Source organism: Mus musculus, chromosome 1, assembly GCF_000001635.26.
Source record: "Mus musculus strain C57BL/6J chromosome 1, GRCm38.p6 C57BL/6J".
Classification (NCBI taxonomy): Eukaryota; Metazoa; Chordata; class Mammalia; order Rodentia; family Muridae; genus Mus; species Mus musculus.
The window spans coordinates 169,643,463-169,715,551 of record NC_000067.6 but is presented as its reverse complement, the minus strand read 5'-3'; the positions used below and the strand labels follow the sequence as shown (position 1 = coordinate 169,715,551).

The window sequence follows — 72,089 nt, the reverse complement described above, 5'->3', positions numbered from 1 at the left end:
TTACATTAAAATTCATAACAATAACAAAATTAGAGTTATGAGGTAGCAACAAAAATAATTGGGGGTCACCACAACATGAGGAACTGTCTTAAAGGGTCACAGCATTAGGAAGGTTGAGAACCACTGTGCTGTAATATAAAAATAAATCTCAACAATTTTCCTTGACTAAGTTTTGTAATTAAGTAATATACCAAAGAGTGGACAGAAATGAAGAACAAGAGTGAAGAAATAAATGGGGAAACTGAGTCGCACATTGCCAAACAGCTAGCAAAGGAAAACTGTATTGAAAAGCAAGTCTACTTAGATTAAATAGCAATAAAATTATTATTACGAAAATTTTCACAATGGCATTAAAAAAGCACTTTGCAGATGCATCATTTTAAAAGCTACAGTAAAAAACATGAAGGAAGCTAAAATGAATGAGATAAACATCCAACTTCAGCTGTTACAAAGGAGAGAACCAGATAGACCATAATAAGCAAGTAGACATTAAGCTGTAGCAGACACCAATGCAAGAGAATAACAGAGCCATAAAGACAAGCAGCAAAGCCAATAAATCGGGTTCTTTTAAAGGCAAATGAAAGGAAACCCAATTCGTGGATGATTGAAGACCAGAAGAGAGCATGACCCAGTGATTTCAGGAACAATAGGTATGCGTTTATGACAACTACAAACAGATGATACTGAAATGTGACAAGAAACATTTTAAATCACTATGTAACATTCCAGAACATGTGTCGTTCCTAACATAAAGCACAAGAGGTTAGCTCATGAGAAATTAAAACGCTAAGGAATCACAAACTGGGTACTCTTGGGTGGTTTCCTATGGTGAATTCTAGCAAGTGTTAAAGAAACAAATGATTCCTATCACACATAATTTCTTCTCAAATATATATAAATTGAGAACGTTTTTAAGCATAGTTTACAGTTATCATAATTTTGACACCAAAATTGCTATAAGAATATACAACAGTGAAAAATTAAAGGCAAATATCATACATGCAAACAAAAGGAAAAAATGCCAAAATAATTGCTAACCAAAAAAACTTCACAAGAGAAAAATTAACATATATCCCAGATACATTTATTCTAAACTAAGAATTGATTTAGCACCATAAAATCAGCACACTTCAATACTAAATTAAGAGGAAGTATGTATCTATCAGAAACATAGTTGGAAAAAAAAAACTCTTCATCATCATGAAATCTTTGAACAAGCTAAAATTTTAAAGTAGTTTCTGTTTTACAAATAACAAAGGACATGGTGATGCATGCCTGTAATTCTAGCACTTGGGAGGAAGCAGAGGTGGGAGTAGTGTGAGTTTGAGGCTAGCCTGGGCTACAGAGTGAGTTCTAGGTGAGGCAAGGCCATCTATTGAGATCTTGCCTCAAACAACTAAAGCAAAGAAGAAAGGGACGGTTACAAAAATCAATGCCACTGTGTCTATCTCGTGGTGTTTGATTGTAGTTTATATTTTAATTCCCTAGAATATTGAGATTGGACACCTTTGAGTATTCCTTCATGTGTGTGCATGCTTCTCAGTAAGTAAATGATTGTATTTTTAAAGTAATACTTTATAGACCAGTAAAATGAATAAACTAATGCAATGTGTATCAGCATGACACCAAAAGTGTCATTTGAACAGTGGAAAAGCAAGTCACAGAGATAAAACAGGTATCAGGCTCTTTGTGTAAGGGTTGGCAATAGAAAAGGCTAAAAGGTATTTTATTTAGAGACACGTCGTGGTCATCTGAAAACAAAATGAAACCTCATGCAATAGTAAGAGAGTGGAGTGTGCTGTTTGAGGCTGGTGTATGGGGCACAGTGAAGATATGCATTCTGGGTATTCATTATATCAATCTTCCATTATGTATATAGTTTGCATATCTTTCTCTAAGTAATTTTCTACCAATCTCAAGAAAAGTGAGACAGAAGATAGGTGAAAGAAGAATGAGTCTTAGCTCATATTAGTGGACCAACCCTAAAAGCTGACACTAACCTTACTAAGGAAAAGCAACTTTTCAGTTGAATGGATAAGAGTGCATCACACCGCAGGAAGCGCTGTGGAGTGTGGAATGCCTGCTGTGCTCTCCTATGAGTGAAAAGAAAGCCTACAGAGCCCCAAAGAAAGGTGAGGCAGAAAATGGGATATGGAAGTAAGAGAGAACTGAGGAAAGAGGAAAAAGAACAGTGGAGCCTGGAGGACTGAAAGCAGGAGAAAAAAGAGAGTGGCCTTAAGACAGAAGATCTGTGGAGTGCTGAGCACACAGACTCTCAACGTGCCACTGAGCAGGGAACTGGGATGAAAAAGACTCAGAAACCAAGTAGGCAGATGTTGGCAACTGGAAAGTGTGGTGTGGGATGGAGAGAGAGCTCAGCATTGGGAGAACACACTGCTCTTGCAGAGTCAGGCACTCACAACTGCCTATAACTCTAGTTCCATGGAAATACAGTATTTCCGGCTTCTGAGGATACTTGCACCCACATGCACACATCCTATACAGGAACACACACACACACACACACACACACACACACACACACACACACACACACACTCCTCCAAAAATGTGCTGGGCCTTCAAGATTTTTTATCAGTGATAAAGGTGCTTGCATGCAAGCCTAGAGGCTTGGCAAGTTCAATGCCTGGAACCCACACAGTAGAACTGGCTCCCCGAAGTTGTCTTCTAACCTCCACATGTGCACTGTGGCATGAGCACACACACACACACACACACACACACACACACACACACACACACACACACACACACACACATGCATACACAAGCACACACATGCACAAATGCAGAGTACAAATCATGTTTTATAAAGGCATTTTAAAAGTGTGCCCATATGTGTTATACATATATGGATTTTTAAAAATATAACTTTTATTATTTATATAATAACTATAATTAGAAATGTAGAAATATAGTCTAAATTATTTTCATTTTTTTATTTGGTTGTTTGATTCTTGGTGCTATTTTTATTCTTGATGCTTTTTATCAAATCAGTTGCAAATATTTTCTTCTAGTTTGTGACTTGACATACCATTTTCTTATTTATGTGTTTGTTTGTTTGTTTGTTTGTTTATTTAAAGATCTGCGTTGATGTCTAGTCATTCCTTTCTAACTTGGAAATTTGAATTTTCTAGTTTTCTTTTCTTTTTCTCAGTCTCATTCATTTCCAAAATGGCAGATTGTCAGCCTTCCTGCATTCTTCCTCATCCCCTTTCCCTTTCATTTTGTCCTCAGATCATCATCACGCACTGTTTTCACTCAAGTCGTTACACGTCTTTACTTCTTTTCTTTGGAAGAATTGCTTAGACCATTCACTTTAGAAAGGGTAGGGTACCTTCTTCCAATTGAATCTAAGGAGCTAAATTCTAAAATATTCTTTAAAAGGGAACCTGGCTACAATTGACAAATTTTATAATTATTCATCTAAAATGTTTTCTAGATTTCAACAGAATTTTTAAAAAGATATTTTAAGTGAATTAGTGAATGAGTTTGTGTGCGTACGTGTGTGTGTGTGTGTGTGTGTGTGTGTGTGTGTGTGTGTGTGAGTATGTGAAGGGATGGTGCATGTATGTCACTCTCCATCTATGGAAGTCAGATGAATGCTTTCTGAAGGTGTATTGCATTTCTATTGCCATGATAAAACACCACCACCAAAATAACTTATAGAAGGGAATCGTTTTTTTGGATTTAGGGTTCCAGAGGAGCAATCTGCTCCAGTAGGGAGGTATGGTAGCAAGATCATTTTTGAAGGCAAGAGAAGGAAACAGAGAGATCCAACTGAAAATGGCAGGGATGAGGCTTTTAATCGCAAAGCCCTCCTTTGGTGATAGACTTCCTCCAGTAAGCCACACCTCTCAGAAACCTCTAAACAGTGCTACCAACTCAGGACCAAGTGCTCGGAAGCCTGGGACTATGAACAACATTTCTCATTCAAATCACCATAGGATTCTCTCCATGAGTTCCAAGACTTGAACTCAGGTTATCTGTATCTCTAATGTACAAATTAGACATTAAAAACTTTAGACTAGCCAGGAACTGGAAAGAACCCAGATGTCCTTCAACGGAGGAATGAATACAGAAAATGTGGTACATTTACACAATGGAGTACAACTGAGCTATTAAAAATGATGAATTCATGAAATTCTTTGGCAAATGGATAGAACTAAAAAATATCATCCTGAGTGAGGTAACCCAATCTCGAAAGAACACACATGGTATGCACTCACTGATAAGTGGATATTAGTCCAAAAGCTCCAAATAACCAGGATAAAATTCACAGACCACATGAAGCTCATTAAGAAGGAAGACCAAAGTGTAGGTGCTTCAGTCCTTTTTAGAAGGAGAACAAAATACAGGAACAAATATGGAGATAAAGTGTTGAGCAGAGACTGAAGGAAAGGCCATCCAGAGACTGTCCCACCTGGGGATTCATCCCATATACAGTTACCAATTGCAGACACTATTGTGGATGCTAAGAAGTACATGCTGAAAGGAGCCTGACACGGCCGTCTCCTGAGAGGCACTGTCAGAGCCTTACAAAAGCAGAGGTGGATGTTCGTAGCCAACCACTGGACTGAGTGTGGGATCCCCAGTAGAGGAGTTAGAGAAAGGACTGAAGGAGTTGAAGGGGTTTGCAACCCCATAGGAAGAACAATATCCACCAACCATTCCCCCAGAACTCCCAGAGACTAAGCCATCAACAAAGGAGTATACATGGAGGGACTCATGGCTCCAGCTCCATATGTACCAGAGGATGGCCTTGTCAGGCATCAATGGAAGGAGAGGTCCTTGGTCCTCTGAAGGCTCGATATATGACCTAGTGTAGGGAAATTGAGGGCAGGGAGGTGGGAGTGGGTGGGTGGGTGGAGGAACACCCTCATAGAAGCAAGGGGAGGGAGGATGAGATAGGGTGTTTATGGGAGGAAGGGAAACAGGAAAGGGGATAACATTTGAAATGTAAATAAAGAAAATATCCAATAAAAAAGGTAAAAAATAAAAACAAACTTTAGACTAATAAATGAAAATGAAAATTAGGAATACTTAGGAATAAATTTAATGAACAACCTACTAATTTCTTGTACAGCTGATTCCTCATTTCATAATGATTCAAATTATGATTTTTTAAAAAAATTTTCATGGTTGTGTGAAATTATATCCACACAATCATTCTGCATTGTACTAAAAAAAAATAAGAGTAACAATGATTCTTTCTGGGTGTGGTAGAGAGACAGATTTCAAGTGATCTGATTCTTTGAATATATAGGTAGGAGAGGCTGGAAAGCAATTCAATGACAACCTACCAGTCCTTATATTTACAGACTTCTGAGGTTGGAGAATGGGGTCTCTGAGCTTGGAAGGGTAGATAGAGATTTCTGTGTATTAAACCAAAGAGTTTCTGATTCTGGCAGAGAATAAAGTATATAGGATAGGGTATAAAGTGCTAAGTTAGGGAGTTAATCCTATTCTCTTACCTAGCTGGCCCTGCAACATGCTAGGAATTTAGCAGAAGGGAAGAATTAGATAGATGGTATGGCTGATCATTGTACAACAGGAGGCTAACAACTGGGAACTAGCACCTTTCTGTGCTGTATGCAGTCAGTTCCATGAGATATCCAACACTGTATTTAAAGACAGGTCTGTGAGATGACTGTGTCCTATGTAGTAGTGTAGATGCTTGGGAGTCCAGGCTCTCTGGTAGGCAAACAGACAGAGAGAGGGGGACATGGTGAGGTAATAAAGGTAAAGAGCTTCCATATGACTGACTTCTGCAGCTCCTTCCTGCTGTGAGACAAAACCCTGGTACCATCAAACAATGGCTTTGTAGTCCTTTGTCTCCCACCAGCAGCCCCCTGTTGATGGCTTTCTGAAACCCCACTCTGCTATGCAGAGGGTCTTTCTCTCTGTGCTTCTGCTACATATCTGTGTTTCCTCACTTTCAATAAACACCTTTCTTCAACCCTAACCCTGTCTGAGGCCCTTGAGAGTTCTCAAGGCATGCTCCAGATCTTTTTTCTCCCTCCCTCCCTCCCTCCCTCCCTCCCTCCCTCCCTTCCTCCCTCCCTCCCTCCTTCCCTCCACTCTCTCTCTTTTCTTTCTTTCTTTCTTTCTTTCTTTCTTTCTTTCTTTCTTTCTTTCTTTCTTTCTTTCTTTCTTTCTTTCTTTCTTTCTTTCTTTCTTTCTTTCTCTTTCTCTCTCTCTCTTTCTCTCTCTCTTTCTTTCTTTCTTTCTTTCTTTCTTTCTTTCTTTCTTTCTTTCTTTCTTTCTTTCTTTCTTTCTTTCTTCTTTCATGCCTTTTAATTCTTAAACTGGCAGAGAAAAATGAACCAAATAAAGACCCCTAGACTGCATAACTGAGCATGCTTGAGATAGGCTAAAGTAAGCTATGTTTTTCTGTAGATGATTTAGTGAAAACACTTTTGCTTAATGACATTTGAAATCTACAATAAGTTTATTGTGGCATAGTCCCATCAGAACTTGATGAGTATCTGTGCTGAAGTTCATATGATATCCTGGGAGATTGATGTAAATCAATTTAACCAGTTTCTCATCCCAAAATTTGTCTTTAAATTTAAACCATTCCAACCACATTATCAGGATTTTAAAGAATTGGTATATTGATTTAATTCTTTACATGACAGAATGCCATATAAAATGTTCAGGAGTCCTATAATTTATTTCCAAAATAAATTTTAAAAGGATCAATTTAGAGGGCTTAGCTTGCATTCTTTTAAAAATCATTCTTAAACTTAAATCTTAAATAAAGGGAGGCTGATACTGTTTCCACAGTGTCTTAGTTAGGGTTTTACTGCTGTGAACAGACACCATGATCAACACAAGTCTTATAAGGACAAAATTTAATCGGGGATGGCTTACAGGTTCGGAGGTTCAATCCATTATCATCAAGGTATGCATGGCAGCATCCAGGCAGACATGATGCGGGAGGAACAGAAGGAGCTGAGAGTTCTACATCTTTATCTGAAGGCTGCTAGCAAAACACTGACTTCCAGGCAGCTAGAGTGAGGGTCTTAAGCCCATTCCCACAGTGACACACCTACTCCAACAAGGTCAACACCTTCTTATAGTGCCACTACCTGGGCCAAGCATATACAAATCATCACACATAGTGATACACACAAATTGATCAAATTAAAATCAAAGTGGCTACATGCATGTCTATGATGAAGAGCTTATACAATGACTTTCAAAACATCTAATGAGAAGAGAGAACCATCTTCAACAGACCTTGCTGAAGAGGCTGAGTATATTCATCCAATAAAAATGCACCTTGACCCTCTCCCTCAAACCAGGCTAGAGGAGAGGGAGGGAGGGAGGGAGGGAGGGAGGGAGAGAGAGAGAGAGAAGAGAAGAGAAGAGAAGAGAAGAGAAGAGAAGAGAAGAGAAGAGAAGAGAAGAGAAGAGAAGAGAAGAGAAGAGAGATCCATGATTCTAATTTATTTCATTCTGTTTCTTCTTTGAGCACAACCACTAACAAATTGCAATGAACCCCCCTGCCCCCAATGACCACCAACCACCAACCCTGCCTCTAGCATTTATATATCCATTTAAAAAGTTCCCAGAGTTTCAAACATTACACAACTGTAGAAACTCTAAGTGGCAAAACCACACTTCTGCTAGAGCATGAGGCAAATCATAACCAACTGCTGCAAAGCAGCCCCTATCCTCACACCTGGGATTAGAACAAAAACCATATTCTTATAATATTTCTGTATTTTTAAAAAAGAATACAAAATTCCAGAGTTCTCAAAAATGGCACTACACATGAATTAAAAATGCAAACTAACGTTCTAAGAGGACAACATAGGACAATATTCTCATGATTCTGCTTTAGATCAAGATTCTTGAAGCACATACACATGAACACTAGCCATAAATGAGAAGAATGGAAGTGATTTTGTATTAGTTAAAAATTCTTCTTAGTATATGGTAGTTTTAAGAAATTAGAAAGGCACACTATACCCCAGGAGAAAATTTGAAATAAACCTGAACACAAAACATAAATAAAATTACTTCACTTTGACTATAAAAAGGCAAGACATTAATAATGTCTACAACATGAACAAGCATGGAGCCAAGAGAAATACACAAGTAGCTAATAAATACATATTTTAAAAGCACCTATCAGGGCTGGGGAGACGACTCAGGGAGTAAGGACTTCTTAACCTATTAATTTGCATAATTGTTTCATAATTGTTTCTACTGTATGTTGTTTATTATTATAAGAGAAAGAACCTTTTTATTGGACAAAAAAGGGAAATTATTGAGATTTGGTTTGTTGCTATGTATCGTAATGCTGAATTCTGTACCTGAAGGTCTAGGCCTAGGAGTGAATTCTCAGGTTTACCAGCTTTTGTTATTCAAACCTTGTTCCTTGAGGGATTTAAAACTATTGTTCAAATAAAGATGCCTACAGCCTATAGCTGGCAGAAGAGAGGTAGGAGGGTGTTTCACTTCCTGGGCTTGGAGTCTGAGGAGATATCATGAGGAAGAAGGAGAGAAGAAGGTGGGGAGAGAAGAGACCATGGAGTACGTAAGTCAGGAAAACATGGCCAAGAGAGATGGCCAATTGGAGTTAAGAGCAGCCCAGAAGGAACATAGCAAATTATAAATCAGGGTTATTGATAGGGAAGTAGCCATAATGACATATCTGCCCAACTCTAGTGCTTTAAAGGCCTATTGTAAATATCACAGTTTATGTCTTTTATCTGGGAACAGAATGGCCAAAGGCAAGGTAGAAACCCTGATTGAGATTAGTTATTATTATAACAGACACTTGCTGTCCAGTGTACAACTTGAACTCAGTTCCTGATACCCACATAATGGAAGGAGAAAGCAGACTCCAGAAAGTTGTTACAGGATCACCACTACATAGGCACCATGGTATATGTGCACAAGCTTGTGCACACATGTATGTATGTGTGTGTAGGTGAGCTCTGTATGCATGTGTGTGCGCACACACTAAAAACATGCATTCATCATTATCAGCAATCTGCTAAATCACAATAAAAACCACAACACATATATTCAAATGACTAAAGTGTAAAAGTCAGACTGATCCTTGGTGAGAATTTGGGGCAACTCATTCCTGCATATCCTACTGATGATAAAATCGTAGAAGTAGTTTTGAGAGCCACTCAGAAGTCTCTTATGGAGTTACTATGGACTAAAGTGACTTTGTAATATGTCAGCTTGACCAAAGTGAACTTCACATCTCCAAATGCCTCTCACAGTGGGTCACCAGTTAGAACAGAGCACAAGAGAAGATACCTGTGAGAGAGAAGAGGTAAAAACGACACACCAGCCATTGCTTAGAGCCCACACATTCTTTATCCACTGCTTTCACCCCTGTGGCTCAAGGTGGCTTCGGGACCTGCAGTTGCTCCACCCTCTTCTATCGCCTCCCACTCTCCCATCAGATAGAAACCATAAGAACCAACATCAGCTTCAGTCCTTGCCCTTCCTCCAGCCTGGGTGGTAGCTTGATCTTCTCCCTTATTTCACATCTGCCTTCCTTCCCCAAATGTCTTCTGCATGGATATCAAGCTCCTGCATCAGACATGATGATTAGAGACTTACAGAGAATGCTTATTCAATTTTCCTAATTGTTTGTTGTATAATTCTTCTCTTGCATTTGTTTCTAAAAAAAAATTAAAATTTTTTCATGCATGCCTACAATGTATTTTCATTGTTCCACCCCCATACCTTACCCTCTTGCCTGTCTAGATTATTCTTTTAGTACCCTCTGTCATAAATCAATAATTGTGCTACTCCTCAGTTCTCTGTGCCAACCTAGCAAATGAGCCAACCACAAGGAAGGTATGGAAGGAAACAAGACTTAAAGCCAGCTCATTAGTGTTGGGCATGACTGCCCCTAGCCGCAACTGGGGTTGGGATGGTAGTGGGACTGCTTCAATCTGCTTCAGGACACTCAGGATATCAAGCACAGAAGGAAGGCCACAGTCTGCCTGCCTGGTGGTCTTCAGCACACACCGAGCGAGCTTCTGCTCTTGTCTTCCTTCACTTGGCATCCATTTCCTAGCAATGACAGCAAGAAATCCCTACTTCCCTCCACAAACCCTCTTCATTATAATTAAAAATAACAACAGAATCTGCTAGATGATATGCTAATCTCTGAGAAGGATTGGCACAACTTTACTCCTGAACAGTAAAATATTTTTTTCTTTTTCCCGGGTATATTTTTAAGTTGTCTAGTAAAATTGCTTTGGATTTCACAAATAACATTTAAGAAATTGTCAGATACATTTAGTTAACAATGCCAATTGTCTCAGTAGCAAACTAGCAATGATTAATACCTTTCATCCCTCCACACCCAGCCTCATAATTAAAAATAACAATTTAACAGAATCTGCTAAACGATATGCTAATTTCATCTCAAGGGAACCTAACTTGTCTTACTTGGTAGTGACTAACTGTCAGGAGCTCAGAACAAGCCCAAAGGTATTTGGATCAGATGTCTGAACCAGAGAAATACTTTGCATTCAGTGTTGTTTGGAGAAACACTGGAATCGAGAACCAGGTGTGACTATGGAGTACTCATGGTCAATGAGAGCAGCACTCAGTGTCCTGTCGGTAAGAGATGGTGGTTAGCATAGTGGTGAACTCATCTTGACTTTTGGGATTGATGCCTAAGTGTTCTTAGTCATAGTATTGACCAACATGTGAGCGAGGTCAAGGAAAAGGCATCAGAGATCTGCTTTGACAAGGGGCCTGGTAGTAAACCAACTTTAGAGTAGGAATCGTGACACACCCAGACCCCAGCTCTTCTCTACTTGTGGAATTCACATAGAGAGATTACTTACTCTCTTGAATTTCTTCAAGTTGAGTGGGGAAAAAAAACACATCTGCTTTTCCCTGCCTTACACAGGAAGTTGAGTGGCACTTGTGCCTGGCTCCCTTTGATTGACTCACTAAACAAACACACTTTAAACATGTAATTTACCCCAGTCATAGTTCTGACCCATTTCTTTGGAATATGCAATCAAGTAAGACATTGGGGTCACAGTCTAGACAGTTAAAGAAACACTGTGGCCTCTGTGAGTTTCTAAACCTCTCTTCTCAGTTTCAAGAAGGATTGCTAATACCACCTCTTAGTTGTTCCTAGAAGCTATTGTGATGGTAGGCAGAAAATACTAGGTAAAACACCTAGCATATAATATAAACAATTTTTTTTTTCGAGGCAGGGTTTCTCTGTGTAGTCCTGGCTGTCCTGGAACTCACTCTGTAGACCAGGCTGGCCTCGAACTCAGAAATCCTCCTGCCTCTGCCTCCCAAGTGCTGGGATTAAAGGCGTGCGCCACCACGCCCGGCTGCAACAATTTTATTTTTATTAACAGTGTTATTTTAGAGAGATCTTTGAAGGGGGTGTAGCCAGAATATAAATTCTTCATATGTAAGTGACCCTTGTGACTGTGTCTTTAAGGAATGGATGGGGAGGGCAAGAGAAGAGGGGAGGAATAAGACTGGGGGTGAGGAGAGGGGGTGGGGCTGTATGCCCTGCATCACCAGCCTTGAAATATAAAGTAAATAGCAGTGACAGTGTGACACTAGAAACACATTGAAATTCACTTGCTGGGCTGACTGCAGTGGGTGGGGTGAGGGGTGAGGCGGGGGCGGGGGGGGGAGGGAGAAGTGTGTCATCTGGAGTCTCTCTTCTCTCAGATCCCCACACTGTGAGCTTTAGCATGTCACCTGTCTCCTCCTTTTGGCACTCTATCCGCACATGGAACTTCTCAACAAAAACCCGAGTCTCAGAGAGCAGAGACTGAGAGTCCCTTATGTCTGTATCTCTAAGTAGCAAAGAGCCTACTACACAGACAGGACTCAGTTTACGTACATATACTTATGGGGTAACTGCAAACAGCTGAGCGTATGACAAAGCTTTAAAATGCAGGAAAGCATGGAGCTCTGGGCTTTGTTACTCCAAGATGCAGAGTCAACCTGGGATCATTGCATTTATCCTTATAGACTGTATTCCCTAAAAGAAGTCTCTCTCTCTCTCTCTCTCCCTCCCTCCCTCCATCCCTCCCCCCTCCTCTCTCCACATGACTTGTTCCAGTGATCACTCGTGATCCAGACAATGGAGCTGTTTGCCTTTCAGAGCTTAGGAATGTGTTTTTCTACCACTGCCGATTGATTGTCATTGCTCCGGTTATACAGACACGGTACCTGGGAGAAGTCAGAATGTAGCGGGAGAGAAACAGTGTTCCTAAATTCACAGCAGAAACACGGAGTCTGATCAGTGCCCTTTGGAGGAAAACAAGAGCATGTTTGACATGGCAGCTCTTAAGGAAAACCTCTGTAACCCCTTGGTGCTCTCAGTGTAGCCCTTCCTTCCTCTGCTTGGAGAACACAGGAGTTCCTTGGAGTCCTGGAGGGCAGTCTGTGAGGATGGCGAGGGGTGAGGTACTGACCAAGACAGTTCTTCTGGTAGGGAAAGCAGGAGAGGCACTCTGAACACAGCACTCTGGGCCATTGAAAGAAACACACCTAAGAAAACCTAAGCCTCCTTCATAGTAAAATGGGCCGGCTGGTTTGAAGTTTAAAGGAAGGAGGACCAGAAGCAAGGGAAAGACTGAGAAAGAACATGTGGCATTTGTTGCTGCTGCTTCTACCCTACCTTGGCTTTTCTCCAGTTATGGGACTGGGGTCACTGGTGACTTTCTTTGAGTCCCAGTTCCTCAAGTGAAAAAAAAATGGAGTAAAAATTAATGTTATGGAGTCTGAAGAGATGACCAGCAGTCAAGAGCACTAGCTGATCTTGCAGAGGACGGAGTTCGATTCTATAGCTCCAGGGCGTCTGACACCTCTTGCATCTGCAATCGCCTGCACTCATGCAGATACACCCACACATAGACAACACATAGCTAGACATCATTAAAATCCATAAGGCTGAATCTTTAAAAATTCATGGTGTAAAAGCACCTGACATAGTATCCACCAAGAATACAGACGATTAATTTTTGAGTAAAATGGGGGCTTTCTGATAGAAACTAAGGGTAAGTAGTTGAAAAAGGTCAAAGGTAAGAGGCAGAGAAGAAATTCAAAGAAAGAAAGAAAATTGTAGTCCCGAGACCAAATGGTGCAAGTGTTAACTCTAAGCAGGATTATGGGATATCAGCACCAGAGGAGCTAAAAAATAACTGCTTCTGCTAATGTGGCTATATATGTAGAATTAACCTGAAAGCCTCAGATGTCGAGAACTTCACATTTGGGGGAAAGCAAGAGTGACAGCTCCCTTGCTAGCTGCAATCTGAGACCAAAATAACTTTTTTTTCTTTCTTTTTTTTATTAGGTATTTTCCTCATTTACATTTTCAATGCTATCCCAAAGGTCCCCCATACCCACCCCCCCAATCCCCTACCCACCCACTCCCCCTTTTTGGCCCTGGCGTTCCCCTGTACTGGGGCATATAAAGTTTGCAAGTCCAATGGGCCTCTCTTTGCAGTGATGGCCGACTAGGCCATCTTTTGATACATATGCAGCTAAAGACAAGAGGTCCCGGGTACTGGTTAGTTCATATTGTTGTTCCACCTATAGGGTTGCAGTTCCCTATAGCTCCTTGGGTAATTTCTCTAGCTCCTCCATCAGGGGCCGTGTGACCCATCCAATAGCTGACTGTGATCATCCACTTCTGTGTTTGCTAGGCCCCGGCATAGTCTCACAAGAGAGAGCTATAACTGGGTCCTTTCAGCGAAATCTTGCTAGTGTATGCAATGGTGTCAGCATTTGGAAGCTGATTATGGGATGGATCCCTGCATATGGCAGTCACTAGATGGTCCATCCTTTCGTCACAGCTCCAAATTTTGTCTCTGTAACTCCTTCTATGGGTGTTTTGTTCCCATTTCTAAGAAAGGGTAAAGTGTCCACACTTTGGTCTTCGTTCTTCTTGAATTTCATGCGTTTGGCAAGTTGTATCTTATATCTTGGGTATCCTAAGTTTCTGGGCTATTATCCACTTATCAGTGAGTACATATTGTGCGAGTTCCTTTGTGATTGGGTTACCTCACTCAGGATGATGCCCTCCAGGTCCATCCATAATAACCTTTAAAACAAGAAACCAAACCTGTCAGAGCCTAAGAGCAGAGCTAAGATCAGCTCCTTCGTGTGGCTCTCCACACTTTTCCTTTCCTTAACCATTCAGATAAAGTATGAATCTGCTAGTAAAAGATACTCTCTAGTGAGAGCTACTGCTTATTTATTTATGTGTTTGGGGTGTGTGTGTTTTGGGGGTTCAAACTCAGGTCCTCACATTTGACTTATCTCCCCAGCTGCAGAAAGAAACATGTTTATTATTTAAAAAATTTTAATTGCACTTATTTGATGGTAGTGTGGTGTGCCAAGGTATATTTGTGAAGGTCAGAGGACAATTTTTTAGAGCTGAGTCTGTCCTTCCACCATGTGGATTGCAGGAATAAGACTCAGGTTGTCAGGTTTAGTGTCAAATGCTTTTCTTCACTGAGCCATCTCTGTGGTCTTCTAAATGAGAAATACTTTTAATGAAAAGAAGTATAACAATCGTATAGTTATACCCACATCCTCCATGGATCTTAACTACATAGCTATCGCCAGGCATCATTTAGGAGCTGTCTTTCTGTATAACCTGGGAAGATACTGAAAATATTGAATGTGTTAACAGCATTCTGTAGAATCTGACATAAGAAAATGAGCTTCAAAGCTGAGAAAGGAGTGGGTAATCCCAGCACTTGTGAAGTAGAAACAGGGGACTGCCAGTTTGAGGACAACTTGGACTACACGGCAAGAACCTGCCTAAAAATATATAAAGAAAATGAAGAGAGACAGAGACAGAGACAGAGAGACATTGAAACATGGAAACAGACAGAGAAAGAGTGAGAGATAGAGATAAAGAGACATGGAGAGAGAGAGAAAGAGAGGGAGAGAGGGAGGGAGGAAGGGAGGGAGGGGGAGAGAGAGAGAGAGAGAGAGAGAGAGAGAGAGAGAGAGAGAGAGAGAGAGAGAGAGAGAGAGTCAGCCCTCTGGCCACAGGGCCCATTCTCCCTTCCTCTGTGCCCTCCATATTTGGTCTCTGTTAATTCTGCTGGTATTAACAGTGTGGCTTTGCAAAATCTTTAAATTTCTAAAGTTCAGACTTATTATGTGTGAAGTAAGCATTTTGAATCTTCCTTTTCACATCACCAAGTTACAAGGTGTCCAAGTGAAATATAGTAAGGGAAACCTGCATGAGCAGTAGTTATAATGAGGCCATAGGGTATCTACAGCAGACATCTGGTAGACCAGTCAACGGCTCAGAGTTTTGTGTGTTGAGTTTAGGTTCTTAGGACATAATGAATGAAACAGAGCTCCATACTCATTGTAGCTCAAAGTTATAAACTAGCACTAAGATGGAAATGAAGACCTGTTACATTTGTGCTCTGTCTGTCTGTCTGTCTGTCTGTCTGTCTCTGGTTGTCTCCATTTCTGTCTCTGTCTCTCTCTTTTGATAATAATTAATGCATTTTTTCTGACTATGCCTTAATATCTCATACCAGAAGTATGATACCCTAGTCAGCTTTACCCGCCAACTTGACACAGCCTAGCGTCACCTGAGAAGGGAGTCTAAACTGAGGAAATGTCCAGATCACATTGGCACACAGGCCAATGTCTGTGAGAGCTTGTCTATTATTGATCGGTACAGGCCGTGTTTAGCACATTGCACACAGCACCATTTCCTGTAGTTGATTCTTGGCTATCAAAGAAAGCTAGCTAAGCTTTAGCTTATGGGTGAGCCAACAAGCAACATTGCTCTATGGTTTCTGCTTCAAGAACTGCTTGAGTTCCTGCCCTGATTTCTCTCAAAAAATGGACTACGGCCTGGAAGTAGAAGCCAAAGGATCCCTTTCCTCCCCTTGCTTGCTTTTGGTCACAGAGTTTTATCACAGCAACCTAAAGGAAACCAAAACAGAGAGTAAAAGGAGCAAACTGACCTACTTAGGGAGCCCAGAAAACAGCTTTATTTCACAGGCTCCAAACCTTTCATATATTTAATGGATTTTATTTACTCTTGATCACTTCTCTGTGCTACAGAATACCCTTTTGGCAGCAGAGTAAAATGACTCACCTCAGGAGTTATTTGTGTTGTCTAAGGTCCTGGAGAGGAAGAATGTGGCCTACAACTCAAATTATGTGGGTCTAAGCCACAGTAGACTGAGTCATGCAGAGGGAGATGATGGGTGGTTGGGACTAGAACACCATTCTCGCAGCTTAAGGTCATCTCTTAATACCTGCATTTATAGGACAAAGCGCCACAGATTTAGTTTGCATCAATTCATGCCTTTTGGATCACTGAGGTCTCCTTTTAGTTGGCTGTGTGGTTTGAGGAGTTAGGATGTAAACAAATGGGTCCATTTTGATTGCAACTCCCTTCATCCTCATATGCAGACACTTTATTGAAGGCTAATTAATAAAATAAAAGGCCCTCTCATATAAGCTAAAAAAAAAAGAGAAGGTTATTTTAATTCCTTCTCTTACAGTTAGACATTCTAAAAGATGATACAGGGAAGCCACAAATCCCCATTGCCATTAAACCTGTTTGGAGGAAGCAAGAACTGCTTCAAATGAGTGAGATTAGCTTTCTCTCCATGTTTACCCCCAACTGGGAGGTAGACCTGATATCAGAATGAAAAGTCACGCAGTAGGTACCTGCCAGAAGGAATAATACAGACAATTCATTTACTTCTCTCCCTTTCTAGTTCCTACTTAGGAAATTGGCTGGAGGTACATGGAAGCCAAGAACGTGACAGATGCCTGACCTATTTATTTAGAAGAGGAGCTGGTGTCGGAGCCCAGGGAATGCAGTGCAGACATCTTAAAGGAGACAAAGGATGGGCTGGGCCCAGAGGAGTCTGTGCTTATTTACAGCCCTACTATCTCTCATCTGGTTTTAGCTTAGCCTTTGCTGCTCCCCTCTGAATAGATATTTATCACCATGGATGTCAATGTGTGTGAGAGCCATTGCTTCTTAAGGGTAGAGCTAGAAGCCATACTAACTTTAGTTCCCTTCGTTTGTCTGTCTTCCTGAGAAAGTAAGAGGATGTGGTATCTGCACATTGTTGTGGGTGGATTTTCCATAAATTAAAACCTCTCTTTTGCTAACATTCTTCTAAGAGAATTTCCTGACTCTTCTGCAGGAACGACATCCATTGGGGTTAGATATGGTTGGGGGTGGGGATGGGGTTAAGACGGTGTCTCTGGAGAAGGTGACATTTGCTTGCTAAATTCTCTGAAAATGTCTATGTGTTACTAGGGTGAAGGCAGAGGAAGATAATCGAAGGCCTTGAACAGGAGAGGGACAGGTGTGGTGAGAACTTTGAGAGGTAGCACGTGACTTGCCAGCTTAGAGAACTATAAGCACCGGCTGAAGACTTAGGATGCTCCTCACTGGAATGATGGAGGTCAACATTATGGTTAGAATAACTCATTCAAAGGACAAGTGATCTCTGAGGAGATGAGACTAGGTAGACTGATATCATTGTATACCAATTTAAATTATTCAAGATGGCAGGCCACCAATGCTTCAGAATCTTTGAAGTAAATTTGTACTTTGCTGTTAATATTTCCTGGGGTGATTTGCCTGTGCAGGTGAGTAGTCCCTGGCATACTCCAAGTCTTTATGCTCCCCACCCCCACCCCAGCTGCTGGTCTTTGCAGAGAGAAGAGAAATTAGAATCCATCCTGTCTGGGCACATGAAAATGACAAGATTTTCTGAACCTGGATTTTTAAAATGTTTTATCATCTTCTCCCCATCCATTGTCAGTCAATTGCTGGAAAAACTGGAGCAGTGTAGGGTTTTAGTTGCTAAATTAAGAAGTCCAAGTTAATGTTCTATTAAAAGAGATAAGGATACAGTAATGTCTGCTCACCCCTATGCACTGAAAACCCTGCTTCTTCTCTAATATCCTTTTAAGTGTCTTTTATGTTTTCCCGGGACTCTGCTCAGGCATAATTTAAGGGAGACATCCATCTCCCACATGTCACAGTTCCTTTGGTTGCATGAGGCATCATTTTTCTGAGCATGGTTGTCGTCATGCCAACCCACTCGATACCCCATGGTGAAGACAATGTGGAAATGTGGTTTTCAACAGTAGAGACCTGGTTGCTTGGCTAGAAAACCTGTCTGTCAAACGTGGAGCAAGGACTCAAAAGCTTGCCTTTTAGTAAAATTATCACTCAAATATTTTACTGTTTTAACAAACAGAATAGGATTTGGCCAAAAAGTGGATAATTTGAAAACACTAAGTACTGGCCTATTAAGACTCATTCAAACACAGACTGCACAAGAGACTATGCAAAAAGAAGTCATGAGGGAAGCTACTGTATTGGGAAAATTGGAAGATACTGATTGTAGGGATTTGAATGAGAAATGTACCCCTCCACCCACCAGCCTCAGTCATTTAAACACTTGGTCCTCAGTTGGTGGTGCTCTGTGTGAAGTTGTAGAAGGTCCTTTGTTGGAGGAAGTTTGAGATGGACTTAGAGAGATTACAGCATTGCCTTGCTGGTAGTTTGCTCTCTCTGCGTTGAGCTTGTCATTCAAGATGTGAGCTCTCAACTTCTTGTTCTTGTAGCCATGCCTCTGCTTGGCCATCATGAACTGTCATCTCTCTGAATCCGTAAGCCAAAATAAACTCTCTCTCCTTTAGGTTGCTTCTACTCATTGTATTCTATCACAGTACTAGTAAAGTAACTTACACACCAAAATTCAGAAAATGTAAATTTAGAGGAAAAAGAAAAACCTCAAATACCTTCTAACTTGGAGACCTTGCCTTAACTGACTCTGTTTAGCCAATCTTGACACACAGTAAGATTGGGTTTCACTTGGGCATAGGTTCATCTGTCCTGTTTTTCGTTAAAGCCAATAACCAACCCCCAGGTCTCACAGGATTTCATGTAGTTCCTCTGATCCAAGTGGTGCTTCCATGGTGACAATGACAGTGCCATTTGAAATGCCTGTGGTCCTTCTTAATAATACTTTTTGCTGGAAACTCTCCGAAGCTCACCCGACATGATTAAAATCAGGAGAAGAATAGATAGCATTGAAAGGATTTGGGGAATTTTGTCTATAGTAAATATAGATGGGCCTTATGGGACCTGGCAATGGCAACTCACTTTAATTGCTTTTAGGACTCTTTCCCTCTTTGTCTTTCTAAAATTTTCATTTTTGCTTTCCTTGTTAAATCTGACTTTATTTATTTGTTCTTGCTTCCTTTTTCATTTTTATACAAGCTCTGCCCTTCTATCCAGTCCCAATCCTACTACCTGTGACCTTAACACCTCACCTAAATGATCTTAGCACCAAATTTAAAAATCGTGGAATTTGAATTGTTCACAGAAGCACTGAGATTTATGCTTTTTTTTTTTGCCAATATGAGGAAAGAAGAGAACATGTACATTAAATATCACAGTTTGCCTCCCACCACTACCCAAGGAGAAGCGGTCACTAGCTGATTCGATACCTTCTGAGTCTTGTTTAGCAGACCCTGTTGGGACTGAATCTTGTTGATGGAAAACCCGTCCACAGAGCAAAGCTTCACGTGTTGTGAACACTGTGGGAGGTGGGGGTGGGGGGTGGGGGATGATCCTTTTCTAAAAAATTTGCTTCCCGAAAGAACATTTGGAAGTCAAGAGGAACTCACGAGACCATTACATAGATACATATTTAACATAAAATGTGACTTCTGTTACAGACTAATATTTATTTTATTATCAGTAAGAGTGAGTTACATACTAGGCAAAGTATTGGATACAATAATCAGGAAACAAACACTATTGGTCCAGAATTTAAAACTTTATGAGCGAAGTGCTGGCACAGGACTTAATAAACCCCCTCCCCATTCCATTCTAGCCCCCAAAAGACTAACTTACAGAATTAAAAACAAAACCAGAACTCTTGTTCCCTCACATCGTGATGACTCCGTGTCCTGGAATGTCTGGCAAGCATTACCCAGATTCCTCCCCTCCTGTGACATATTTCTCAGCATTTCTCTTTATCTTGTCTATGCTTTTGCCTGTACCTCTTCCTAGGTAGGAACTTATGTGCTCTTAAACATATTCACTATTACTTAAGTACTGTGAGCCATGGTGTTTCAGAGAGGGAGGAAGGGGGAGCAAGTGAGAGAGGAGGGAAAAGGCTATCAAATGAGAGAACATATTAAACTGCATAATGAGCAAAATGGCTACATAGCTTCTCTACTTGATACATACGGTTATCATTAAACAGTAAATCGAGGATAAAACTCCAAAGCTACTGACTGTGGGTTGTCTTCATCATTGTCTGCAATAAGCTTCCATTTAGAGTCCCGGATGTCTCCTCAGTGCGGACAGCAGACACTTTTCAGTTTCAGGATAACTTATTGAGGCCACAGAAAGCTTTTTCTTTGGTTTTCAATTGCTTTCATTAGCCACAGGACTTATTTAATGGGAAAAGTGTTTAACACCAGAAGTAGTTTTGAAATTGCTGGCTTTGTGCTGAGAATGTTCAATGGATGCTGAACGCATGTAGAATGGAGACTCAACTCTGGAGAGTTTACACACCAAGACTTACAGCCCAAACCTGCCTAGAGTTCGCTAGCCCTGGGGTTTGGATGCTTGGATGCTCCAAATTGAACCCTCCACTCTCTACTTTCCAGCACCCACAATTCTAATGGAAAAGAAGCTCTCCACAGTTGCCTTTTTCTCTAATTTCCTATGGGATCTTAAGATGAACTTCCTTGTCTTGCTTCATGAGCCCTGAAACGCCTTCAATAACCCAGAATGACAGCAAGATGCAGTTTGATTCTCCTTCATTCTGGGCTGTTCCTCTGTGTTTTCTAGCCAGTGTGCTACTTTTCCTAGGCTGAGCTCTTATTTCTTTGCTATTTCCCCTTTCTACTTTATTGCCCTTCTCCTTGTGTCCAGTTATCTTCCAAATCTGCTAAATCCCTAGGAAGTGAAGGAAGTGCCTGCTAGAGGATACAGTTTCAGGAGTGAAAGTCATTCCTTCAGATTAACTGGCTGCTTAAATAATTCTCAAGCCATCTCTTGAATGATGGCATAATTTGGTAAATCTCTAGAAGGGAGTGCTTGTTAGCTTATCAATTGATTTGTTAATGGATGCCTACTGCTCTTCAGGAAATAATCGAATCCTTCTCATAGAAATGGATTTTAGACAGAGGAAGCATCAGTCAAGTTATGTCTATGTTATTAAATGGGATAAAAGAAAAACTTTTTCATTAACTCACCTCATGCATTTGAAATGAAAATGCGCTAAAAGTTCAATGTATACATAAATATGGTGGTATATGGAATATAAGTAAAGACAGTAAAATATTTCCATGTATTTGGTTCTGCCTTTTGAAAGGTGTCCTCTATATAGGAGAGAGTGTGTATGTGAGTGTGCATGTCTGTGTGTGTGTGTGTGTGTGAGTGTGTGTGTCTGTTTATGTGAACAACCCTGCTCTAGCGGACACACATGGGACACAGGCTCTTACCCTGATAGTCTGTATCTGCTGATTTGATTTAAAGATTCATCTGACCCTCAACCCAGAACTATATCAGCCTCCGACAGAAGCCCAGATTAGGGACCAGTTCCTAGGTGAATCATAGGCCTCCTTCAGGAACAAGAAGCAAATACTCCTGCCCTTGACCACAATTTAGACCCAACCCTTTCCTACATCCTAGATCCACTTTCAGCCTAGCTGTGCTCTCCTGGAAGAGGGAAACACAAGCAGCCCTGGGCTCACACATTAAGTTAGCTTCATACTTTCTCAGGCAATTTACTCAAGGGAAACTGGCGAGCAGGGGAAGGAGGGGAGAGGAACACTAAACAAACACTACACATTCTTTTCCTGGAAAGGTCATCCCACTTTTTCTCATTTCTCGGATTTAAAAGAATGTATTTTCTTCTTGTTACCATAGAAACTACTACTAACATGGAGGTTTGTTGTTGTTGTTGGTTTTTTTTTTTCCTACAAATAGTTTCTAGTCCAATTTTAATACATTTGGCTTTTCCTTTGGAACTAGACTACTTATCGCCCATTGAGTATTTTATATATTAGAAAAATATATATGTATATATATGTGTGTGTGTATGTATATATATTGCTCTAAATTTAAAATTATATAGTGATACAGTAAATATCTGGATATATAATGCAGCCCTTAGACTGCAGAAGCATGCCTGCCTGCATCCTTTTGTGGCCTCACAGCACTGCCCTTGAGGCACCCTTCCTACCCTTCTCACCCTGCACTGACAAGACTAACCAATCACACAATTTGTGAGCAGAGTCAATTGAGGTTACAATGACAGGAGGCATCTGAGTGAGTGTGTAACAGCCGGTTCACTCCTTGGGTATTTTCAGACATTCGGCTATTCCAACTAATGTGAAGAAAATATTAATTTTAAATTATTGTTTCCATTGTTTAAGAAACAGCTCAAAAAATGTCTGGGCATTAGCATTTCTAATTGTTCGAGAAAGTCAAAGGCTGCCATTTTCCCCTCGAGATTTGGAAACATGAAGGGCAGGATTGAAATGAATCCTGTTTAGAAGCACAATGTATTCATTGTATCTCTTATTGAGAATGTCCAGATAACACAGCGGTACTCTAGAAAGGAGAGATCAGTAGTGTTAAATAATGCATTTGCTGAAAAACCCAACGGTGGCTGCCTTATGACCAGCTTGCTGCTATTTTACTAACCAAATTCTGAAGCCATTAGAGAATAAGAATTAAAACAATAAACAAGACCAGTCAAATCCCCATGAAAGGGGACACTTGCATCTGTTTTTCTTTTCAGCCTGGTTAAAATAGCAGTCTATCACCTATTCTTTGCACAGACAGCTTTATGTTAAACTGGATATTTTTGTGACTTAGACTGACAATGACTTGGTAAATCTTTATTACAAAGCAGTCAGAAAGAACCAAAAAAAAGAAAAAAAAAAGAAAAAGAAAAAAGTGAGGGCTCTTAGACAACAGATCCACATAACCAAACTAACATGAGCGAAAGAGTTAGCAACACAGCCTGTGGTTTGCCTATGTTTGTGTATCTTGGAGCAAAGCTGCTATGGAGAACTGTGCAGGTGCCTGGGAGGATGCTGTGTTGCTACAAAGGATGTAACTCAACTCACAGGGCAACTTTTGGAAGCCTGACCAGATGACTACTTGATTAGCTCCTTATAAAATTCAGAGCGCACAAAGCGGGGCAGAGAATCCTTCTCCATCAGGGCATAGATCCTTTTCTGGGCCAAGTCAAAGCTGCGAGGAGACGGTTCCACCAGGTTCTTCATGGTGATGTCTTTAGTGAAGTGGTCAATGTTCACCTGTGGGCCAGGAAACAGGGTCACTGAGTCAGCTCAGGCTTCAGGATTCGATGAGGGCACCAGAGGGGCAGAGTTCTCACCAGCAAGATGAGAGATGGGGGAAATGCCATGCAAAGTAAGAAATGCCACTGCTGTTTCAGAAGAACTGATGCTGGCCTGACCACATGGTTCAGATCCAACCAGTATTGGATGCCTAGCAGGTATCCTCAGCCAGTACCCAATCTATGGATATGCTATTGCATCCTTCAGCAACCTAAGAATATATATATATATATATATATATATATATATATATATATATATATATATGCACACACATATACACATCATATATACATACAAGGTTAAGTGGCTCAAGATCATCTCTCTGTTAAGTGTTTTCAAATCCAGAGAAACATATTTGAATGCAGATGAATTGATGCTTGATTTCATGTTTCTATCCCATTAAGTTTCCTGCTTTCAATGACAGTGACACAGAAAAAATAATTTGTGGCCAGAGGCCCATGACCTTTTTCAGAGCTTTAGAATTGCTGTTTCCTGACAATAAATGAGGAAACCGTAGTTCTGATGACATGACAAATAAAGCCATGAACAAGCACTTCATCTACTGAGTGGTAAATCTAGGCCAGGGAGTGAACCCAGGGCATTCTGCATACTAGCAAGTGCTCTATACCCTATGCCCACATCCCTCTCTTAAGAGGGTCAGCTAGGGATACTACACAACCAAAGGAATAAACATCTGATGTTGTATCTGTAAGATGTGTCACACATGCAAAAGAAGAGATGGTAGGAATCTTTCCCCTTACAAACCATCTATAAAAGATCACTGACTACACAAATGGCTCACTCAATCACCTGTGTGCTTGACTCCAAACCTTGGTGAAAATTTAGTGTCACACTGGATTCAAGAATACCATGTGGGTTTATAGGTCCTGACCACTGGTCTGGGTGTGGCTATCCTGGAAATTTTCAACAAGTTTTTCAGTTTGGATCCATTGATAGCAAAGATGAGGGCAGACAAACTTCCCAAAAGCTTTCTTGAAACCTGAACGTATCTGGTCTTTAGCAGCTAATTAGTGGTATACTGGCTTTAAATACCTTTTGCACTGTTAACATGGATTATTTTGGTTTTCATGAGTGGGAGTCCTGTTGCCTCAACAAAGGACAAATGTCAAAGGCTGGCAACAGGGGACTCACTGGCATCAATTATTCCAAACATTCATGTGTGTTTTCATATCTACTGTTTAATTCTCACAGCTTTATAAAACAGTCGTGGTCCTTCTTACTTTTCAAAGGAAAGGAACCAATCCCCTTGTTTTATCCCAAATCTTATATTGGCCTCCTTCCTGTTTAAAGTTGGTTGCACGGTACTGAAGTGAGACTCCAGTAGCTGTCAGCTGCATAACATTTAAATCAGGCATCCGACCCTATCATACTGCCTTTGTATTCAGTAGGTGCTTACTACACACTATAATCACAAGTACGGGTGGCCTTTAGTTCTAAATATCATGGCTGTAGCTCATGAAGCCATACCTGGGAATGTGATGATCTGGCTCTTAAATAGCTGCATTCAGCCATCTGCCCACCCGTACCAACCTCTTTAGGGGCCTCTGTCTGGATGAATTCTTCATAAATTTGCTTTGCCTTCTCCGCCATTTTGATGGGGGACTTGATCTTCTTGTAATTCTCACAGGCAACCCAGAACTCAAGGTTTTCCTCACTGAATTCAGACTTCAGGAAACTTTTGAAGCTGGCAAATCCATCTAGCGGGTAAAACGTCATTAAGGAAATTCATTAATTGATTTGACAATGAATCTAAATCTAGCTAAATAGCCCAATCTTACTTCCAGTATGTTCTGCCATTGATGTAAAAATCTTACGAATAGAAATTCATTTAATGCTCAGTATACACCCAACAAACAGGTACTGTAAGTGACTGTTTTGTAAATGAGGTCACAGAAGTTAAGGAACTGTTCCCAAATGCCCAGTGGGTAGGTACAGAGCCAGGACTCAGCATCAGGCTATATGATTCTGCAGTCCCACACATTTGTCTATTATCCTCAGATACTTTTCAAGAGATGTGTGATTCTGTTTCTTGGAACAGGAAATGTCCATTAAGAGCTGTGTGCTCTCTCTTGCACTTGAACTGAGAGAAAAACAGAAAGCTGGAACAAAGAGGCTAGAGATGATGGGAAAGGCTCCATGATGCTGCCCTGTGCACGAATTTTAGTTCGTCCTCAGCTGCCTTTGTTCAGATGCAGGCAGGCTGGGACAGAATCAGGGACAACAGCGAAAAGCTCTGCCCACCACACACTCTGACACTGGAGAGCGGGCTTTACTTCATAGTCATTACCCAAGTGAATGCATTCGGGTGACACATGTATAGAGCATTGACGAGGACTCACATCAGTCCTGATGACATGCAGGGCACATGTCAACTCCCAAGAAAACTTTTCTTGTTAGTGGTGAAAATTGAATTAAAGGCCTCATGCATGCTAACACAAGCACTCTACCACAAAGCTATGTTCCTAGCCCCAGAAAATATAATCAAAACTTGGTTTGTCAAAATAATATTTGTAATGACTGCCACAAACTATGATCTCATTTCTTTTTTACAATGAATTTTGAGTAAGTCACTACGGTAAATGAAATAAGTTTGGTCCCCTAGTAAAGTTTAGAGATTCCAAAGGAAGTAGAAGGAAAAATAATAATAAAAGAAGAGATTCATTGCACATCTTTACATCTGTGCAATGAAGGGAAACCTTTGAAGAGCAGCAATGGAGTCATAGCAGGAGCTTAATTGCAGTTAGGAAGGAAGGTGAAATAGATGAAATAGGAATATTCAAATTGATGTCTGAATGAAAGGACCGGGTGAAATTGTCACATACACAGAGTAATTATGTCCATCAGTTAATTTTATGTCTGTGTTTAGAATATAGAGAATGTAATATAACAACTGTGAGTCCTATACACATGTAGATGCTATCTATGTACATATGATAATTCCTGGACTATACCATTTCCTCTTTCTTTCTCACCATTCTAGAATCTTCCAAATGATAAATGGAGAGAGTTCATAAAGAGGACTTAACAAGGTATTGGAGATGAAAAAGAAAAAAAATTATTCTGTTTTCCTTCTCTTAATAAGAACGAGCATGAGTGTGTGTAAGTGTGTGTGTGTGTGTGTATACACATATTCATATGACTGCTTAAACCAAATCCTAACATCTGTATCTGTAAGAAGAGAATCATGCTGCTACAAAGGAAATTTGGTGGTTTCTATAGTTTCCATCCCTGTGTTAAAGTCACAATCTTGGCAGCATGGCCTGGATAGCCACTTGCCTCCTGAGACAGGAGACAGAAATGACTGCTACCCACTTCAAGGAACAGGCTTCCCCTTACTTGTCTCTACCAGGACATGTCTACCATTCATTATTTCTGTTTAGGTATCATATTCACATTATAAATTAATTTTTGACCCAATTTTAATTCATTTCTCTTTTTCTTGAGAACTTGTCGCTGTCTTGTCTGTAGACTGTACATTTTTACTTACTGGCCACTGACAATTTTATGAATTGCACAAAATATATGTGATGATAAAACCAGAGACACAGATCTATTTTTAATATGTATGTATGTGTGTGCGGTTGATATGTGTACATGTGTATATGTGTGTAACCATGTGTGTGGGAATACATGTTGTTCTTGGATCCCAATACACTTGTGTGTGCATACATGTAGAGACACAAGATTGATGTCTGGAATCTTCATTGCTATTCCACCTTATTCTTCATGATATGAACCTTCAGTCAGACTCAGAGCTTGCTGATAAGCTAGCTTGTTCTGGAGTTTTCCTGTCTCCACCCTGAGGGGTGTGTAGTTACAAGTGGGTCAGCACTCCCACTTGGTAGTTGCATGGACTCTGCAGATTCAGACTCTGTTCCTTGTACTTACACTATGAGGTAGCACTTAGCTGAGCTATCTTCCTGATACATTTTTATTCCTCCTGTGCTGTTCATGTGATTTCCAACTGCCGTGCTCGATTCTTAAGGAAAAGAATGACCAGGTATTGATTCCAGGACCCAAGCAATTTAATCTTTCCTCTGCACTTCTAGGACACTACTGTGGATCAATAGTAGAAATATCCAGGCACATGAGCTTGCTTGAAAAGCAGGTTTCTCTAGGAACCCGACTGGCTACTTGAATTACTTTGAAATCCTTTGATAAAATCAGACATGTTTCTTCTTCCCATCCCCATTGTAGTTTCTTCTGTATTACTTGACATTATTTAATGATAACTGGTCCACTTATTCATTGAAAGAAATAAGACCCACCTTTATCCTTGTCCTGGCTATTTCTCTGTTTTTTGAACAAATGTATCAGATGCTCTTTGTTGAAATGGAAAAACTCTCAAGTCACCTTTTAGTTACCAAGAAGTAAGGTCGTATAAGAATCCATCCAACCAGAACTCAGACTTCAGAGGAAAAAGTAATTCCATAGACTATGCCTGTGGCAAACGCTCAGCCCCAAACACCCAGAGCCTCAGGGCCCCACAGCCCCTCAGCCCCTCAGCCTACCTATTATCAGATACTCTGAGTCACTTATTCCTCTTCTCCATAAAATTTTGAGATAAAGATCGGTCCGCCCAAACACTGATATTTCAGACCTGAGGACACTTGTCAGGATTCCTCAGTGTCGTGAACATTCACTTTACAGCAGGAAATGAACTTACGAACCCGCTGTCCATTGCAGAGACCCTTGCCCTGAATACTGGTTTTATCTCTCTGGTGAATTCCACAGTACCATTTCAAGGCTTTTTGTCAATGTATGCACTTTAAATCAAAACACATAAATAGTTTTATACTCTACTGATCTGGGAGCTATTTAAAGCTACTCTTTCTTACATCTGGCTCCCGAACACTCTCTAGGGGGCCTCTCTTAGTAGAGTCCTACACAATCACTTTCAGTTAACTTTCTACTTCATAGACTCAGGTTTTCTATTGGTCATTTCCTCATAGATTTTTTACTGTTGCATTCACATCACCTCTGCTTGTATGGTTTGTTGTATTCTACAAGGTACATGTATCTTTTGTAAGCCACTGCTTTTACCTGGGGACTTCATACCACAGAACTCCAGCACATAACCCCAAGAAAGCATTATGGGGCCTGTATGAGCCAGCAGAGCCTCAACATACTTCTCGGCATACCCAGGTCCTACCCACTATGCAGGACTCTGATTAAGCTCATTTGATGACTGGCTGCCATAAGCATTCTGTGGGTATGGTACCCATAGGTCATATGGTGCTCAGACATTATAATCTCTGAGCTGGCTCTAACGAGTGATAGCAATTTTTGACCTTGTATGGAGAGTGTGGAGGGTTGGAGGGAACCATCTGGAAAACTACGTGGAGGATAAAAGGAACATTAAACAAATCCAAGAATCCAAGTCAGATTGTCATAAAATTCTGAAAAGGAGATTAGTATAAATGCTTCATTGGAGACAGGGTGGGGAGGCAACAGAAATGGCATTGGTAATTTATAAGAACCATATTGGTTCAAAGCTCAGCTCTGGCTTTAGACCCAAGATTGCTCAGTGGTGATTCCTGGCATACCACATTATGAAATAACACAGACAAGTTATTTAGCCTGTTGGAGCCTCTGTGGCTTGTCAAAGGAAAGTTATTTAGCCTGTTGGAGCCTCTGTGGCTTGTCAAAGGAAAGTAGTAAAGAAAGCTACATGACAGGGCTGTGGTAAAGACTACATGGCTCTTTTATGGGGCCATGCATAATTTTCATGAAGTTCAGTACACTCGGGCTTTCATTATCATTATTTATAACAAATTAAAAATTATTATCTGTCATAACTACAAGCTCAACACAAATGCTATCTCATCTGTGACATCTTTCCTCCACTGCCGAGTACTTACTCCTGAGGGTTGTTATCAATGGAGAGAGCATTTTTCTCTCCCCTCCCCTCCCAGGACTATTGCTTGTTCAATCATCTTTTCCTTGAGGCTTTTAACTACTTGACTTCTCTTTATCTTCACTTCCCCACCCCCACCTCCTTCCTCGAACATATGTACCTATTACTTAATAGTGAATCTCAGTGGACTAGAAAATCCCTCCAACATCCAGGACCAAAGAACATTTTTTTTTTTTCTAAAGACAGAGCTTCTCTGTATAGCTCTGGCTGTCCCGGAAATCTTTCTCTAGACAAGACTGGCCTTGAACTCAAAGATCTGCCTGCCTCTGCTCCTGAGAACTGGGATTAAAGGCGTGCACATCCAGCAGAACATGAACTTTAAAGAAAAGTGAATACCTCAATTTTGTTTTTGTTGTATTTTATGCCATAGACAAACTACCTATTTCTGAAAAATAGAGTTACTTGTTGCACCTAAGTCATGAGATTATTGCAATCACTAAGTAGACCAATATATGCAAATTTCTTGGAATAACATAAAGAGTACAGGAATAAAGAATAGCTCTTATATCACGCATTTTATGATCATTGTCTGCCCGTCAGTGAGACGGTGAGAATTTGGACCCATGACACAGAAGGAAGAAAACTAGAAAGCAAAGGAAGAGAGCCAAAGCCAACTGTGAAGATGGGAACCAATGGCTGAGCCTGGAGCTAGCTGCTTCGTGCCTCGAGACAGTCCAGCCCACGGGGTGTCTGAGGAAATGCTCTGACCTTTTGCAACTCTTGGGAAAAGAGAACCCAAATAAAGACTGTGCTGCACAGACTGGGCTTCGTCCCTGTTTGCTCTTAAAAATGCTCATATGGGAGAATCCATGTCCCTGGTGATGCTAGGGTGGAATTATGCAAGTCCCCATGCACAATCTATTTTTGGTTTTAAAGATCAACATACTTGCTATGTGCCCTATAGACCTAATAAACAAAAACAGATGGCTCCTGTTTCAGAACTGAAGGCAAAACTCATAAGAATCTGATGTATTTTAAGAACAAAGTCAAGGACCTCCCAAATGATTAAAAATCATGTTTAGGGCCAGTGAGATGGCTGAGCTGGTAAAGGTATTTGCTGTGTAAACCTGATGCCCCGAATTCTGTTCCAGAACCCTTAGTGAAAAGAGAGAACCAACTCATGAAAGTTGCCCTCCGATCTCCCCACATGCGTGCATGTACACACACACACACACACACACTGCATGCATTACTAATAAATAACATAATTTAAAAATTATTTTGAGTGAATAAATACTTGCTAATGAGAAAATATTGAACAGCAGCTTGTATAGGGTTTATTTCTACTGAAGAAAATTTGATTTAATGAACGCTTTCATAACTATATCAACTCTGAGAGGCAATAGCCTATGTTAATGCAAGGAATTCCTAATGTTTCTTGTGAATCAGAAAAATGTTACCCCTACCCCTCCAGGAATTGGGGTGTGTGTGTGTCCTGTAGTTTTGTTTTGTTTGTTTGCTTTGATTTTGTTTTTTAGAAATGTTACTCTTTAGTTCAGATGGAAACAGAACTCACCATGCAGCCCACACTAGCCTTAAACTCACAGTAAATATTTTGTCTCCACCTCTTAAGCACTTGAATTGCAAGTATGAGCCACCATTCTCAACTTTAGAAGGCTTAACTTTCTCAAGTCAAGCATGCAGAAAGGGACCATTATGCTTGGAATAGCTAACCTTTTTAATGTGCCTGCCTTTCTTACTTTCTTTGTATCAATCATAGCAATTAGTTAATTCTGATTATAGATGATTAATCTCAACATATCCAAAATGGGACACTTCTTAAGAGATAGTGAATAGCCATAGCTTATGGGCAGAAGTTACTCCATCATAAACAAACTGGGAAAATATTGATATAAGGTCTAGAGAAATGGCTCAGTAGTTAAAAGCACTGGTTATTCTTGTAGAAGACCAGAGTTTGATTCCCAGCACACACACAGTAGCTTATACCCTTTTGTAACTCCAGCTCCAGGGCATCTGACACTCTCTTCTGGCCTCCTCCAGAGCCAGGAGTAAAATGATGTACACCAAAATACGTGTAGACTAAACACACACGTAAAATAAAATTATGTAAGACTTTGTTTTTAAAATTTTACATACAATTCACCATGCAGGCAATGTCATCTACTTGGCCCTCAGTACTCATTGTGGCTCCAATAAGAAGCACTCTTGAAATTCTTATTGTTTTAATCATTTAATGATGTTTCATATTCCATGCTTGTTGAGGTGATAAAGAAATAAGTTGGACATTGTAAGTTGGTCACAAATTGAGAATGAGTCAGCCAACAAATATTTATTTATTCCCTATGCACTTTGTCTTTTGAAATTGCCCAGAAGAAAAAGTCAAAATCTGGACTGTGAATGAGCTTATAACATATCCCAGAAAGAAAACAACAGAACACAGATAGCCAGTTCTAAGCACTGTAAAAGATGTGCTGACAAAAGGCATTGGGACTTTTTAGAGTGACTGATTCCTCCTAAATGGCCAAGGAAGACGTGGCATCTGACATTTGGGTTAGCTCTTCAAGAAAGAGAATTTCTGCAGATGAAGATCTGAGAACAAGGTCTGTCTGTCAAAGAGTTTACATGGAGATCTCACAGGAACAGAGAACAGTTCAATGTTCCTGGAGACCAGTCACAGGGTTATTGTGGTAAGTCTTGAACATTGGCAATTTGAAGTTGGTCCTGTAAGCCTTAGGAACCTGTAGAGAGTGTGGAGTACAGAAAAGGAAAGTAATACTTGTTGTAGTAATTCCAGCTTGCAAAGAGTGTGCATCTTTGTTATATCTCAAAGGAAGCTCTCAAAGGGAGGCTCACAAAAGAGGAAGCAGAGTGTGGAAAGGGTCAGCCAAGAGGTGGAGATAGCAATCTTATAAGGGCAAAAGAGCAGTTGATAGCAGGTTGAGCAAAGATAGCTTTGGCTTCTTCAAAGGCCTTTTCAACAGGAAATCTAGTCTTTCTCAATCTATGAGGCAAAGCAGGATAGAAAGTGTATCTGGCTCACTCGTGAGTACATGAAGAAGCATGTGGAAACAGAAAGGGTGATGCCCACTTTTAGTCCCAGCACTTGAGAAGTGGATGCAGGAAGATCAGGAGTTCAAAACCATCCTCAGATATGTTCTGAGTTTGAGGGCCAGCCTGGACGCATGGTACTCTGGCTCAGTCAGAAAGGCAGGTGCTGTGGCTTACACAAACAAACAAGGACAGGCCTGAACACAGACTCAAATATCTGTCCTCATGGTGACTTCCCCTTTTAGCCAACTGCCCAGTTGCACTCCCAAGCTACCCTCCACTTGTTTAGAACACGAACTAGAGAAGGACGTGAGTAGAACAAACATATTTTGTCCCGGGTCCGACCCTCCTGAGAACCATGTGAACTTACAGCTGTTCTGGAGAAGCTTGTCCAGGGACTGGCGCCACTGCAGGACCTCCTCCAGTGAGGGCCTAAACCAAGGATAAAGACAAAGAAGGGGGACAGAGTAAGAAGGAAGATAACCACATGCATGGTAATGACTTGACTTTGATATTCTTAGGTGGTGACACAGCTGGTGATTGGTCCTCAGGATGGCGACAGATAGATTATTTTCTCATGGTTAGGTCTGATTAGCTGGTTTCCTACTTGGTATCTGCATGCATTTTGCTTTCTGAACAATCTAAGCAGACAGGTTTCTTTGACAAGTGGAGTTCATTTGTCCCGAGGCTATGTCCAATTGTCTTATATATTCTATAGGAGTGAATCTGAAGATTATCTTTATTTCAAATATAGCTTAATGAAATACAAGTGTTCCCTTCACAGAGGGTAAACTAATGTTCTATGTTTCACAATGTCCCATATTAGTCACCGACATAATCAACAAGTGATATTTGGTAGAGACCCCAATGCCACAATCATCTCACTAAGGATAATAGAATCAGTCAGCTTGATATTACCCCATTCTGGAAGTATGATAAAAAAATAAAATCTACATTCATTTATTTTTATTTATTTATTTATTTATTTATTTATTTATTTATTTATCCTTCCCAGTTAAGATAGAATGATACTTTTTGGAGCTTAATTTTTTTCTGAAAAGTTTTTAGTATCTCTTGAGTCAGAATGTTGAACGTAAATGTTGACTTCAAAGAAGGTTAATATCCAAGGTATAATAATAATAATAATGATGATGATGATGTTAGACTATTTTTCTTTAATGTTTGCATCCACAGGAGCCCCAAAACTGTACTTTGTAACAACCCTCAATTTTCTTCTCTCACCAGCATCAGGATATACCTTCCTTCGTTCATAGTGCCTGAATCCTTGAATCACCACATTTAGTCTTTACCATCCAATTAAAGCAGGCTGGCAGGACATTTATTATGAGACAAAAATGATGAAGTGTTTTTCCCAAGGTCTTTGGTTGTTTAGTAACTGTTCCAGGCAACTCAGAAATATTCTTCTTTCTAGTTCTTATGAAATTATATCTTTGGGCATTTAAATCATTGACAGAAGCAACTGATATTACTGGGACAATTTTCAATCTATATTTTATTTTTCAGGCATAGGCATTCTCATTGTATCTCTGGAAGGAATCTAAGATGGTCTTTTAACTCAAGTGTGTGACTACCTTCTAAACTCTCTTTGTGGAATATATGTCAATTAAGTCCTGATTTGATTTGAGGGTTTTTTTTTCAAATTTATGTCTTCTCTCTTTGAAAGCCAAACTAAACAAGAAGCAGGGAAAATAAATCTTGTGAAATAAACTTTGATGGGTTCTGTTTTCCTAGCAGAACACATAAATCTCAGGTCAAAAACATATGAATTTCTCACAGGGGCACCCCTCACAAGTGGACTATCTTTCTTCTTATCCTCCCCCCTAGTTACTATAAAGGAACAGAGAGGGGAGAGATGACATGAACATGACTTGTAAGTATGTTTGCATATCTCTTTCATTTATTTTATTGATAACCACAAAAGGGCATGTTTTCATATGGATGATAACTCCTTTTGACCACTCAGTGTTACTTGATACCAAGCACTTTTGCTATATGTATATTATTCTGTATGCACGTGCTCACAGTGGGTTCAATATTTTACACATAGCAGAATACTTTCAAGTCCAAGTGTTCTCAGAATCAAGAGCATGCTATACAATGGAACAATAAGAAACTAACTCAGAGCAAAGGGTAGGCCTGGTTCATGCCCTAAGCCTCCTGATTGTATATGTATTTTCATAAGATGAAATAGCTTTTCCTGCCCTTGTTCTTTCGATGGTATAAAGGCACACAGGAATAAACAATGAGATGAGCAGGTGTCCCTGCCTTAAACATGTTACCAGATGCAATTTGTCCCAAAAGGTCTCATTATAAAACCAAGTAACGGTCAATATCAGCAGCACATCACGGCCAAGATTAAATTCCTGAGAGGGACATGTGCCGAGTCTGCTTGGGGGTGAAATTAGTCCAAATTGATTTAAGGGCGTAGTTGAACAGGACACATCCCCCCACGGCATGTAGCCTAGTGTTCTGATTACAAGTCTAGGAGGAAATGGGTTCATCCTGTCCTGATTCTCAGAATTTGCCAGCCCTCATTAAGTGTGACTTCTTTGGAAACAAGATAGATGCAGATCGAAATAGCCAATGAACATCCTGGTCGGCAAGGTCACTGCTGACCAAAGAGGGCAAGCAGAGTCTCCTTTCCCTGTGTGGGTGTGAAAGATGGGGAGGAAGGTAGCCCAGATAAAAGACAAGATAAACATTTGTTAGGACTCATTAACTATGTGTTTTAGAATGCCCAGTGCAAATGCCTCCTGATTGAGGAAGTGACCACATCAGTTCGGAAAGCAGGAGCTTTTTCCATTGTTAAATGCCCTTCACTGGAAGGATCTTTCCTATGGTAACAGTGCACATAACCCCCACAGGGACTGTGTGTTTTTCCTGGAGAACTTTTCCCATTCCTTGCTATGGCCACAGCATCAGTTTTAAGTAATGAATGAGGTTGGTTGCAAAGACCAAAGATATAGGTTCAATTATGGACATCAAAATATGGCAAGATTTTTTACCTGTGCCCAACTATAGTTTATATCTCATTGTTGGCAATTGGATGAGGACCCAATCCATGTTTATGGACTCAGAGTCATGAGCTGGGCATACTCTATCGGACATCTTTTAGTAAACAAGTGTCAAGTTGAAGGGCAAACAAAATCTGCCTTAGCTTACCCAGAGTTAACCTTGTTGAAAGCCACAGCTAATTCAATACTTAGACTTGAATGAACAAATGAGCCATTGTTACCCTTGCTGGCAATACTGGCAAATATTATCTATAGCACTGAAGAAGAATGTAGTTTGGCTGAACACCGTTGGCTGGGGTTTGTAAGTTTGGTTTCCTTTTGGTTTTGGTTTGTTTGGTCATCTACAGTGTCTTGTACAATACTTAATTATCCTTGACCATGTTTTCCCATAGTCTTGCTTTTGACAAAGAAATCAAATCTTGAGTTCATTGGTATCATTTACAAGAGCCTGCTTTATTCTTCCTTCCTGTCCTACAGAGCACAGCCAGGCTCGAGTCTATGCCCATTGATTGAGTCCTTGCCCCATGGCCAGTGGCACTCCTGTAGACTTTTGGAAGGCCACTTCTTTGGGTCCATAAAATTGTACACATTTCCTTTTAAGGCTCACTCTGCAGTTAACCAGCTGCAGGAACACACAGTATGGCTTGCTGTGACTAGTCATCAGCCAGGGTTCTGACGGGTTACTTGTAGAGGCCATTCTTGGGCTTTAGAATGGCAAACACAATAAGATCAATGCATTCAGTTAAAAATTGGTAACAGATGTCAAGGAAGGACATTTAGAATTTAAAAGAAAAAAAAAACCTAATGAAAGAATATCTGCCCCTGACATTTTGTAAACCAGTGTGTATTACAAACCATAATGGTATTACAAACTAAATGTATGTGGCTTACATTTTGGTTATTATTTATTCTGAGAACCTACAGCAGAGCCTCTGAGAATGCAGGGGCTTGGCAGAGTAGGTCAGGGAGAGGGAAAAATACTTCTTAAACTGTGAGTTAAAAAAGAGAGTTCTGATAAAGAGGAAACTAAGACAACAGGTCATACAAGGCAGGTCATATAAGTCAGACAGGTAGCCTTCAAAAGAATACCTTGATCAAGGATGTAGGCCTTTCGGAGGAGGAGAAAGTCTGCAGGCAAGCCAATGGAAGCAAAGAGAAAGGGTAAGGGTCAAAAGGATGAGGAAGGGGCTTTTTTTTTCCAGCATGGAATAATGATAATACTTGTTTTCTCCTAATGGAAGAAAAGCCAAGGCCAGTTTTGGAATACCAAAATGATAAGAGAAGCTGGGACTGGGTATAAGAAAATAAGACAGCTTATTTTCTATTTTTCCCCCCAGGGGCTCAAATTTTTAGTCAGATGAGAATTTAAAGTATATTAAAAAATAGAAAGTACTTCTTCAAAGCAATTGCCCAAAGATGAGAGGAGCTAAAAATACACACCTTTCCATCAAGAGGTTTATTTTTTCCTCAGAAGATATAGGCTTTAAAAAAAAAAGAAAACATACACAGAGAAATGTGGAAATGAAGAAATGAGTTTGGCTGAGGTCATGCAGAGCAAGGTTGTTCCCTGAAGGCTAAAAACACAGAAACCCACCCAAAAGGAAGAGGAGCACCTCTTCAGTTCCACTGTTGAAAACAGCTGTCACACACAAGCATCCCCTGGGGACTGGGGGGGTGGGATGCGGTGGGGGAGGAGGGAGGGTGTTGTCTTACCCAGAAACAAATAATATTTTTGATAGAAGAAAGGGAAGGAAAGACAACAAGAAGAAATAAATCAATAAATTTTAGCCCCAGCTTTTCTCCAACAATTTCTCTCTTGATTCCCTAAGAGCCAAGAGGTTCAAGTGTCCGGGTGGCATTCGAGAGTAGGATATAGAGAGCTACACTTGAAAATGTTAATCCCAACAGGTCAATAATTGCCACATTGTTTGCTCCAAAATAGACCTTTTGACCTGCTGGCTATGATGTAGTTCTTACTCTGTACTAGTCCAGGAAGCCTGCTGCTCCACTTTGAATTAGCTTCTCCTTTTTAAAGGTAGAAAATTCAATTATGCCTCACTTCCGGTTTGTAAACACTTTGAAGTAATAAAAGGAATAAAATGGAAATATCCACTCAGGATGATGGCAAATGACTTTTAAACAGAATAACCCAGTTCTGTATCCCCCAGCCAATCAACTATATTAAGTTGAAGGTCATTTGGACAAAGGATAGGATGGGCAATTTCCACAAATCTTAAATTTAACAAGAGACATGAAAGTTACAAAGGTACTCTGCTTTCCCCACACCATCTGTGATCTTGAAGCCTTTAGAAGGCAGAATGAAGGAGTTAGCATCCTTTGGACGGTCCAGCCTCCCTTCTTCATTTCTATGGATACATCTGCTATAATGGGAGGATTCAGTGCATCTGTCTAGACAGTAAGGGACCTAATGGAAGATGACAGACAGTGATGACGGTATGGGTAATGTTACTGACTTAAAGTGGGTAGATTCTTCATTATGGGCATAGCTTCTTGATTATTTGGAATCATACTTTCCTGGCATGCTTCACTGGTGGGTGTGGGTGGGTATGATGTGCACAGCTGAAGCTGAGAGACAGGGGACGCTAAAACGACTATCAGGAATATGATGGTTTTTATGATTTGGGAATGCAATGCTTGGTGTGTATTGTGGGGAACATCAAGAAAAGTCTTCATTCCTCCCAAAAGTAGCAGTTGGGCTCATCCACTGGACCTTGAAGGGAACCTAGAATACTCAAGAAGAAACTATTGGGTCCTAAATTGCCTGCCTTTTCATCAGCATGAACTTGCTCGCATTTTCCTCCCAAGGAAGAAACCTTGGCTCTTACTGTATGCTGAGTGCTCAGAGCTTATAATTAACTGGATCAGGGTTACTTGACCCAAGCCAATAAATTATCAGATGTTTTGACCTTCTAGTCAGTAACTGAGTGGCTGGTGTCATTTTATAAAGTACAGTTCATCTTTCCAAAGATGAGGCAAGACTCTATCTCTTTTAATTTTGTAACTATTTACTGTTATGATCTAGATATGGGGTGTTAAAAAAATACACTATTTATGAAGCAGCTCTCTGAGGACTCTGATGATTTTCAGTGAATAATGGAAGGGGGTAGTTCTACCGATGAATGACAGCAGCAGATGCTTGAAAAACAGCTGTCATCTGAAGGGAAAATGAGAGGAACCCATATTCAGGACTCACTTGTGTGCCTTGGCAGGCTTCTCTGGCTTCTCATTGTATGGAATGACAAGGTCAACAGCAGAGTCTGGCTTCTGGAGGAGAATTCCCAACTTGATCTTGATCTCCTTGGCCCTGAAAGGAGAGATGTCAGGGGACAACAATGACACATGGGCACACACATCTCAAACAGTGCTTTCTTTCTGCACCAGAGAAAGGAAAATGCAAAGAACCTCTTTGGCTTCTTTTATTTCTATTACAGCAAAAAAAACCAAAAAAACAAAAAAAAAAAACAAAAAAACAAAAACAAAAACAAAAAAGCCCCATAAAGATAGAAAACAGGACACGTGGGTTCCAATCATTGGTGTGTAGAGGACACCAATTATTTGCATAATCGCACTCCAACCTTAATTGTTCTCTTCTTACTTTCTAATTTCTATATGGCAGGTAATATAGTCTTGTCCCATTTTGCAGAGGGGAAAACTGAATGACAGGAAGTTTAAATATCTTAATACAGCCCAGTGAGTATGCGATCCAGCCCGAGCAGTCTGTGTCCACAATTCCCGGGTGTAATTACTAAATGAAACTGTCTCTCAGTCTCCTGAGGACGCTGGCTCTGGCCACCAACTAGATGCATTACATTTGAGCCATTTTGTTTTTATTTTTACTGCCAGATCTCTGTCCCCTTTCTATAAAATGACAGAGTAAAGCTAGATGTCTTTGGAAGCCATTTGCAATCATAACATTACAGTATTTTTTGCTTAATTGTTCTAAAAATCCTTGCTCTGCCCCTCTCTAGCTGTTGTAAGTAGCCTCTTTGCAGCAGCCTTCCTAGAGGAGACTCATTTCCAGTGATGGACTGGAGATTTAATAGTCCTTTAACTTCAGCATTTCAGTAAGTAGATGTGGTCAGAATTCTGCATAGTCTCCCATTATGGGAAGGGATGCAGTGATTTTCACTCAGTTTTAAAACAAATCTTTTAAGCAAATCTTTTTCATGATTCAATACTTTAAACAGACCATGGAAATTGTATAAACATAGATCTTTCTTCTGTCTGTCTGTCTGTCTGTCCGTTCATGTATCTATGCATCTATCTCTCAATCATCTATCTATCTACTCATCGGTTTGTCTTTACCTATCCATCCATCCATCCATCCATCCATTCATCCATCTATAATTGTGTGTGTTCACATGTGCCATGACACATCTGTGAAGGTCAGAGGACAACTTTTGGGAGTTGATTCTCTCCTACCACTTCGTTTGGGCAAGGTCTCTATCATTTCTGTTACCCTGAATATTCCAATCTAAATGTTCTGAGAGATCTCATGTAATTTTCCTGTTTCCACCTCCCACCTCATCATAGGAGTGGAAAGATTCCAAATGTAAGCCGCAACAACAAGCTTGTTGTGTTTTCTGGGGATGGAACTCAGGTTATGGGGGCTTGTGTTGAAAGTACATTTACCAGCTGAGTCATCTCTCCAGCCCTAAACCCTAATCTCAGATAGTAACTCACAGATCAGTTGTGTATTAGGAAACCCTAGACTGTTCTTCCTTTGTCGCTGTGGCCCTCCACATGCACTTTGAGGATAGGGCTTATCATATTGCATTAGGGCTATTGATTTGTGCCTGTTTTCTAAGCTGTATAGAAGAACCCTTTCAAGGTAGGAGTCGAGTCTTAAATGCCTTTTAATCTCTGTGCCTGGCACAGTTGCTTGGCAACCTAGCAAATATTCAATAGTATTTGTCATCATGAGCTAAAATTATCTCGATTTCATTTCTTACCAATCTGTTACCATTGGTCTCCAAGTCAGTACCAATCATAAGCAAAGCCTTAAAGAGCTATGAGGGGTTCACATTATAATCAGACAGGATTTTGATATCGAAAACATACTTTTCTATTTGGTGCATAGAGATAGCAAAGAGGTAACATACACAACCAACATTAACAATTTTGCATCTTAGAGTCACAGTTAAGAAAGCCCTGTCTTGCAACTTACAAAAGCCACAAATACCCAATTACCATGTAGAATGTCCTACTAGCTCAAAATATGGTGTAGAAATTGATTTAGAAATAGTTAACTCTGAGGTGTCTTTTCATCTCTGTTTCATTTTACTTTTGTTCTTTCTCTAGAAACTTCCCGGTGAGTGAGCACAGCCCCCGACCTCTTAACATCAAGCGTATCTTAGCTAAACAAAGCTTTGTGATGGGAATTGGAAATCATCTGCTGCGGGGCAGGGGAAGCGACAGCTTATATTACACAGTGAGTGAGATGTTCTCCCTTTGAGTTCAGGCTCTACAAGTTACACAAACTACCTGATGTTAAGTGTTTCTGGCTTGGAAGTTGGGTCTGGTGAAATAGTTAAGTTCTCAGACTTTTGAGATGATTTGAATTGCTAGCTTTAATTGCATAATTATTGTTTTCAACCAGCTCTAGCCCATGGCTTCCACCTATAAGCACCAAATGAAAGCGTCAGAAAATGACATAGATCACTTTTTTTAAATTGTAAAGGGCTCCTGGAAAATTCTAGCTCTGGAAGTAAGACTACTACCATATAATATTATCTGGGATAAAAAATTGATCATTGGGAGTTGACTGGACAATGTATACAGCACTTGTGACTACCCCCTGCTGGCCAGTACAGAGCACTACTGTCAGAGATACAAGGTCTATCTTCTCCCAGGCACACTTCACTATCCAGTAAAAAGAGTCATCTGCCTCCTGGACTCCACATGCCTCTCCCGCTGTGCACATATGGAAAGCTGTTATTAATGTTGAACTTGACACAACATTGCATCCACCAACACTTCTATAAAGACGAGTGATACACTCTCATGTTTGGGGGTTTCGTATTGTTTGGTTGGTCCTTTAAGATTTAGGCTTCCTCCCCCTCCCCCCTCTTCCCCCACTTCTATTTCTTTGTTCTTTTCTCTCTTGCTTCACTGGAGTCATTTGCTTTTGTAAAAGGCAGGAAGGTGCTGGTTTACAATTTCTCATGCAAGAGCAATAGTCAAGTATGAAGGGGTAAAGGTAACAACAGAGTTTAAAATAGTCATTCATTTCTTGCGAATTTACAAATTGATTATGTTTTCTGTGCCAGGTAGTACATAATAAATATACAAACACCCATAGGCCTTGGTCTTTGCTTTTAAGATGCCTATAGCCCATTGAACTCTTCCACTGGGGTTTCCGGAAGGAAGCAGACCCTGAACAGATAGTCTCAGTTCCCACTAGGGTAAGTCCAGGAAACTTCTCAAAAGAAGCAGAAGTAGAGTTGGAGAATGGCCAGTTGTCACTCACTTGAGCAAGATCATTTTTGTTTCTTATAAATCTGTTAACATTAGCCTGACTGACCTTTCAGGGCAGAGAGAAGGCCGCGAGATGGATTGCTTGATTGTGAAATGTAATGCAGTTCATAGTACAAAGCGGTATTGAATGTGGTCATCCTGTCTTCCTATTCTCAATGGAGATGACAAGGGACCACCATGCTGCACCAAGCTTGTGACATATTTGGCATGTGTGCAAGAAAGAGTTAAAGGTAGAGAAAGGGCTCTTCAAAAAAAATGTTTCCATGTAAAGAGGAGGCCAACTATTTTATTAACTTGGGTTGGATCAAATTGTCTTTATCTGTCCATTTATCGATGCATTTTACCATAAGGATTGTTTATAAATGATCACTCATTTCCTAAGATGGTATACACACACACACACACACACACACACACACACACACACACACACGAGTGAAACAAAACTCTAGAGACATTTTATCTATATCAATTGTCCAGTGGCCATTTGTGTGTGTTATGTGATCTAGAAAAGACGTACTACTTATAACATCACTTATTTTTTGAAAAATCATGTTCTGATGATGAGCCTCAATTGGTTGTTTACCTGGTGTGTAAGATGCCCTGGGTTTGACCTTCAGAACTGCATAAACTGGGCATAGTGACAAAGACCTATAATCCCACCATATAGGACGCAAAGGTGGATAGATGAGAACTTTAAAGTTATCCTTTGCTCCATAGACATCATGAGATATATAATACTTATAATATATACACTTATGTGTGTGTTTGTGTATACACACAGATACAAGCATGCATACACGTGTGTTCCTCTTCTCAGAGCTGATACCTATACCAGAACACCAGGTATTCTCTTCCTCTTGGCCTTGGGAATGCAAGAAAGAGGGAACAGTGTGCTTGGGAGAACTCTGTTGCTGAGGCTTTGTCCCTGGCCTAGTATATATAGGCTGAAGAAGAAGACATTGAAAGCTCATCAGGAACTGACCTACTTATTCATTTGTAATCCTGAAGAGAAGGATGAGTACGATGAGTAAGATTGCATTCACTCTCACCAAGCAGTAACCAATGAAAATAACCAGTGATAAGGTTCCAGCCAGTCTGAATACTTGGCAGCCTCACAAGAACAAAGCAAGCAAGCAAGCAAGCAAAACCCTCCAAAAAGAAAAAGAAAGAAAAAAAACCCCACAGAATTACTGCATGGCTCTCAAGAGTTCCCAGAAAAGAGCTTCACCCTCCATTGCCTTCCTTCCTGTCAGAGCCTCACACAGTGTGGGAATAGTACAAATCAATGGGAAAGCCAAAGAGGTTCAAACTCACCAAATTCGTTTCCCGTTTCTAGATAAACTTGAGCGTATCTGACATTAATTGAATTTCAAAATCATCTCTATCTGGAGAGGAGAACTTTCTAATGTGTTTACCACATCAGCTATGGTCCCTCGCTTTCTTCGACTGCACACTAGGCCCTTCCCTCTGGCTAAATTACATTAATGCTGATTAACACCAAATGATTTGTGTCTCCTTGGGTCTGTTATCCTTTTGTGTTACAAGGAAAAAGAAAACTTGTTTTGAAATAAAATCAATTGGAAATGCCCGGTGGAGCATTTAATCAGAGGGAGAGAATTCTGGAGATGAGTCACACTTTTCAAGCTGCAAAGGTCTGAATAGTAGTAGCCTTGTGCAATGGTAAAATCTGTTCCCTGTGTGGGATGTTGGCCAGGGGATAGAAATCCCAGAAAGCCACAGACCATCTTAGTCTTTCCTGCCAGCGAATAGACTGGATGCAAGTTTTAACCTTTAGATGTATGTGTGCAAGGCCAGCACCAGGACACTACAAACAGAAGTATGGCTGGATGAATTTTTTTTTTGAAATAGAACTATATTCAAGAGAACTTGATTGAGAGCCGATAGAGAGGCTCTGACTCTAGATGTTTCAAGGATTAAGATGGTGTTTCTGGCCCTGGTAGTGTCTGGAACAACTCCAAAGGGCTCATTGCACACAGGAAACTACATAGTAGGCATTTCCCCATCGTTAGAAAATACTGATGGGACACAAGAATGAAGAGATGATGTGTGTTCTTGCTTCCTAAAAAAACAATAAATTCCTATGGAAATGCATACACACACACACACACACACACACACACACACACACACACACACACACACACACCTGTTAGCTACCATCTTCAGCCACCCCCACCAACTCCCTGGGATCTTCTGAATCTGACTGCTTAACATGGCAATCACCTAGCATGACTGAAGACACATAAAGCCACCAGATGACTGCCAGGACCATAAAGTGGCTGAGTTCTGTTTCTTTCTTTAAAGTAACCGGAGACAGAGAAGTGAGAAGCCGAGGCCGGCGATGAAGCTTGGTGAGTGCATGCCTAGAATGGGCAAGAGCCTGGGTAGATTTCCAGCCCCCCCGAAATAAAAACAAGAAAGAGAAGAAAATGGAAAACAAGATAAAAGCTGGTGGGCGGGGCTTAAGTGGTGCACGTATTCAATTATTCAGATCACTTATATAGGGTCTATTTTAATGAGAAGAGAACCTGGGTGTAAGGAGAAAACTTACATTCCACCATGTTAAAGAGACAGAGGGGCAGTAAGGGTCCTGTGCTTGGGACATATCTGGTAGACACAGGAAGGTTTAAGTCTAGACGCCAGACACAGTTCAAGAACACTCCTCACAAAGAAAGGCTCTCTGCAAGGAGTTTGGGGAGTGTAGGACCTCATTTTCAAAACTGGTTTCCAAAAGACTTGATCTTTTTTCCTTGGTCAGGGTAAAATTCAAGGCAACCCAAATCTTTGTTGCAGATGCCCCCTGCTGGCTATGAAGAGGCATGAGCTACAATTGCTGTAGAAAGAACCTTGGATCTGGCTAACCTTGCAGGCTTCTTCCACAAAGGTGAAAAGACTATGTGTTATCTTCCCTCCCCAATAAATACCCATGAAAACATGTCCAGCACACACACACACACACACACACACACACACACGCGGGCTTGTTTTCGCGCACAAACACACACACACACTCACACACACACAGAATGCTTTTTATTTACCATCTTCGGCTACCCCCTCTCAAATCTTCTGAACATGACTGCTAAAAATCAATGATCGATTCTCAAGACCAGGAAGAAGGCAGAACCAGACCATTTAGATGGAGAAAGACTCCACTCCACCACTCTACCATTTCCATCTGGCTAAAAACAAAACATCCATGGTGTTTGTTATAGCTATCCATCAGCGTGTTGCATGAGAATTTATACCTAATTTCTTACCTCATTTTCATAATTTACTTACAGTATCTTAGGCAAATGACCCTAGGGTTAGTCTGTATAAAATATCCCTTGATGATGTAAGCTGTAGGAAAGTGGAGAAGGATGGCAGAAAATACAGTGTCCCCGTTGTTAAATAACTGAAATGTGGCTTCAGCAATGACAGCTGTCTCCCAAAGCTCATGTGATTAATTACATTAAATGACATTCTGAACTATAAAATGGTTGAAAAAAATGGAATTGACAACAGCTGTCAATTATGACATATTTATAGAAAACACATTTACCTCTTGCGTCCTTCGAGCTCTTGTTACCTCCCACCATTTCCTGTCAGACTTAATCACAACAATTGCCATTCTGTGCTCCAGCTCTTACCTGAGCTGTCCCCAAACAGTTGTCACTCAGATGCCCTCACAGGCAAAGGCCACAAAACACTAGTGGGGGCGGCTCGGGCCCAGAAACTGTTCACTTCGTAAGCAGGAAGCATCCAGAAACTAGATGTAAAAAAATAATGCCAGGCACTGTGTACATATAGTCCCCAGGTAGGAGAGTTGGTGACACACAGATCCTTACGTTCTCACTAGGCAGACTAAGCTACTTTGTGAATTAAAGGCCAGTGACAGGCTCTGTCTCAAAAAGAAAGAAAGGAAGAAAGAAAGAAAGGAAGAAAGGAAGGAAGGAAGGAAGGAAGGAAGGAAGGAAGGAAGGAAGGAAGGAAGGAAGGAAGGAAAGAAGGAAGGGAGAGAGAGAAAGAAAGAACCCTGAAGAATGATAATGTCCTCTGGCCTCTCCACAAATGTGTGTGTGTGTGTGTGTGTGTGTGTGTGTGTGTGTGTGTGTGTGTGTGTGTGTATTCACACACACACACAGAGGTAGTCAACAGAAAACTTGTCTAGATAAGCTAACTTCTTCATAAGACAGAGTACCATTTCAAAACCTGGGCCATACGCAGTTTCTTCTTCTGCTCACTTACTTAACAGTCTAATGAGCAGCATCTTTGCTGTGAGCCTGCCCCATGCCACACACTACTACTTGTAAGAAAATCTTCTGTGGAGCCAAAGACAAATCTGTTAGCCTTTTAGCTGTTATACTTTTAGCTGCTCACAGTTGATACGCTGTGAGATAGGTGTAGGGCACTGGGCATCTTTCTAACCAGATATGCACTTCTCAGTGGTGATAAACACTTTAGAAAGCTTTTTAGAAAGTCCAGCCTCGGGTCAGGCCATCTCTACCTGTTCCTGCTAGTCTGATCAAGATCATTGATAATGGGCTGTTTGCTACAAATGACTTTTAAAAAAATGTGTGTTCCATACCAATCTCTCTCTAGTCATAGGAGTAATGCTCAGATTTGAATTGGTAAGCCCACTGTGGATCCCCGTCCATGTTAAATCAGGCTTGTAAAGAGGGAGCTAACCTTTCACTCCTGGAGATGGCCTCTGTGGTTTGATCATTGACTCTGAGGTTTCTTGTTGTCTAATATCAACCACAAGGGCATCAGAATCTCAACTCAGATTCTCTCATGGGTTAGCGAATCCTTCATCCTGGTGCAAGCAGAACACAAATACCCGGGACTTTGTTGCTACTGAGGAATGAATTACGTAAACACTTTACATCAGCTTGTCAGCTAAAAGTATGCGTTCACTTTGGTTCCATTGTAGGTACAGTGGTCCTGCTTTCAAAAACTGATGCTGACGCTACTGAGAAATGACTACTAATCTAGCTAATATAACCACAACTAACCATGAATAGACTTGTTTATCTGCCAAAATTGGTCTGGAATGGATCATCTCATTTTCCTTTAGCCACTTACTATGTGAGTGAATTTACACAAGCTGTGTATCCCTGCACCTCAACCACAGAGCTATACAATTAGGATGAATTAGGAGATGGTGTAAGAAGTTTCTGTGAGGAGAGCAAGGGATAACTGTAAAGGCTGGTCCAGTCCCTGGTACATAAACAGTATGCCATCGTGATGGCCACTGTGATGACTACCATTGTTACCACGGTCATCATCATCACTCTGTCTATTCATTTAATGACTGCAACTTCCCAGTGCCAGCTCTAACTCCTAATAGTCCTTTGACTTGGGGATTTGTAACCCTGAGCTTCTACAAGAGTGGACGATGATGAAGGCGAGGCCTGTATTCCACTTCAGTCTTTCTTCTCCATAAGGAGACACTATAGCTTCCTCCGATAAACAGTGTTGGAGACACAGAAGGAAAATGTGTGTGTGTGTGTGTGTGTGTGAGAGAGAGAGAGAGAGAGAGAGAGAGAGAGAGAGAGAGAGAGAGAGAGAGAGAGAGACTCTCCTGGATAAAGTACCACAATACTATCAGTCTCCAGGACTAGGCAGTTCCACCCTACTACAGATACACATTGCTGCCCATTTTCACACACGCAGGGCGATGGTGGGACTGCATGAGTGGAAAGATGGATAGACAGCACCCATAATAGTTCCAAACCCAAAGCAGCAGCTCGACCCAGGATGATATGTATACCCAGCCAGCAGATCCTGGAGCGACCCCCAGAGATGCTAGAGCTTCAAACAAGAAACTTAAAAATAATGGCTCCATTTAACATGATTCAAGAAGTTGGTAATTTTTTTTTGTAAGTAGAAAAATGTTTCTGCAAGAGAGTGAGATTGCTTAAATTTAAACAGGAGGCATTTAGGAGAATTTATGAACCATAAACTGTGATGAAACCTTGGAAACAGTGAACAGTAAATGTGGAGAAGTTTCCATTACCAAGAAAAGTCATCAAGGCCAGAGTGGCAGCCAGCTGCTTTGGATAACCCTGTCATGTGACCACCTGGAACCATCCCAGTGACATCATATGACACTTTCCAGATCCGCAGTCCATGTTATACTCACAAACAATCCATCGAACCCTGTTTAATCTCTTCCCTGCATTTGGCAGAGAAGACCCATCTGCCTTTAACTCGTAAGACCCTCATCTCAGATCATGGGACCAAAAGCAACAGTGAACACGTTGAAAGGGTTGTCCCTTGAGAGAAGCCAAGTAGCATACTGAGTGCCTGTCCAGACAGCTCGTATCGTACCCTAAGCAAGCTCTTTTTGCTCAAAGGAAAACACAGAATAGCATAGTGACCCAAGGCAGACATGGCAGCTCCAGGCTTCTCATATCACCTTGCTTTGGGTACTTCCTGATCTGTTTGCTTGTTTTTACATCTCTAAAATACAGCAGCACAACACAAGAATAATTGTGCTTACCTTTTAAGTATCGTTTATGAAAGTGAAATGAGTTACCATATGTGAGGCATTTCTCTCAGTGCCCAGCTCATCTACCAGGGCACACCATAAATTGCAGGGTTTAGAATGTCTAATGTTATTACAGAAAGTGCTGTGCTAAGGAAGGAACATGTCTAGTACAGTCACAGAACAAAAGGCAATCATAAATAAAGGGAAATACATGGTGACAACACTTGCCTTTGATTAAACCCTCCTGACAATCTAGTCAATTTACTGGATGATCTTGGGTAAGTATTTGAGTACTTTGGTCTGGTCAAAATCAAGGAGAGGTAGCTGATAAGACTCCTGCTGACCTTCTAGCTATGGTAAAATTTTATGATTTTAGCATTTGACATCTTTGCCATATAAATAAAAAAAAGCAAGGGCCCAAGGTCTTCATAGGCTATGAGTGGTAACTTCTACACCTTCCTAATGCCCTGTTTCATCTGTAACAACAACCTTATTCCCATAACTTCTACTCCCTGATCCTTACAGACTGTCTTCCTCATTGCAACAGCTGATTGATTGATTTTTCTTTCCAGAAAATTCTTTCAATGTGTCCTTCCTCCTTCATCCTTAAGTTTACCAGTCCTGAAAAACTGCACTGCTGTGTCATCCTGCATCGTATGACATCCCGCCTCACTGTCCTCATCCTCCCTTTCCCATGCCATCTCCCACCACCATGTCACACACAGCCTTGTCATGGATGGATGAGCTGCTGGCCTATCCCAAACTCAAAACATCACTTCCTGGCTTCCCATGTCCCCAGTTACCATCTTGTTTCGCACTATCCTCCTATAATTTCTTCTACACACTTCCATCTCTCTTCTACCACACAGCAGTTTAAAACCCTTCTGATCTCATTCCTTCCCCCCAAATATGTTACCACTTCAGACTATCAGAGCTGCTTTAGTTATTGGGATGGAGTGAAAAATGAAAGCCAGCTGACTCACACCGCATGGCTGTATCTTCTACTTCCCACCATCCAACAGGGTCCCGTCCTATGTTACTGAGTATCACAACTCATTCTGCATAACAAAATGGTGATGGAGATCCATGGGGATGATAATAAACCATCCCACAGAGGTGCCTACAGTAAATATTCGATAAGCATGTGTGTTGTGACTACTGCTGTCCCTATCATAGCACTGTGTGTACTGGTTCCATACAGTCATTCTGTACTAGTCTATATGTCTGACTATGGGACAGCTGCTATCTGTCATGGTCTGTGTGGGTTAATAGACATGCATTGAACAAGGAGATAGCATACACTCAACAGGCTTATGCTTAGTTGGCACCAAGGTCAGTTTCTTTCAGATAGTCTCTACCTCACAACAGCATGAGCAACTCTGAAAACATGGAGGGTTGAGTTGGCATTGTTTGCATTGAGGCTGCCTGCTCTAAGGCTCCTATAGCTGCACAATGCAATGCAATCATGTTGTAATATCTCTTTCCTTGTGGTGTTGGTTTACTGTGTATTTTTACAATGGTGTTTTTTCCCAAGTTCTATCCACTCCCTACTGGAGGACTCCCAGGAAATTTGGGACATTTCCCAAGATTTTATGGCCTGTATCTGACATACTCATCACTCAGGGTAGGTTACTGGGGATAATGAAGATACAGTGTAGGGACAAGATGGTCAGGCCAGAAACAGCTCATTTCCCTTTGACCTTCAATTCCCCATCTTCTTCAAAATAGTGTCTGCAAGAATGCTGGACTTTTGGTAATTACGTTTGCAACCCAAATAATGGATAGTGGGAAATGGTCCTGCAGTTGGGGAAGAAAGATATTTGTGGAAATTTTGAGCTCCAAAGGTGAAAGGGTCAACGATGTTCCCACGAGAGCTTCTGTAGACACTAGTGGTACCCACAACCACCAAGCATCCTTTTATGTTCAATGACAGAGAGGCTCCTCAGACTAAGCACTTATTCCTACAAGTGGCTCCTACTTTAAACTCATTTAGCCTATCCCAAATGAAAGAATAAGCAAAGGGTGTTAAAGAAGGAGAAAAATAAGTAGAAGAAGAGAAGTCACCAAGATTGAGATCTTCTTAAAGACCAGTCTGCTTTCCATTCTTCCACAAACCTTGTCTTCCCACATGACACATTCAGGGTCTCAGTCAATGTTTCTCTTTGCCAAATGACTATAAGGGTCTGTTGAGTAAAATAATGGCTCTCCAATAAGGAACCAGAGAACAGCTTCTATAGCTAAAATAAGCTTTTAAATAATCTTTTCTCTTTCCCTGAAAAAAAAAACAAAAACAAAAACAAAAAACAAACTGAAACAGCAGCTTATACTTTCTCAGATTTCTCTTTCTCAGAGTTATCCATGCTCTCTCTCTCTCTATCTCTACTCTGTCCTCAACTCCCCTCCCCATGCCCATGCCCTAAGTAAATTCTATTCTATATATAAAAAAAGTTATCCATTAATTCATAAATTTATTTCTATAGTAACTTATTTGTCCCACTTTAATGGAGCAGCTGCTATTTGTCATTGTGTGTAATAAATACTGTGGGAATACTTTACACTGTTAGTATGAAACATTTCTGGTTTCCGGTAGCTTCCCCTTTATATGGAGACAAGGATGGGATGACTTATTTGAATGCAGCCTAAACATGATTTGGGGTTAGCATACCTATGGCCAAGCTGAGGTTTGTGGAGTTCACTGTCCGACTGAGAGCAGGCATTTATTCTTTAGAAAAATTGTGACATGACGCTGTCTGTGTCACATGATTGTTATGAAAATTCGATACCTAATATCCAAACAAAGGGGAATGGAAGGATTCGGGGTAAGATGTGATGCAGTTCACACCTGCACCTCAGCATGAGAGATCAAGGCAGCGAAATTACAGGTGTGAAGCCATCCTCGCCCCACCCCCCTTTTTCCCCTCAAAAGTTGTATGAGCTATGTAGAAGGTAAAGGATTTTTGTGGGAGTGTGAAAGGGAAGGAGAATGGCTTCTCCCTGAAGGAGAGGGGGCAGTTACAAAGATTCTAAGGAACTTACAGAAGGACCAGTGTTTGGGGTGCATGATTCGATGAGGTTGCAGGCCAGGGAGTCTGTTGAGACCCAAGAGATCTCAATTTCTTCTTATCCTTGCCCTAACTCTTCAGTGAGTCTTCTGAAACATTAAGTGGAAGGTTGCATTTTCCTAAAAATACTTTTAAATGTTTTCAAAGGGATCCATGCATACTACCACCATAGCTTTCACATATTGAAGATCGAAGAATAGAAAGTGCCGGGAGTTGTTACTAAATTATAGATGTGAGCTTGTTGTGGGAGCAGGGTCTAGGAACCAGGCCGGCAGTCACTCAGCTGCCACAAACCATGAACCATGATGTTGACAAACATGAGCTATATTATGTCACCCTTTGGGCTGAGCACCTTCCTCTAGATTGGGGACTTGAACCAGTTTAGAAAGATATAAATCTATCTAACATGTGTTGTAAATGTAAATCAGGATGGATACAAAGCACACACCCCCAAAAAAGAAAGGCCCGGGGACTTGGAGGATGAATGTCAGAGGGGGCCTAGGAGTGTCCCGCAGAAAACATAAGAGATGAGCAACATCTTCTAGATGAAAAATAAAATCTGTGTAAAGCCTTGAAAAGACATGGCCTCTGACTGAGCCATTTCCACGGATGATGATGGACAGCAGGCAGGAAGGGACAGAAACGGACACAGGAGGAGACTGAGTCGCATCGTTTCCTTTTCATATCTTCCACATGTAGGCAGAGTTTTTGCAGATGTGATAAAGTTAAGGTAGGCCCACTGGAAAGTGGTCATTGTCTAAAGAAGGTAAGAGGACCGTGGCCTTAAGGTGACTTAACAGTGAGAGCAGAGATGCTGGGAAATTGCTGGCTTTAAAAATGAAGGTAGGGCCATAAGCCAAGGAGCACAGGTCACCTCTTCCTGCTGTAAAAGGCAAATAAATCAATCTCCTGACAATGTGCAGAATGAAAGCAGTCCCTGGGGTCCATTCTAGACTTCAACCTCTAGAACTGCATTTGAATACATGTGTGGCTCTTCAGGCCACCAAACTGGTGGCAACTGTTACAATGGCAATAGGAAATGGATCTGTCATCATCTCATGTTGTTGTGGTACGGCTCACTTATACATAAAGTATAGTCTGAAAGCCAGTGTAAGCGTTCTCAACTCCATGAAGATCTGATGCTGCAGGCCTTCTAGGGCCCATACCCACCCTCCATGCCCCCAACACATACTCATGCACACACACACACACACACACACACACACACACACACACACACACACACCCTTGCACACACACAGAGAAAGAGACAGAGATGAAGAAAGATTTCAAAATTAAGTAAATCTTTTTCTTTTTTTAAGAATAAAATTGAATAAAGGAAAGATACAGTAAGAGAGTTAAAAACTGAAGTCCCAATGTTATACCATCAAGGGTTAGGTAGATGGTACATGAAAGTCCTGCTTACCACCTAACATGAGAGGCTCCCAATTAAATGCCTATGCTTATCCATATTTGGAGGAAATTTTAAGACAGTGGCTCAATGAAACCCTCACTGCAATTGCTTGAAGGAATAGTCAAGATAAAGATCAATAAAGAGGCAGGGTCCCTAGGCCTACGCCCCTGCTGAGAGCCCAAGTTTTTAATATCATTGAGGAAAAATAATCATGACGTTTCCTGGATTCCTTCATCTGAGAGCCCCGTGCACCCTGATGATGACCCAAGCACCCTGTGAGAAGTTTGGCAAAGAAGTTATTCCCAAGACTGAAAACATGACGCCCATCTTCAGGACCCACAGGATGGAAGGAGAGAACAAACTCCCTCAAGGTGTCCTCTAGCCCTCACATTAGCACACACACACACACACGCACACGCACATGCACACACAACACAGGCACACATAGACACACATACCACATACACACATGCATGCACACACAAATAAATGCAGCGAGAAAACATCATTCAGTTCTGCTAAGGGTAAATCCCTGATTTCAACAAAAGATTTATCATTTCTAAAAGTACCATACAAGGATGCGTGTTAATCTACTCCTTCGAGTGGTATACTTGCTTTAGACATGGCAGACTCAGAAGCAGATGGAAGATTTTAGAAACTTATAACATAAAGGGTCAGACACCAGACTATCTACACAATCCCAAAGGCATGTTAGGTCTCACACTTCCACAGACACAGATGTCCCTCGTAAGCTACCACTTAAAACAGGCTGCCAAAATACAGGAAGCCACTTTTTGGATGGAATGTCTTGATTCTTTTCAAAGTTTTTGAACCCTGTAGATGAGTGCTTCCTCAATAAACAGGTGTTCTGCACACACACAAATCAACAGAAGTCACAGCTTGACCAAAACAACTGTCTACACTTCACTGCTGATAATAAATGTGTGGAGAGCAGTGTGCTTCATGCTGTCACAAGCACTTTACTCCCTCCTCCTCCTCCTCCTCTTCCTGACCTGAGAAAAGTCCAGCTCATACTTAGTGTATAACTCTTTTCTCATCAAGACCTGTGTGTAGCCTTCAAGACCACCAGTTAAAGCCCAATATCTTCCTAGAAACGGGGTTTAAGGAAGAGAAGTGAGAACCTGTCCAGATGAACTTGGCGCTGCTTGAGAAGTGTCGGGAGAGGCAATTAGAGAGGATAGACCATGGATCTTAGTCTAAATTGTATTTACACAGCAGACCTGCTCAAGTTGTTACTGTCTAAAGAATTCCAACGTTGTTTGGCTCAAGCCTTTAAACACTGAGGCTTTCTTTTTTTAAGAAAAAAAAAGTGCCTAGTTAAGTTCTCTTACCTGGGTACAGCAGTAGTGGAATAGCTCCCCTGGAAGTATCCTGTGGATATTCCTGGAGCTCTATAACCAGGTGATAGCCCAAAGCTACGTGTGGATTAGATGTGTTGATAATGCATGCTTCTGACCTTCAGGCTGATTTGACCCACTGATATTTTATGAATGAAAGACCCATTTTCCCCATCCCATCCCATCCCATCCCATCCCATCCCATCCCATCCCATCCCACCTCTCTCTCTCTCTCTCTCTCTCTCTCTCTATCTCTCTCTCTCTCTCTCTCTGTGTGTGTGTGTGTGTGTGAGTGTGTGTATGCAGGTATGTGTTTGTGTGCCCATGGAGGTACAGGTGCACCTACAGTAAATAATTGATGCTCATGCAATCAATCTCAACTGGGACACACACATACACAACCCACAAACAAACAAGCAAACAAGCATCCACTGACAAGTCTCACGCCACTCAAGTAGGCATGAGACTTGTTTGGTATCAGTGAGACTGTGAAGAAGATGAGAGGGTGTAATGGGTGACTATGATCTAAGCACATTATAAACACACATAAAACTGTCAATAATGCATTTAATATTTTTAAACTCTACATTACAGATCACTCTATGGACAGGTACACATCTAGTGAAATATAATCGCTACAGCTTTTAAAGATGTGACTGGATTTAGGTGCAGAAAATAATTAAGTTAAAATGAAAAAAATAGGGATATATAAAGTCCAAATCCAGAACAGCAATGTGGCAGGACTAGAAGGAGTGTAGAGGACCATGCATGACCATGTCTGTTTGTAAGTAAAGTAGAGATGCCTAGAGATGGGGCTCAGGACTGGCCATTGGCTATTAAAAGCCAAGATCGTAGTTCAGGGCTCTGCACGCTCCCCATCTAAAAACTTCCTAGAGCGTAGAGCTACTTCATAAATTATACCTGCAAATCCTGTGCTAAGTGGTGGGAGGGGATGAGGAGGCATTTATTATGAGATCTAAGAGTTCCGGTCTCAGGTGTATCAAGTTTTGGATCCTAATTCAAACAGCCCAGCTGCAAAACGGTCACTAGATGTTTGAATACTTATGGAATGGTTCCAAGGGTAAAAGAGCACTGCTGTTAATTTCTGGATAAGAATCGCTGTTTGTAATGAGTTTTCTAATGTTTCAACAAAGCGCACGGTGTAGTGTCTGATAAAAAGGAGGAGCACACAGAAGACTTCAGGAAGGCGAATGATCACGAGTGAAATAAATGTTTAACAAAGGCTTTGACACAGAACTCATTTCCAAAAAGTATTTTCAGGGCCGCCTAGAATACAGTGGAGAGGGAGGGCAGTGGGGAATTACTTGGTAGGGTCTACCCGTGACTCTGGTCACCTTGTGGATTTTGTTGTGGTGTTTTTCTTGTGACATTTCTTTCCAACAGGATTCCCAAGTCATTTTCAGGTGAGGAAATGAGGCTCAGAGAGAGCTAGGGCTTCCCCTGCTCTGCAGGAAGGGTTAGAGAGGGAGACTGTGTGGTCTCTGCTTCTTAGGCATCCCTGTAACTGTTCCAGGGCTAAAGCAGATACAGGGATGGGAGGCTGCAGAGCTACCCTCCCTGCACTGCAGCATCCTCCTCTTTCACTTCCCCCCTCCCCCTCCACTCACATTCGGGGGCAATCAGAGGGTCAGGCTAAAGCTGTCTTGCAACTGGCCTCGGTCTTTAAAATATGGTCCACAGCCCACACGTTATCTGGGAACTGATTGAAACTCAAAAGAAAAAGAGAGAGAGAGGAACCGGCTACTGGCTGGCCTCCATTCACATCCTGCTTCCTCTTGCTAATGATTGATCCTGCCAGGATTAATTAAACTTTCACTCCCTTTTTCTCCAGCCAGCAAGACAAGCCATTGACACTGGCCCAGGAAACATAAATAAACTTTATTTTATTATCATCTATCCACTTTAATCTGTAGTTCTTATTAGAAAAGGAGAAAGGTATTATAACCTTCCAAGAACCCTTCCTGACTAAGCTTTGGGGATCTGAGAGCATAAACCAGTGAGAGGGAGGAGAGGAAGCCACAAAAGCAGCTATGATGGTGGACCCCAGGGAAACAGTCCAGGCTGTGAAGTTCCTTAAAGTCCAAAAGCCAAAGGCTTGCAATCCTGAGAAACAAACCAACCTCCTGTTAACTAACTAAACCTTCCCTGCCCAAGGCATAGAAATGCTGGCTTTCCTTTCACCTTCTCCCTCCACCCCCTCCCCCAGCCCTTGCAGGAAATCCCCAATACCTCATTATTTAGAAACAGAAAGGTGATCTTTTTTTCCCATTATGACATAACATGTCCCTGTTAATGTTTGTTCTCCCTGATCCCCTTGGAAAGCAGAGAAAATTGCCAGGCTGACATTGGGCAGCCCGGTCTCAGCTACTATCAGTCAAGAACTTTTTCAGGAACATATTTATCATGAGCCTACTTTGTACCAAATGGTGATTGTCTGTGTAAAATTCAGCCAAAGAAGGAAAAAAATCTTGTTCCATGCAAACATCTTTAGTTCTCAGAGTCAGGCTTTGGGTGAGGTGTTATCTATTCTCTGATACTGTAGCAAAATACCTGAGGCATCCAGTTCTGCAGGATCTGCAGGTCTTTGTAATCAGCTTGAACCTTGTGAGAATTACATTACAGGTGTGTGAAAGGAAGCCACCAAGCAGTGAGGGGAAGGGTCCCAAAAGAACCACCTACTAAGCCCTGGTATGGTTTGTATCTTGAATATCTCCCCCCAGAAATCCAAAGATCCATACAAAAATGTAGGTCTGCAGGAGATGCTAACGGCAATGAGAGGAGGTGGGATTGTAAAGAGGAAGGACCTAGAAAGCCAATGGTGTGATGTGTCCTCACAGTGGGGTGTGAGACCTCCGCCCTTCCATCCTTTTGTTACATGGGAGTGAGGTGGACAGCTTTGTTCTGCCATGCACTCTTTCATGTAAACAGTTCTGAAATCAAAATCAGTGTAGCCAGATGATTATGGATTAGAACTTCCAAAGCCTGGAGCTAAAGTAGACCTTTTCTCTCTGTAAATTGATATTAATTCTCAGGTGTTTTGTTATTGTGATAATAAACCACCTGCCACAGCCAGAGCTCTTAATATTCTATGATGCTATTAGATGGTCTCTACCATACATATCCTTGGGGGACAAAGCAAATCCAAACCATGGAATAATGAGTGAGGTGTATCGAGTACAGCTAAAAACTTGGAGGTGTCCCTCCTTGATAAACATGTACCCAAGGATCTCATTACAGATGGTGGAATATGAAACACAGTGAGGGGAGGGGTCCCATAAGAACCACCCACTAAGCCCTGCTGTGGTTTGTATCTTAAATGCCTCCCCAAAGATCCACACAAAATGCTTGCTCTGCAGGAGGTGCTGATGGGAGGTGGTAGACTCCAACAGAGGAAGGACCTTGAGAGTCAGTGATGGGATGTCCTCACAGTGGACACACAACAAAAACATATGTTGCCTGAGTGCTGGTACAGGTTATATTAACACTGGCCAAACTATCTGTACCCTCTTATGTCCTTGTTTGTATTTGCAGCCTGTCCCCTTGGCCTTAAAGGCATCCCTCACATCTCTTTCTCCTACACAGACATGCCTGACTCTTCTGCCTTGTAACAGTAGTTTAAGCATCATTTTCTTAACCCCTTGTGAAGTCCTCCCCAACTATCAAAAGCTCTGAGGCCCATCCAGTCCTCAGTCTTAGACTTCTAGTAGTACTCTGCATTTATTCCTCCCTGCTGGTCCATAGCACTCCGTGATGTGCATCCTCATTTACCTTCCTACCTGGGGCACACTATCCTGTGAGCAGGGTGTGGCTTGTCATCCAAATGCCTAAGAGATGTGCACAGGCTTGAAATAACTGAAACGGTTTCATCAGTAAGAATCCACAGTTTCTCAGTGGCCTCTCCTCTACATTATTAGTTTGCTGTGTTCTTAACATTATGAATTCCGCGATGTGTTATCAGCTACAGTGGGTTTCAAATGCATACATTTCCAGCAAGAACAACACCAGTCCCCAACTGGAAAGTCCCAGCTTTAGTGAATAAATGATAAATGTAAAAATAAATAAATTCCAATGTTGCTAATGAATCCAATACATGATAGTAAAAGAAATAATTGCAAAAATACCACCACTATAGCTCTCTAAAAACTATATTATTCCCATAAAAACTTAGGGCAAGAGGAGTAACAATATCAAGATGCCCCAACCCTTGCAGACTATCACATAAACAGCATCAACTGTTCACCCAGTGTAATGATGTAAGCTCCATCCACTGCATTAATGATGTTCAACGCAAATACCAAGTAAGCTAAAGGCTCACCATGCTCACTCATCCCTCTATGCTGTGCACGGTCAACGATCAACGTGTGACTCTCACAGTTGGAGAGAAAGCAAAGGTGGATCATCTGGTCTTCAAAGAAGTTGGGATGCCACTCAGTTCTAAGCACTGCACCTATCTGGAGCTCTCTGTAGGAGAGGTGGGAGGCATGGGGTGTGGGAATAATGAACAATTCCCAGTCCTGGAATCCACTTCTCTCCCCCTGGTCTGGTGGATACAGCTACAGATGTCACTGCTATTGGTTCCTTCTATCTTCATCTATTTAAAACATTTACATCTCTGACTCTAGGGAATATGTTCCATTGTTTCTTCTTTTAAAAAAATCACTTAAAATTTATTGCTGTAATGAAAAACGTCAAAGAAAATGTGACATTTTAAATAGGTAAAAGTCTTTGGTGGCCCATTAAACAGTATGACTTTCTCAGACAGACATTGACCCTTGGGGACAGAGGAGGCTGTGCAAGAATCAGTTTTACTCCCTTTAATGGTTGAGGGTCAAAGTAAAATCAATCAGGACTCTACAGAGCAGAACCTTTCTACCTACACAGATCATGTCGGGTATTGGGTTGTTAAGTTTGTAGTAAGATGACGACTTTAGATATAGGATTTTTCTATAGACCACAACACAGTCCTAGACAACCATGTGTCTCAGAGCTCCAGGTAATAGACAAACCCTGTGTCTCAGGGACTTTTTTTCCCCCAGTAACCAAGCTACTCCTATCTAATGAATAGGGAATAATGGGAAGCCCCCTCTGCCCCACTGCAAACTGCCTGCAGAGTCCTCATTACCCCAATCTCTCTGTGTGAATGAAGATCACTTTTCCCACAGTTTACTGTGTCAGACATTCTTCTGAGCACTTCCCACACATGACCACTCACTCACTCAGTCCTCAAAACCACCCTGTGAGATAGACATGCTTCCCATTTCCACTTTACAGATGTGCAAAGTGAGAGGTTAAAGAAATTGCTTCAAGCTACCCAGGAAATATGTAGGGGAGACAGAATTCAAACCCAGATACTTTTATTTTTCGGTGTTGGGAGTTACCTTCTTTCTAGCGCGCACACACACACACACACACACACACACACACACACCCTCTGGGGGTTGGGGGGAACAGCGCTCTGGTACTCTGTATATTAAATGACCATGGATTATCTCCTTTTGAATCTCTAGCTCAGATCTTTCCAAATCTCAGTACTGCTACAGACAAGACAAAGCCAAGTCTATTACCAAGCATCAGTTTCATCTCAGCGGGACCCCATCCCGCAGAGCCTCTGGGCATCCTCCCTTGAGTGAAGGCTCACCACATTTTCATCTCCTACACTGAAGAATTTCAGTTCTCACCTTTCCAGGCATGAGTGCGGCAGAGCTGCCAGTCCCTTACACATTTTGGCTGGCGGCTTAGATCCTCAACTTGAGCACGAACCTCTCAACAGCTGACCGTCTGTGGAAACTTCAATAATCTGGGGCAGCCTTTCCCTTTGAGGAATATATACAAGCTCTCTCACAGCTCCGTGGCTCCGAGGACCAATCAGCAGCCTGGGCGAAAATTGTGGGCTGGAGCTCAGCAGCAGTTTGCCTTCGGTGGGGGCTGGGAGTCTTTCCTGACTTCAGGCACTGCTGGGGCATGTTTCTGGTGGCTTCTGTCCCCACAGTCTCTTGTTTGTTTAGTTAGGGCTGTGTTGGAGCCTAAACTGAGATAAGATCATTAGTGCCTGAAGACTGAAATTTGACGTTAGCCAGAACGACGATGTGGGCTTTCTTTGAAAGCAAGGTACCCTGAGCCATTTCAGATCTGCCAAGGGTCCTGGGATACAAACACTAAACCCACTCACAGGGGAGGAAACGGCTTCTTTTCACGGTGGAGAGAGTGTTTAGCTGAGGATCTCTCATCTCCTGAGCACTCAGATGGGTGCTAGGAATTCCGAGGTAAAAGGACCAGTCCAGGCTCTGATGATGCAGGTGTGTCTTACATTGGTGCAGTTAGGTGTAAGCAACAACTGCCCTGGCACATCTTCACTAGACCTAGGGGGTCACAGCCTGTGTGCCCAACAAGTCCTAATCAGGTCTTTTCTTCAGTGAGTCCATTAAGGGAGCCAAGTTAATGGTGAAGAGCAGAAAAAGGAGATTTGCTCAGTGTGACCCTAGTCTATCTACTACAGGCCTGACAGGAGGGAGGGCATAAACAGAAAGCAAGGGACACACCTAGCTAAAGAGAAAAGGCAAAATGAGGTTCCCCTGCCCACTAATGTCTCAACATTGGGTCTTTCCCACAAGCCAGTCTGACACAAGGTCAAGGTCATTGCACAAGCTGTAAATCTTTTTTCCAGGAGACAAATTCCTGTTCTGGATGCCCCCAGGGCTTCAGCCGTTTCCTCTCCCTGAAGGAGATTGGGGAGAGGGAGGGGGCAGTAATAGCTTGGAGTTCTTTAACAGTCAGCAGTCAGGTTGTCAAAGAGGGGAACACAAGTGTCTCCTTAGAAGGTTTGTTCCTGGCAGATAAGTCCATAACCTCCTGGTCCCCCTTTGCTTTAACACCTCAGGGTTGAGGTGAGATAGGCCTGTGACTGAAAACAAAAACCCCAAAGGGAACAGGAGAAGGAACCAAGGTTAGAATACACTCAGGGTGTCAAGCTCCCTGCTAAGAACCGTCTCTGCATAACTCCTGGTTTTAGCTTCTTTCGGAAAGTCTGGAACAAACAAATGCATTCTGTTAGCCTGAAAAGGGTCTTGAGCAGGGCTGTGGTGGCACACCAGCGCCGGGAAGGCAGAGGCAAGCGGATTTCTGAGTTCAAGGCCAGCCTGGTCTACAGAGTGAGTTCCAGGACAGCCAGTACTATATAGATAAACCCTGTCTGGGGGTGGGGGGAGAGGGAGAGGGAGAGGGAGAGGGAGGGAGGGAGGGAGGGAGGGAGGGAGGGAGGGAGGGAGGGAGAGAGAGAGAGAGAGAGAGAGAGAGAGAGAGAGAGAGAGAGAGAGAGAGAGAGAGGTGTCTTGGTACTATGACATGCAGGCTGTCCTCAAACTTCTGTTCCTTGCCAGCCTCCCAAGTCGTGAGATTTCAAGCAGCCACTATTCTGCCCCGTGTGACTCCATTTCAATCCTGACAGCTTTCCTCCTTGTCTCTGCACAATGTTCTCTGAAGCCATGATTAAGCATCTGATGGTTTGTTTTCCACTGTCCCTGGCAACTGTATAAACTGACAGCACGGCCACTCTATGGTATGGGTAAGAAGGGGGGTTTATTGTAGCTATGAAGGAGAGAACAGCCAGGGGTGTCTAGAAGCGGCCAGAGCAGAGAGAGAAATTAAACTGAACATGCCCAGCAGACTGGACCTGGGCATGACAGAAGCAGGAACAGAGCTGAGAGGAAGAAAGGGACAGAGAGAGAAGGAGAGCAGAGATGAGGAGGAGGGAGACAGGGACAGAGAGGGAGTGACTGAGAGAGGAAGACAGAGACTGAGCATATGGAAGACATCAAGGTACTAAGGACAATGAGTAGCTGTAGCCACAGGGAGGGAAGCCTTGGGCTGGGGAAGTTTAGGGGAGTGGAGGGGGTGAGAAGGGCCAGGATGCTAGCTAGCATGGACTCTGGAATGTGTGACAGGTTCTCGTGAGACCAAGTGATCCTGGAGGCCAGCATGTGTTAATAGGCACCGCAGATAGCCATTTATCCCTTCGTTTTAGAGTCTGGGAAAATGGAGTTTCCTTTGGACCTGACAATAACCCCAATTAGATTCATCCTGCTTAGTCTGATTTGATCCCATGTTGGATGGGAGGAAGGAGAGATGTCAAGAGGTTAGTGTCAGTAAAACCTTTGGGCCAATTCTAAGGGAGCCCTAAGAGATATAGGAGTACCTCTAAGATTAGGGGTAACTGGGGTCCTTCTTGTTGGTTCTATGGGTAATGCCCTAGCACGCTAAAAATGTTGTTTAGGTTCTGTCGTGGTTTGAATAGATATCACCCCTGGAGACTCTTGCATGTAAAAGCTTGGTCCATAGTGAGCCATACTATTAGGGGGCATGGCTTTGTTGGAGTAGGCGTGTCCTTGGTAGAGGAAGTGTGCCACTGGGGGCAGGTTTGAGGTCTTAGAAGCTCAAGTCTGACCAGTGTTTCACAGTTTCTCCTAGCTGCCTGCACATTAAGATGAAGACACTGGCCTCCATTTCCAGCACCATGTCTGCCTGTACACTGCCATGTTTTCCACCATGATGATAAAGGACTGAACCTCTGAAACTGACAGCCAGCCCCAATTAAATGTTTTCTTTTCTAAGAGTTGCTGTGGTCATGGGTGTCCCTTCACAGCAATAAAGCCCTAACTAAGACAGGTTCTCTTTTCAGAGACTTTCTGTAGAGTGTCTTATAGCTTTTGTGAAGCTATAAGGTCTTACAAAAACATAATAACAAAACAAGGCTTTACAGAACAAAGAAAGAAACCAAGAATAATACTAATTTAAAAATGAAGTGCAGAGAGCATACATAGCCTGTGGGCTATGAGGCACTCAGCAATTAGGATGTCCACACAAGATCTGGCTTTCAAACATGCTCAGTTTTATTCATGCAAACATTTCTTATAATATCACATTAGTATAAGAGTTAAGCAGACATTTCCTTGAGCAGGGAGCATGTGGCTGGGGAGAAAATGCTGCTGCAGGTCCCTGGAGAGTGCTTCAGTGAAGATGAATCAGAAGTTTGCAAGCTCAACCCAAGTCTGCCATGAAGTCCTTCAGCTATGACAGGCCACGGGAGGATGGCTTTGGTGGAGGTCCCGGATGTCCTTGAGAGTGTCCAGCCAGCAGCTATCTATCACTGACAGGTAGCCATATGTGAGTCCAGCAATGGTGCTGGAAGTTCAATGGTCACCAAAGCCAGGGGCACACACAGACGCATTTCAAGCCCTCTTGCCGATGGGCAGCAACACATAGGCTAGAGAAGACATGTCTTGGGAACAGAGCAATGCAGTCCTAGAGATAATCTCCAAAGTTCCATGTTTTGTATAATCTCATTGGCCAGTAGCTTTGTGCTGTCAGGGCTCACAGCTCGAGTCTGGCTCACCAACCTATCAGTGTCACCTTAAGGTTAGGTCCTTAACATGTCAAAACCTGTCTTGATCTCTGTTCATATTTGAGCTATCCTATGAACACACCAGATCTTGCCTCTGGGGCCTATCTCTTATCAGAGGTGCCTAGTAGCAAGCTCCTGTTTTTACAGGAAGTACATTATTTCAAGCCACACAAAATGGATTCACTTATGTTTAACATTAAGTGACTGAGTACAGACTTGCAAAGATCTAATGCCCACTAATCCTTACAAGACTCCCACAGTACAAGAGACATATATGCATAGAAAAGAGCCAGTAGCAATTAGCCTCATTATACAGAGCTACATAGAAGCCCATTACATAGTGATTTAACTTCTACTTCTAAAGGAAAATCTAGAGTCTTTGGTTTAATTGCCTATGTCTACAGCATTGATGCTCAAAATGTTAAATCTCTTGCCTGTTCAGGACTGATGTTAGTTATATTAAAAAATATGTATAAGTAAAATTCATACATTAAGAAAATGCTTATTTAGAAAAAAAAAGGATTGTACCAGCTTTTCAGAAGTTATCTAGATGGCAGTTTTCCAAGATATCTTTTCAAGTCTAAAAGTCTTGAAGACACTAGGAAGTCAGCATTATACTACACATGTAGAGAAATCTTCCTTTGGAGGGTGGCCAGGACCTGTGAAGATCAAGCATTATCCATTTTAAGCAGGTTCCAGTTGGATTCTAGAATCAGTTGTTAAGGGATCTAAAGAAAAATGTTACCAAGTCCCAGTACATCATGAAAAGATTCCTTTATTTGTATCAATTGTTTTTTTTTTTTTTAATGGTCAACGTTAAGTACAACTTAGCGGATGGGAGGAGTTTCCTCACTAGTTACCCATAATCCACAAATTCCATGAGTTGTCCCTATTTCTCATCCAGGGCACTCTCATGTGTTTGGGGGTTGCCTTGCATTTATCCAGGGTCACCAGGGGTAACACAAGGTATTCAACCTGACCCAGGGCTAGGCCACTGTGCTCTGGCCTTCTGTGACCATTGCTCGGGCTGCCTCTGATTGCAGCTGTAGTCGTCCTTCCTTCAGGCATGCATAGTTGCTGAGGGAGGAAGCCCTGTGGCCCTATCTGTGGTCCTGGGTGGCAACCTCACACCCCAATCTGTCCCAAAGATCTCAGACTTGTGCACTGTGGTCTAGCGCACTGCAGCTAGGTACACATCTTTCACTAATTAACCTTGCTTGCTTTTCTCATTCCAACTCAAAAAAAAAAAAACCTTTTCTTCTTCTCCCCTTTCTATCTCCAGACACTGAACAAACTGCCAGCAAGTCTGTCTGGACACTGGACATTTTGATTTGTGCTCTGAAGACTTGGCAATCCTTCATGTCTGGCAGATCATGAGGTTACCCACTCTGCTCTTCTCTCAAAGTAAAAGATCCGACCCCCCAAGCTTCCTTCTTAGTCCTCTTTCTAATTTTTTACATCAACACGACTAAGTATCCACAAAGATGGAGTGCTGATTCCTCAGCATGTGTTTAGATATAAAGTATATAATTTCACAACATTGTTTACAGTGCAATGACTAGTCTCCCAACAGTTATATCAAAGCCAATCAGTCCATGCCAATACTGACAAAACATACATTTTAAGTGAACAAAGCCAAAATTATCCTGATTTACAAATCAATCCTAAAACCAATCTTTAAATCATATAGTTTAGTTTACCTAGCAAAAGCAGTTCACAAATTTTGTGAGCATTTAATAAAATTAGATCTGAATTCTGTCTCCTAGATCCTCTAATCACAACTCAGCCTCACTTTCCAAAGGTAGCCTTCAAAAGCATTGAACTCAATCATTAAGGAGTAATCGGAGAGTCAACATTTCAATTCGTAGTTTAAAAGAGCCTGCAGGGAGGAATACTCAACAAGAGCAAGTCCCCTTTGTCTTAATTCATTGTGTAGTTAAATCCTTACATTTGAGTGAATGAAAAAAAAAAAGAAATAAAACGAGGAGGAGATGATTACTCCTAAAGTATGAGGGAGATTTTTATTGTAGCTGTAAGGGAGAAAGCAGGCAGAGGGAAGGGTCCAGGTTGAACATGGCTGGCGGACTAAAGAAGACCAAGGGAGGAGACATGGGAGGGAAGCCAAGGAGGAGCCTCTAGCTAAGAGAGGAAGTCTAGACAAAGAGACCAAGAGAGTGGTGTAGAGAAATTGGCTGTGTTATCTAAGGGACAGTTGCCTGGGGAAAGGCAGCCCAGGTCCTGGCTGGAGAGTTCAGGGTAGGGGCTTGGGTATGGCAGGCAAGAGAACCCTGTGACAGGTAGGGACTGAGCTGGGCTAACCTGGTGGTGTTAACTTGGATTTTAGTAGGCACTCCAAATGCCCATTTGTCCTGGCTTTGATATCAAACATTTAGCTATCTCCAAAAAACCAGGCATGGAACCAATGTTCTTTTTGTTTGTTTTTTAACTTACTAATTTTCTGCAAGTTTCACATCATACACCCCAGTGTTGCCCATCTCCCCATACCCTCACATTTGCCCTTGTAACTTCACCCCAAAATACACACACACAAAGCATAGAAAACATCTCATTGTGGAAGCTGTAGTATATCACTAGATATCCCAAGGTGTAGTATATCACCATATATCCCAAGGATATATCTCCATATATCCTTCTGTCCACATATCTTCACTTGTAACCTGGAACCTCACTAGGCCTCCTCCTCGTTGTCCTATTGTTGCCCTGCGTCATGGAGATTTCTCAACCCTGGATCAGCAGAACTGGCACCTTTATGCATCCCAGCCCAGATGATATAGATTTTGAGATGAGCCAACATAGAACCCTAGATCTAACCTTGGGTGGTAACTGAGCTCTGGTCAGTGTGCCACCTCTCCCAGGGCAGCTCTCCAACACTGCTCTTGCTAGGCCACACAGTGCCACCATTGGCAGGAGGCAGGATCAATTCTTCTCTCACACCCTTGGGGCCAGCTCACCCATGCCTTTGCCATCAGGTCCAGCTCCATTGAATTGCCCAGGTGAGATGCAGGGCCTCCTGCTCTTCCAAGTGCTGAGGTGAGAGGTTGTGAGTGGTTGGGTGAACCAATTGTTCTTAATAGTCCCTGAAGGTCTCTAGCAGGCCTGAGCATTCAAAACACAGGTTCAAGGTTTGGAAACCCGGCTCTGGCAGGCCTTGTCCTTCTCCATTTTCCTCTCCCTTGTTGAACAATCATTAGATTACATTTCTAAAACTAGCCAGATGGTCTATTCCTCTATTTGGCCACTTCCTCCTCCTTAGGGCGACCACCAAGATTCAGCTATCAAAAAAAAAAATGAAATTCAGCAGTCAAAAATCCCTTTCAGGCTACCATAATTAATATGTGCAATCAACATTAACCAACTCATGCTAACATGGGGTTTCCCATGTTACCTTCATAAGCTGCCATTTGCCTATGAGCCATGTCTGTCTCCTCTCTCTCCAGATGCAGTCATTTGTCCCTCCCAGGCAAATATCCCTCCTCTCTCTCCCTTGTTTTTTTTTTTTTTTTTTTTTTTTTTTTTTTTTTTGTCTTTTCACCTGGTCCCCTAGCTCCTGACTTTGCTTCTTATTTCCTGCCTTTCGTCTCTCTGGGGCAGACAAATCTCCCTTCTGCTGAGAACTTGGTTTTGATGTGTTCTGAGCAGAGTTTGGTCCTTTCAGTCCCCAAATTGTAAAATATATTTACACATACTCCATGCCAAGTGTAATTTTCAGTAAACAGTAAGTTAAAAAAAAAGAAATGTATAAATGAGAGGGGGAAGAGGGAGGGAAGGGGGGAGATGGAGAGAAGAGAAGAGAAGGGAAGGGAAGGGAAGGGAAGGGAAGGGAAGGGAAGGGAAGGGAAGGGAAGGGAAGGGAAGGGAAGGGAAGGGAAGGGAAGGGAAGGGAAGGGAAGGGAAGGGAAGGGAAGGGAAGGGAAGGGAAGGGAAGGGAAGGGAAGGGAAGGGAAGGGAAGGGAAGGGAAGGGAAGGGAAGGGAAGGGAAGGGAAGGGAAGGGAAGGGAAGGGAAGGGAAGGGAAGAGAAGAGAAGAGAAGAGAAGAGAAGAGAAGAGAAGAGAAGAGAAGAGAAGAGAAGAGAAGAGAAGAGAAGAGAAGATGAAAAAGGAGCGAAGAGAGGCAGAAGTTTTCTACTCGAGGATAAAAATTGTATATTTAGTGTTTAGTCTCAATGTGGTCTTAAAAAGCATTCTAAATTTATGCAAGACCAGTCAGCTACAACTCTTTCTTTCTAAGGGGTATGAAGATATTAAAGACTCAATATTTTCATAGTCAGGCAAATCCCCTCAATACCATTGTTTCTCAGTCTTAAATGGTCAACAGAACCCCATACCTTTCCTGTCATATGACAGATATCCTAAATAGTTCATAAGAACTCCCAATTTGTTGAAAAGAGCTTCTTAATTGTTAAGACCTGGCCCACAAATAGCACTATTGATTGATTATGGGCCTGGATTTTTAGACAATTCACCCTTGAAAGTCAGGTCTCATAGTCTGAGAAAGCAAGCCATGTTTCCTTCTAGCTGGTCCACTTCTGTGAGGATTTTGTTAGGCATAAGCTTGGAATAGGATAAGAGACCCCTACTCCACTTAGAGTGTGTGGAAAGGCAAAACTACTTCTGACCAGAGAAGCAACCTCCTCACAAGAGCAGAAGGGAACACACAGAGGAGCAGGATGTGCTCCTGATTTTTATCCTAACCTGGGGAACAACTCTATCTTTTCTCCATTGACTGGAGTACAACTTCTTTATTGGATATCTAGACATATTCCCAATAGAAATGAAGACAACGAAAACAAGCCAGGAAAGTGTTGGCCACTTGACACTAGTTCTGAGAAGGCAGTGAGGCCTTTGTGTAACCAAAAGTTTGACTGGGAGTGGGTAGTAACACATTTTTATAACGGTCTCACAAAGAAGGGAAGATTAAAAAGACTAATACTTTGCCATAAACAGAAAGTATTAATTTTTCTGTTTGTTTTTTCAGAATATCAGCTAATATTTAATCTTTCCGACAGTTAAAATCTACAGGTCCTGGCAGGGAAAGGGCAAACTCAAGATAAAGAAGACCTAGCCATGTCTCTTCTGAAGCCTCTGATTGCATGAATGGTATCGCAGAGTCCCCAGCTCTGAGTTCCCAGTGCCTCTGAGAACTCTCCTTGCCTCCACCACAGTGGTCACTGTGCTTCTCTACTTAATAACATCCCAAAGAGTTCAACACAAGAAGTCCTTTGGGACAAAGAACAACACAGTCACCAAATGTTAACTGCCTAAATAGTTTGAAAAAAATAAAAAGGCCCCCAAATAAACAGGAAAGCAAAACCCAAGGTATACCAATTGAGGAGAAACTTAACAAGAGTTTGACTCTCTGAGACTCCAAACCAAAGTCCAGACACTCATTTCTCAGCTTCTCATAGTAGAGGTAAAAATGTGGCTAGTGCACGCTGAAGTGGAAAGACAGGAAAACATCTCTGGAATAAAAGAGACTTTTATTTTAGCTGGTGGAGCCATCCATCTTTCCTCTTCATTTGGGATCAACTTGCTGTGGCCAGCATACTCCCAAATGTGCCTTTTGACCCTTCATGGTTTCGATACTGTCACTGGACTTAGGGGTCACAGCCTATGGCTCCTACAAGACAGGCTCAGCCACCCATTCTCAACGAGCCTACTAAGGGAACAGGGTTAATAGTGAATAGTCAAGGGAGATTTATTTAGTGTGTCCCAGAGAAGAGGGACAGAGTGATCCAGTAGCCCAAAAGCATCTTTAGGGGCTCTTCATGTGATGGGAGGGCCTACACAGAAAGCAGCAGCTATGCATAACTAGACAGCCAGGCAATGAGTAGTCCCCCTTGCCTATGACTGTCCCAGATCTCAATCTCACCTATCAAGCTGTCCACTGAAGGGTCATCTGATAAGCCATTCATCTTTCTATTGGGGAAGAGATCCTGTTCTGGATGCCTCCAGGGCTTCAGCCACTTCCTTTCCCAGCTGCAGATACCTGGGAAGATTTTAATTTCTTGAGGTCCAGATAGGTCTGTTCCCACTTCAGGGAAGATTTTTCTGGAGCTCAGTGGTAGAGGAAACAACATGGCCACTTATACAAATCAAAGCACGGATGGGTGCTATTTGTGGATGCATATGAACCTAAAAGCATTTTGAAATATGTGGAAGATGATATACCAAAATCTTAATGGGGAACTAGTATGATGCAAGTGCTGGAGGGAAGAGACAATTCTATCCACCAGACACTTTCCCAGAAGGCTGCTAAGTCTGTGTTACTCTGTTGCTTACTTTGATGACAAGGTAATCTCTTGGATCCCCTCCCCCGCCCCCCCCCGCCCTCCCCCCCTGTGGGGTCCCTCTGCTGTCTATGCTTTCAGGAGACCTCTCTTCCCTCCCTCTTCAATCTTTTCTGCCTGTTGTTACTCCAGCAGTATCTAGACCAAAGTTCCCCTTAATTGTGCTTTGGGCCATTGAGACTCAAGATGCAGAAAAAATTAATATGTAAATGTACGCAAATGTGGATGCCTAAAATAGGCCTTCATTAAAGCTGAGTGCCTTTTCACAATCCCTAAGAACTGAATCTGGTGTTAAACTTTATTCTCATGACCCAATTCTTTCCTGAAATTATTTGTATTAAATAACTTCTTCCTTATGCAACTTTTTTCAAACATTCATGTATAAATTGATGACATGACTGTTCCACGGTATGGTTAAGGGGAAGGTTCTTATTATAGATCTGAGAGACTAGCCAGAGACATCCAGAAGAGACCAGAGCAGAGAGAGAATGTAGACTAAGCACAGCCAGCTGACTGAATACTGCCAGGGCTATCTACGTGAGAAAACACAGTAAGAGAAGGGGGAACAGACAGAGAAGGGACACACACAGTGAGAATATGAGAATTATAAGGAAAGTGAGTAGCTAGGGGTCGGTAGGCTGTGAGCTGGGTGGTTTATGGTAGGGCAGGAGGTGAAAAGGACTAGGATAACTAGCTAGCATGGTCGTTGAAATGTATAACAAGTACTTGTGGTACCGAGGGATCCTGACACCATGGGTAGCTTCCGTATCATCTGCCAGAGGTGAGGATAATGACTCCCTTTGGTAGAGGAAAACCAGCTTCACAAGTTCCCAAGGAGCGCTGGCTTTTCTCTAACGACCAGACATCCTCTTTCAGTTCAAGCCTTCTCATTTCTAGATATTTGGGCTGCCTTTTAGGGTCTGGGCAACTGGAGTTTTCTTTGGACCCAACGGTCTCCAAGAGTTTTATTAACTTATAAAGTCCATGTACTCTGACTTAATGTTTTAAATCAAATGAAGAAAACAAATACTCAATTGTGTATAACATAGTGAGTCAAACTTTTTTTTCCCTGGGAAAATGTGTTTATTAGGATGTATATGTGCACAGGGTCACTAAGTACTGTCAACCCCAAAACACAGTTCTCCTCTAAAATGGGAGATAAGGTAGTTTATAATATGAGTGACCATGGCCTGGGAACAAAGACTTAAATCTCCCCAAATAACATGTTCAAATAGATTGCAATTTCATGACGTTTTTATATAGTAACAGAACAACAACAAAAACTAAACAACAACAAGCCGGAAGTCATCAAGATACTTTTCAAATACATGAGTGGGTACATCCGTTAGGTAGGCTATAGAAAAAAGTATGTAGAACACTGCTATAGGCCTTAGATGCTATCTGTCAGCATTCTCAACCTTTTGGTTGATGGAATCCAGAGTTTTGTTAAGTTACTTCATTCCAAAGGTTTTTTTTTTTTTTTAGTCTGTTAGTCACAGGATGTTAGGTCTGACACAAAAGTAGGTAAAGAGTGACTAATAAGGGGCTTAAAGAGAGTCCAAGATAAGTTATAATCTGCATCTAGTCCAGCATCCTTTCAACCTCTTCATCACCAGTTAATCAGCCCTGAGCAGGACTTCAGTTTGAAGATACAGTATTGTTCTGGGAATGCTTGTTCACAAATACACTTTATTTCTTTCTATGGGTCATAATCAGAATGTGTGTAGTTTTTTTTTAAGTCAAAACTAACTACTAACTAACTAACTAACTAACTAACCAACTACTAACTGACTATTCCTCTCTTTACAGTGTATGCATGCAGTTGTACATTTCAGAACTGAGTCCTCCTGTGATCACTTTTATCTCTCTATTTCTGAGCACACTGGGTCTCTCTCCGGTACATAGATGTTTATAACTACTGCTTGAAGGAAACAGACTTTCCAAGTTCTGCCATTTGCAGCCTTGAAAACAACAGTCAATTAACCCCCGTTTGCTAGTTTTGCAGCAATGTGAAACCACTGTTAACCATGAAGTCTAACACTGTGAATGGGAGGCATCTGTAGGTGACTCCTTACCAAATGTTTGGCTTGCTTTTTGATGGGCAAATGACCTTGAGGTGGTGAGAACGTATG

The 72,089-nt window shown here is 41.7% G+C and overlaps 1 protein-coding gene across 2 annotated transcripts; it reads right to left on the bottom strand.

The window, feature by feature from the left end:
* Positions 1 to 19,738: 19,738 nt before the first annotated feature.
* Positions 19,739 to 60,051, bottom strand: Rgs5 (regulator of G-protein signaling 5). Of its 2 annotated transcripts, NM_009063.4 has the most exons (5): positions 59,931 to 60,051; positions 38,615 to 38,725; positions 32,736 to 32,797; positions 24,970 to 25,136; positions 19,739 to 23,373 (listed from the first exon to the last, which is right to left on the bottom strand). In NM_009063.4, exons 1-5 carry the CDS (start codon positions 59,972 to 59,974, stop codon positions 23,212 to 23,214), a joined length of 546 nt encoding a protein of 181 aa, NP_033089.2. In that variant the 5' UTR covers positions 59,975 to 60,051; the 3' UTR covers positions 19,739 to 23,211. The 2 variants fall into 2 exon arrangements, with proteins under 2 accessions (NP_033089.2, NP_001300634.1); NM_001313705.1 differs by lacking the exons at positions 19,739 to 23,373; positions 24,970 to 25,136 and adding an exon at positions 31,606 to 32,055.
* Between the last annotated feature and the right edge of the window lie 12,038 nt (positions 60,052 to 72,089).

What these genes read in the sequence shown, in the direction of transcription:
- Rgs5 (NM_009063.4), bottom strand. Translation starts at nt 59,974, where the DNA reads ATGTGTAAGGGACTGGCAGCTCTGCCGCACTCATGCCTGGAAAG. An exon ending in CCGCACTCATGCCTGGAAAG is followed by an intron (nt 38,726 to 59,930) that starts GTGAGAACTGAA and finishes CTCTCCTTTCAG; the next exon opens with GGCCAAGGAGATCAAGATCA. An exon ending in CAAGCTTCTCCAGAACAGCT is followed by an intron (nt 25,137 to 32,735) that starts GTAAGTTCACAT and finishes TTTACCCGCTAG; the next exon opens with ATGGATTTGCCAGCTTCAAA.